General features: G+C 39.1%; 1 protein-coding gene across 1 annotated transcript; it reads right to left on the reverse strand.

The window, feature by feature from the left end:
• Window positions 1-753: 753 nt before the first annotated feature.
• Oatp58Dc (Organic anion transporting polypeptide 58Dc) lies at window positions 754-28,696 on the reverse strand. Its single transcript, XM_071597252.1, has 13 exons — window positions 28,377-28,696; window positions 21,230-21,547; window positions 19,817-20,041; window positions 18,142-18,384; window positions 17,209-17,349; window positions 15,753-15,995; window positions 14,677-14,841; window positions 13,865-14,054; window positions 10,625-10,781; window positions 7,997-8,253; window positions 2,829-2,932; window positions 2,280-2,381; window positions 754-1,367 (listed from the first exon to the last, which is right to left on the reverse strand). The coding sequence occupies exons 2-13, from the start codon at window positions 21,528-21,530 to the stop codon at window positions 1,207-1,209; spliced, it is 2,289 nt and encodes a 762-aa protein (XP_071453353.1). The 5' UTR covers window positions 21,531-21,547; window positions 28,377-28,696; the 3' UTR covers window positions 754-1,206.
• Window positions 28,697-72,089: the final 43,393 nt, after the last annotated feature.

Genomic DNA, 72,089 nt, shown 5'->3' on the forward strand with positions numbered 1-72,089 from the left:
GCAGCAGTTCCCTTTGTATCCTTGATACTTTTGGGTAGTTTGTTACATAATCTGATGCCCCTTTCATTGGGTCCTAATTTCAATGCTTTAGTTCTTATATTCCCATAATGGAAGTCATTTCTGCCTCTGGTGTAATGATGATGATAGGCAGAGTTAAGAGAATAGTTGCCGATGTTATTTTTTATGTATAGAATTAAAAACATAATGTAGATGCATGGGAGTGGTAGCAAATTTAATTCATGGAAAATAGGCCTTGATGGAGCATTGTGAGGTTTCCTGGTGATGATTCTAATAGCTTTCTTTTGCATTTTAAAGATGGTTTGAGAAATAGCAGCTGATCCCCATAATATTATACTGTAGGTTATATTTGAATAAATTTCCCCATAGTACAAATTGAGTAGTACAGTTTTACTTGTAGTTTCATACAGGTGTCTTAATAAGTAGCAATAATGGAGAAGAAAGTACAAAGTATAAATAATATAGTAAGGAAAGGCGGTAATGAGGGTTGATTAATGATAACCTCTTGTAAACCAAATTGTGAATACTGTCACAATTCAAGTCAAAAAGAAATATAATGCCAATGTTTGATAATAATGATGCATTTACTGTGAAGAGTACCATTGTCAGTCAACAAAGCATGTCCATGAATAAATAGGGAAATTGTAATTGCATTAAAGAAAACAAAATTCCCAAAAATGTCTGGACTGGAATAATTCTAAGTCTGATCCTTTAAGAATATGCATGTAAATTATTTTCTTCACAATGAGTATAAAAACTAAAGTAAAACAAAATTTGGTGGTAGTTTTGAATAAAATCACATGATATCATAAGTTAATTTTATTTCTTTTAGTGAGCATGTCCCTCAAGTCTCACAATAGGACTGAAAAACATTTTGCATAAATTTATTACATTCAATTACAACCATAGGCTGAACTGATTCATCTCAGAATGCAATGGTCAAATGGGCTTCTGGATCACAGGGGCGTTATAACTATACCACAAGTGATATCGTTCTGTTCTTTTGACACCTTTTTACCCATTTTTTGTCTTGCTTTTAGCTTTTTGAATGCATTGTTGTCCTTTGCTTTGTCTGATTATTTTCTGAGAGTAAAACACGTTTCTTCATTTTGCATGTCCCTGAATCAGACATTATCTCAAGGTCCTCACAGAACTACTGTTGAGGTCTTGATCTTAAAAAAAATCACATCAAGCATCACCACCTGTGGCCCTCGCTACTTCATCCATTTCTACAGCCAATTCAGCATCTTCTATCTCTTTCTTTACATCCTCATGGTCATCAAATATTTTGAGATTTTTGGCATAATACCACACACCTCCATCAAATGCTGTCCCAATGGTCACAAATGCTGAAAATTAGAAACATAAGTACTTTTAGTGTGAATCATAAATTTGATATTTTGGTGAAATGTTAAGCTGTCATTAATTTTGTATTTGAACAGCATGGATTAGTTTTAGTAGTTAGTGGGTTTTATGCATGAAGCTAGTTTTTTCAACCAAGAAATTTAAAACATCCTAGCAAAAAAAATAAAGAAAAGTATTAGTTAATAGTATACGAAACATGTTATGCACTTTCATGATGATGCTTGTGTTTAAGTGTGAATTTTTAGATGAATAAGATAATTAGTTATAAAATAAATAAAAATGTGTGCAGAGCAGTCAGCTTGTTGAACTTCAGGTCACTGTTGGATATTCATCAGATAAAGAAAGTGGGTATTCTTTGTTTGTACTTTAAAATGTTTAGCCCATACCAAAGCCTATTAGGTCAATTCTTTGTTTTCCATTGCCTTTTTTGCTCAACTGAGGAATTTATCATAACATGATGCATTTAGTCATAAGCTGAGAAAGAAACAAAAAATTATTTTCCCTTGTAGTTCTTGATTACTCCAATTTTATGGCATGGCTTTGCGTTGGAGCCCACATATTGAAGGGATTTGTGGGAAATGACATTGGGTATGGGAGCTCACTTTATGGTTTTTTTCCTATCCATTTTGTAAGTACATGATGCAGTCTTCCCTTTCTTTGTTCCCATTGTCTATTGTATCAATATGAAATATTATAATTATTATACCCTTCCTCAATTAGTGAATTAGTAATGTTGAAGACTTATTTTAGGCTGTCCAAAATATTTGGCATTAACTCTGCTTCTCATATGGATATTTTCATTTTGATTTTCTCATTATTTGCATTCCACTAAAAACAGTAGAGATAGTCAATTCAGTGATAAGTCCTTGAAATTTTTTTAATAAATTAATCCTTACCGGCGGCTGTGAAATTTAAGATGTATCTTAGAGAAGCACCATTGTAAAGCCAGCAGTTTCCAGTACCAGTGCATGTACGGCCCCAAACTAAGCATGTGCTATCTGGAATTAGACAGTTTGACTGTTAGTCACTCTCATCATGATTTTTTGGGAAAAAGAAATAAATGATAGTGTGGAACAGTGCAATCTGTATTTATTAAAACCCTAATGAGACTGTGACATGCAAATTGTAGGTCACATGTTGATTATTCATTGATTGCATTCATTAGATTGTGATCATAAAGTATTTAAAATTACTACCAACTTTTAAAATCCGTTTTAATATTTGAAATTATAAAAAATTAAATTTTAATAAATATATTGTTGCTTCAATTTGAACATGAAGGATTAATACAATGAGATTATAGCAGGAACAAAATCTTTTTCATTATGAAAATGATATTTACTTGCAGGTAACAGAATACTGATTTTATATTTATGCTCACATTCTAGTAATCTTGTGGTAACAGATGTACACAATGGTAAAGTGAATCCAAAAATGTTACGCACCAAGAATTATTCCAAAAAGAATTGGTGAGGGGATGAACGAGAAGAGACTCATCATAGCCAGGCCAAAACCCATTGAGAAAGTCTTATCTCTCTCTTCTACACACCTTTTGGGAAAGAAGTAAGTATGAGCAAGTAAACAATGGTGCTTAAAAAGTATAATTATTGGTCATTGCATTTTTTTAAATATTTGATCTCCATATTAGGTGTCAATAGAACTTGCTCTGTGCATTTTTGGGTCTCAAAAATTACTTTTACAACATTTTCATCTGTCAATAAAAATCAAAAGTAATTAATCAGTATTATCATTAATGAGGACATGCAATATGGCTAATGGCTAGAATTTAAGATGAATTGGTCAACAAAAATATGAACTTGGGTAAGTTTTTTGGAAGAATTTGAGTTGATAAGTTTCAGCCATTATTCTTAAGGCAAGGCAATCAAACTAGCCACAAGATAAATTTTCTTCTTTAAAACTGGAAAAGTTGTCCGAATGGTACTTTTCTACTTTATTTTTTAATGCAAGGGACATCTTGCACAAAAACAGAATTATAATTATCATGGTTAATATGCAAAGATCGTTGTGATAGTTTTAAGGATAGTGCAGAACTATTGGCTGTGTTATGACATTACTGATTAGAGACAATTTGGTTCTGAAATCCTTCACTTATTGGCTTTCCTATATAAGCTGGGAAAACAGAACTGTGGGTATGTAACTTATTTTGATTCCACAAAGCATAACATAAGATAGGGTGACTTAAGTTGTGTGTGCACTGCTCTACAAATTGAAACTTTGTTGGAAAATTTTAAACACTAGTAATCAAATATCCCTACCCTTATATGTGGCATAGATATTCCTGCCCTTATTACATTGTCAGGGTATGTCAGATCAGCCTTGTATTTCGCAGGGGTTATCGTACAATGGTATTCAGGGGCTTAATTGAAACTCTTGTGTTCTTGAGACAAGTGTGTAAAACCTCATCTGACATTCCTCTCTGCTGAAGTCAGAAAAGAGGAAATGATGATATAATATGGTTAGTTTATTCGCAACCAGGTTATAAAAAATTTTTGATGTTATCATCGAAATTGGGATAATTGGGCTCTTTTGGAAAAAACTGAAATATTGTGGGGTGACTTTGGCCATATCCAGGCACTATCAGGTCTGTGGTAGGCATTCATACTTAAGGAATGATGAACATTCTCCTTTAAGAAGCATTAGATGAAGTGAAGAGAGGGATAATGGCAACCCAAAGGGAAACAGTAGTAGCAGGTCCTGAGAAGCATGCTGCAAGATAAGCTCTCATGACACTATCTAAAATAAGTGAAAGGTCAAACACTGCTTTATCATGAAGAAGAGGTAAATGTGGAAGGGCTTTTTAATTCTGCCAAATGGAGGTTCCCAAGTGTTTGTGATATCCAAATTTTAGCACGAATCTATTTGAACAGGAAAAACATAATAGTTAAGTGTATTGACAACAGTTGTTCAGGAAATGATTGGATTATGGATGTATGAGGAGAAACGATACACTTCCCCTTAGGCTTGGGGAAAATATTGTATGGGCTTGAGCTGCGGTGAATACGAGTATAAATCTTCTGCTAGATTATTTTAATGATTTAGAAGTGTCTTCCTTTTAAAGATGACATCCTCATGAAAATATTTTATATTTAGATGAAAGTAATTTTGTTGATGATCCTGGAAATAAGGCAGGCATCTCTACTTTGACCAATTTGGATTGAAGGAGGAATCTCTTCTGCTTGCTATAGCCTGTCTACATCTACTTGCTACTTGGTTTGACATGAAAATGTTTTAGCATTGGTTTGTCGATACATGTTTTCCTCCTGTGAAACACTGTCCAGCCCATAGCAGGCCTTGATGGAGCATTGTGAGGTTTCCTGGTGATGATTCTAATAGCTTTCTTTTGCATTTTAAAGATGGTTTGAGAAATAGCAGCTGATCCCCATAATATTATACCGTAGGTTATATTTGAATAAATTTCCCCATAGTACAAATTGAGTAGTACAGTTTTACTTGTAGTTTCATACAGGTGTCTTAATAAGTAGCAATAATGGAGAAGAAAGTACAAAGTATAAATAATATAGTAAGGAAAGGTGGTAATGAGGGTTGATTAATACATGTTTTCCTCTTGTGAAACACTGTCCAGCCCATAAAGTATTACTCCAGGGAAAATTTGTCAATCTATTTTTCAGGGGAAGTTTTAAAATTGGGTGATGAGTATAATATCCATATTGTACTATTTTCTCCAAGCTTAACATGTCTTTGCTGGTAATTAGGTGTGGCATTTTTCAGACCCCTATGACAGCTTGGGGAAATGCCTTGACAGCAGGAAAAAATGCAATGTTGGCATTCTACCAAAATGTGAATACCCAATAATGCTGTAATCAGCACTAGAGGTCATTGGCTCTTTCCTTAAAAATAAGATTTGCTCTGGGTTTAAAGGTACAGGAATAGTTCCTTTCAATCCAAGAGAAGTCCATGAAAAAATTCCAAATTTTGAGGAGTCTACTGAGGGCCAATAATCTGATCAATTGTGGATGAATGCATTTCTTCATTTACTGCATGATGATAGGCTGATAAAAATTCCTGAGAAAAGGAATTGTGAAAGAAGAATACCGGTAGTAGCAAGAAAAAGTGTTAGCACAAGGCATTAAGAGCTCCAATGGAGATAGTTTGTTTGTGAGCTCAAATACAACAGATACTGTGTGGTGTGTGTCAATTTTAAGTTGTCTTCAACATCTTCAAGGTTTGTATAAAAAGGATTGGAAACAATATTTTCCTGATGTGACTACGTCACAGCATGCGGGCTCAGTGGTGGGGGTTCTGATCTTCAACAGGTGCCAATCGCCTGCGAGCATTCTTTCAGGCTAGACCAAGTTTTTACAGGACCCCTGTCGAGTGACTCGGTGCAAGTGCAAAATGCAGCAAATGATTGAACACAGTACGCTATCAAATTTTGTGTTGGGCTGGGGAAATTGGATACGGAAACGTTGGGTATGCTTGAAAGCATGTCATAAACTGCAGTTTTTAAGTGGCACAAGCTCTTCAAAGATGGCCAAGAGAGTGAGGAGGACAAGCCCCGCACTGGATGGCCATTGACATTAAGAACCGATGACGTGTGCGTGTTGTGCTGAATTAAAGCCATCAGTTAAGTGTGTGCATGATTGTAGATCATACAGGGTTCGTCCGGAAAATAAGTGTACTGAGCTCAGGAAAAAAAATTTATTACACTTTTACATATCTTAAGCTAATATTCCTCAAAATAGGACCCTTGTGAGTCGATACACTTGTTCCAGCGGCGTTCCCATTCCTGGAACGCTCCCGCGAAGGCATCATCGGGAACCTCTCGAAGACACGTCGTCACGGCCTCTTTGACGGCGTCCAAAGTCCCGTATCGCGTTCCTTTCAAACTCCTCTTTATCTTCGGGAACAGAAAGAAGTCCGGTGGTGCCAAGTCCGGGCTGTAGGGCGGGTGCGGCAGCGTTGCCACGCCGTGCTTGGCCAAGAAGTCCGACACGACAAGCGCGGTGTGAGACGGCGCATTGTCGTGATGCAGCCGCCAGATGTTTTTGATCGCTGGCCGGACGCGGGCGACTCGTTTTCGAAGCCTGTCGAGCATTACACTGCTCTGCTATCATCCGAACACTAAGACGACGATCAGAGTTCAGTACATCGCGAACTTTTCGCACATTTTCGTCGGTGAGTGTCGTTGATGGGCGTCCAGGCCGTGGTTCGTCGTCGACCTCTTCTCTGCCCTCCACGAACATCTTGTGCCACCGAAAGATCATGTTTCTGGACATGGCTGACTCCCCGTAAGCCTGGTTAATCATACCGACAGTTTCGGTAGACGATTTCCCAAGCTTTACCGCAAATTTGATGGAATAACGCTGCTCCAAAAACTTCGGCATCGCGTTCCGTGACGTGGGTCGAGCGTGGAGGTTCGCGTTAACAGAGCTCCTCACTACACCACAGCTCAGAGCCGACTGCCTTTTTCAGCGTCGCTTGCCAACATACCCCCCTCCAATCGCAGCCCGTCAGAGCGGTGCTGGGCGCGCCTGGAGCGGCGGGAAAAAATCAGTGCACTTATTTTCCGGACGAACCCTGTATTAGCATTGAAAAGATGGCTGTGCACACCATTATCACTGAAAATTTGGCACTGTGAAATATCTGCGCTAAATTTGTCTTGATTCAAGGCACTTTGAAGAATTTTGAGGCATTGTAGCAATATCTGAAATAAATATATTTTTCCAAAACCTTTCCCGATAACATATCTTTCAGGAGTGGAGAGATACAAAACATAGATGATAGGATTCTGAGTGCTGTTGAATTGTTTCAACATGGTTTGTGACCAGTGAAAGGTACAATATTTTTGGATAAAGTAATATCCATGACAGAAAATGATTCCATAGGAGATTATTTTTTAAGGATAAACAAAAATGAAAAGAATGCTTAATTTTTCTTCCTGGAAATAATCAAGTTGCTCATAAACTAAAACAACCTGGATGCATTCAGAGAGGGTGACTTATTTTCTCTGATGTATAACCAGAGTTTATATAGTGAAATAATGTTGTTTTCTGAAATTTGTTAATATAATAAAGGAGCAAAAAACTTGTGTGGTTTCTTTTTAAAATCTCCCCATACATGCATAACAAATAATTCAGTACTCAATATGGTACTGTAATATTAGTTGAAAAAATATAATTTTATGTGCAATTATTATGAATAATATTTTGTGGCTGAAGTCATCCAGTAGTGTGGGATGACTTCAGCTGTTGTGCTGTATTGTTTCAAAAATATTCTGTTGGTTTAAGAAAAACTTTTCAGCATTATTTGCACTAATAAGATATATTTTCATTACTTAAATTTTTCTGTACATTCAGAACCAATTTATTTGAAGTAATGAAAAAACTTCAAAACAGTCCAGGTCCCCCCATTTCACGGTATGTGGTGTTTATTTACTGTATTTTTATGTAAAATTCCATCAAGTAAGTTCTTGACTAATGCCAATTAAAACGGTAGAATTGTATTTTGTAAAGCAGCTTTTTGATAATACTACTTATTATTAGGACATCGTTAAGCAAAGGAAAGTTCATCTGGCATATTTGGTCAGAGAGACATGCTGTTAGCTTAAAGTAGTGCATAGTCATTACCCTACCTTATTGAGACTAGAAAGTTGGATGCCCTTCCTGTGGAACCAACAAACTTAAGTAGACAAACAACTGCCAAGAACATATAGAATTTTGTAGCACAGTCTACCGGGCATGATCCAGAAATTGTGACTCCCCCATCAGTCAATTTATTGGAAACAGCAGCATTGTTTAGCTCTGGTACATCTAGTTGGTCAACCATGTCCTTAATGGCTGCTGGGAGTGTGCCATTTGATGATGGAACACATTTGCATCCACCGTACACCTGTTGTAAAGAGAATTAGAGCTACACTCCGTGGATACTAGGTCAAGTGGGCAAAATTGGATAAACATCATGCCTCTTGATTCTTTGGTATCTTTGCTTTGATATGATGAAAACTGATGGGTTTTCTAAATGGAATAATAATATTCATTTATTTTCCCAAAAACCTCTATGGCTAATATAAGTCACGTTCAATTACATATCTAAGTATAAAGCATGTCAGGATGAATAGTGTAAAATGACAATGTAGAGTTAAGGAGTATATTATGCATCAAAATATTCAAAATTTAATTAAGTATGTGCATACCCTTGTAATAAACATTAACATTCAGTTAGTAGATAGTTTATGGTTCTCTGTTTGAAAATAAAGGCATTCATGTGACTCTTAAGCTCCTTAGGAAGTTTATTGTAAAACAATATGCTGCTGTATTTCAGACATTGGCTGCTTTCTTCATAGAAACAAAAGGAATATAAAGAGTACCTTTGTGTCTTGTACTATAACTGTGTACTTAAGGTTTGTGCAGGAAGCCATGGAGATTGGATTTAGCATTAACTAAAATGGAAAATACGCACAAACAGGAAACATTAAATACCAAAATCCTTGAATATATTATGCAGCACGGGGTACAGTATGAGTTTGTTTTTGTTACAGGCAATATGTATGGCCCTCTTGAATTTTAAAAATTATCACATCATGGGAAAATGAACCACATAGTACCAAACTGAACAATGAATATGTATGAAATCTACCATATTATAGAGTCAGCAGAAGATCTAAAAAACAAGGTTATAGATATATCTAATGAGGAAGCATACCAAGGTGAGTTTAATAGCCAAAGTGTTAATCTGCATTTCCATGACTCATGCATATCAAAACTGATACCTAGTAATTATATGTGATCCTTGTAAGGAGTAATATCTCCATTTAATCCACAGATACAATACCTGATAGTGTATTAATTTAGCATAGTGCATTACAAATGATTTATCAACATCAAATTTTAAGAAGTTAATGTTCCATCACTTGACAAAATTTTCTGATGTCACAAATTTATCACGGAAAATTGAGTGACAAAATTGGTATCATCCACACACAATATTGGATAAATTCTAGGTGAGTAAGGAAACAATTTCAGCAAGTTATAGATTTATAACAAAACAAAATTGGGCAAAGGACAGAACCTTGTGGGACTCCTTGTGATTGAAGTTTGGGGTTAAAACAGTCAATGCCATTAATAATAGCAGAAAGTTGTTACTTATGGTTAGCAAAATAGGATTCCATACAAGGTGGTATGTCTCTTCCACTGAAAGAGTGAATTTTATGAAGAACAGTGTTATGATTTACAGTCTATAGAGCTCTAAAAAGATCATAAAACAAACTGAGAACTTCACTTTTACTATCCAGGTCAGATAGTATGTTGTCCCTTGGCTGATTGCAAACTGAACTAGTTGATCTGCATTTTCAAAAAAGAAGATGAAAACAGGAGAGTATATTAGTATGGTTTAATTGATTATTACTAATAGCTGTCCATTTCTCAGAAGGAACCGCTGCCAACAAGAACAATTTGTAAACTCTGTCAGTTGTTTATTTTAATGCTTTGTTTAGATTAGTTTTGAATTAAAAAAAAACCCTTAGGTGTAGAATGAGGGAGCAGTGCAATGCAGTTCTTCTTTGCAATAAGGATTTATTCCTGTATGCCTCAGAACACATTTAAATGATATGATTAAGTATGCTTCTGGATACTTAGAGTATGATGGAGGTAGAGTGTGGCATAGTCTGAAGTGTTCCATAATGATTTGGAATTGCTAATCTACCTTTGAGTTTTACCAGTATGAATGTTGGTGACAACATTTAATAGATTTATTTAAAGTATAATACAAATAAAAATATAAAAATTCCACATGCAATCACTGTAATGAGAAATATTTAATAAGAATTTTTACCATGCACGTGGAAGTGGGTGTTATCCCCAGAATTTAACTTTTTCCAAGTATCAATTGAATACATACCATGGTGTATTAAACATAAAAGGGCTTGATGCAACCAGGACATGGTTAATTTCCAACTATGACTTTCAGTACATCCATGCTTTATACTCACAAATATGTGAAAAATTGAAGTATTGAGTCAGCTTGGCTTAGTTCCCGTTTAAAAAATTTGCAGTGAAAGAAATTTGTGGGAATTTTGGTGCCTGCCTTGTTTCCAAGTCAAGGTAACCTTTATCAGAAAACTGACTATTAATTAACAAGCACTGCAAATTATAACAATACCATTGAAAGAAAATGGTTTGGAGGACCGCATTTTATCTTCGCATATTGTTGCCAATTTGCACTGCAGTTAAGATTTTTATTTTCTTCGATTGATTTCACCCACCTTCTTAGGAGTTCCAGGTGGCATTGTAATTTCTCGTGTGCAACCTGCATGGCATGCAGAGATGAAAGTTGTTTTTCCATCTGCGATGGAACACACAGGAGAATACTTGACATAGTCACAACCACATGCAGTGTTGCAGGCATACTCAGTTCGAAGCCTGCATAAAAGTACATGAAAGATTAATTCTAATACTTCTGAAAATAAGTAGTTGACAGCAGTCAACAAACAAAATACAGACTGTTCAAATCAGAAAGGTTGGTGGGAGGATGTGTGACAGAAAATTGAAATACTAAAAAATGAAAATGACAACAAAAATCTTAGTTCCGATATGAGAATTTGGGGTTAATGAATTGGCTCTGAACTGATGAAGTAAAAGATAAGAGTCAACGTTTAGGAAGGAACTTCTACCAGCAATAAAGTTAAAAAAATGTCCAACAAAATATTACTTGTGCAGTAGAAGAAAAGAAATGCCTGCTAAAATATGATTGAAACCAAAATGAGTGGGAAAATCATACCAGGAAGGGCACTGAGTTGTAACAAAAAACTATTAAGAATCTGACCTTCTCAACTTTTATTTACCTTTGCTGAAAGTTACAGTTGATTGGAGATGTTAAAAAATATTTTTAAATTAAATATCTAAAAACCTACCTGTGTCTAATATGTTGTTTGTTAAATATCCCTATAATGGGGAAGAATTGGGAATTTGTCTCTGTTGACTCTCAAGTTGGATATTCCATGTAAAAGCTTCCTTTCTTGATGACGTAAACATATAAGTATGTATGTACCTTGCAAAGGTGGAGTAATCCTCTCTAGGGTACAAGTCCACCAAAAGCCATTTTATCGTATTATTGTGTTAAATTACTTCAAGTTGATTTTGTTCATCCTTATGCTAGTGTATCACATTGAAAACCTAAATGTTTTAAGGGGAATAAACAGGTATCAACAACCTGTTTTCTAGATATGAAATAGAAGGGCCCATATAAACACTATTGATTTTGGACTGGTTCCAATTTCACTTCGTATGCCAAGTCATAGTTGTGTCTCAGAAAGCAAAAATATGAAATCTGATGACTAATTGGTATTTAAAACTCCTCTGGACTCTCAGTCAACCGACAGAATGCTGATATACATATTGAGGTAATGTTTTCTTCACCAATGAAGGTATATGTTTCACACCTAAAGGATGAGGTGTAATAAACAAGTTTAAATCATACTATACCAGGTGCATCCTTAAAAACTTATGCAGTGATTGGAAGAAAAGGTCTGAAATTAACATCTTGATTTTCTGGTGCTGATGTAGCATTATAAGTGTAAGTAAAATAGTAATGGAATCATGGGTTTCAGTGAAGGGGTCAGTGCATAGTTAGCTTTTGAAGGCATCTGTGCTCAAAAGTTGTAAATAATTCTCCTGTATTGCTTGCATTAAGTACCATGCTGTTGGATTACATTATTTCAGCAGAAATAAAATAATACAGATTTTTGCAGTAATCTTTTGTGGATCTTTAAAATTTACTTGTTCCATAGAGAAATTTTTTCCATACTTGTTCATATACAGTTGCATACCTGTGCAGTTAAAAGAATTAACTTATTTTTGGAATAACAGTCACCTGAAAGAAATCAATCATGCTAAAGTGGTACTCATGACCATCAATAAGAGGATAGAGAGGAGGGAAAATTATTACTTTGGGCATTATCAGTTAGGGTTCAATTGTGGGAGTAGTATGTATAACACCATAGCAGTAATGAGTTCAATAATAAAGAGAAATATAAAACATAATCTCAAGCATCTCCTTCAAGTATAATATCAAAGCATACTTGCTTATTATTAAACCTTTGTACCCAGTGAATGAAATGTGTGCTCTATGTAAAAAAAGTCTACAATGTTGTTTGTTAAATATCCCTACGTAGTGTAAATTACCTTTTTCATGTGATGTATCCAAACAAAATAGAGTCAGGCTGGGCAGTTTATGTGGAGGAAATGGTTAAAGAGGCATGGGAATTGGAGTTGGTGGAGGATTCATAAAATCAGTTAGGTTTGCAGATGATCAAGCTTTAGTTAATCCTTCAGCCAAGAGGTTTCAAGGAATGCAGAGTGCATTGAAAAGTTCATGTGATAGGTATGGGATGATAATTAGTGTAAACAAAATGAAGGTTTTGTAGTTTTGGAGAAAGAGAATAGCTAAGTGAAATAATAAAACATGTCATAAGCTAGATCATGTGGATCAGTTTACCAATCTTGAAAGTGTTTTAGAACAAAATGATCAAAATAATAGGGATATAATAAGAAGAATTGCATTAGGCAAAGAAGCTCTCATGAGGAGGAGGGAATTGATGACAGGCACATTGAGTATGATTGCTAATAATCGGCTCATCAAAACCTTAAAAAGAAGCATGGTTTTGTTTTGTGAGGAAATATGGTCATGTGAGCAAGACAAAATACATAGATTGGAAGCTTTTGAAATGTGGGTGTGGAGAAGGATGGAAAAGGTGAAGTGGACAGAAAAGAAAACAAATGGGGATGCACTAGCCTTGATGTGGAAGGAGAGGGGATTGTTGGGAGAAATCCAAAGGAAGTAGAAAAGATGGATGAAGAACGTTTTGATTGGCGATAAAAGTTGAATAGTGTGAGAGAGGAGAGAGTGTTAGGCAACTGAGGAAGGGGTATGAAGAGAATAGCCATGTTGTACGAAATGAAGGGAGGAATTGAATGTGCAAAACTGATGAGGGGCTTACTGTAGTGTCTGAGATAAGGTTTTCTTTTGTTTGGAGAGGCAAGGAAACGATGTGTCATTGTATAGTCTGTGTCCATCCAAAATTTACCTCAATGGGTAGAATACTAATAATAATAAAGTCTACTTCAAGAAATTAGCCAGGAGTATATTTTAACCCATGTGCAAAACTTTCAAACATGTTTCAGCCAGATCATTTCCAGCAGCTGCCAGAATTTTTTTTCCAAATTAGAGACATTTGATTATTGAGGTTAACCAATACCCTAGAAAAAATTAACCATGGACTCATTTGGACTCATCACATATATTCTTTTTAATGAAATTGGTGATTTAGTGCTGACACCTTCTGCTTGAATTGGAGTTTTAAATTAATATGACAGTGGTGCAAATGACCTTGGCTGTTGACGCAGCCCTAACTATAACTACTACTATTGAGATGGAAAAGAGCTGGCATAAAATCAAGCTTGGAGCAAATAATTATAAAATTCAAGCACTGAAGAACAGAACTCACTCTCCTGATGGTAATACTGCTGTGTCTGCTGCTGGGCATCCAAGGAAAGCGTATGAAATTATTCCGAGAACAGATACGGCACCACAGAAGACATTCCAAAATGCCAGTGCTCTTGCTGAAGGCTTCAGTCTTGAGATAATGATACCGGAGGCAAGGACCCCAATTGCTGAAAACACAAGGCCGACTGTGCCTGAAATATTGAAATATGAGATATATACAGCTGCATCCTTAGAAGTAATTTCTTCAGGTATCCATCAGCTTTCAAATAATTACATACTATGTTTTTTTGTTATTTGGCTAAAAGGAAACTGATATTAAAATACATATTGTTAATTCCATCAACTTATGGAGGCTTTGGAGGACATCAGAAAAAGTATATAACACACTCTTAGAAAAAATTAACAGTTCAGATTTACAGAGGTGCTGTAATATGCATTCTCTAGAAGAGAACTCTTCAACTTATTTTGAAATTTCGTACAGCAGAAATGCCATCATTTTTTTTGAGGAAGAGAGAGAGTTGTATTTATGAGTACAAGTAAAATTTGGGCCACATCGGTGAAGTTGGAAATAAAACTTTTTAGGGTACATTGCTGTCATGGTGGTAGAAAGAGCTGTTAGGTAGGAAGGTATTAGCATTTTCCTTGACAAATGAGGAGCATTGGAGAATATATACTATATGCAGGGTGAAGTCAAGAATTCCTAAGATCTGAATAAGTGTTTGTCTTGCTTTTTGATTAAAACTTCAGCTGTTTCTTGCATTATTTCAAACATTTTGAATTTGTGGCAGTTTGTGAGAAGAATTAGATGATTACCTGTGATGAGACTTGATGTAGAAGCAGATTGCCTGTATTGCGTCTCAATGTATTTTGGCATAAATATCCAGTATGGCATGTAACCCAAAAAATAAAACACTGCAGCAAGTGTGTTCAGCATAAAGATGTTATTTTTCAAGAGTCGAGTCAGGGTGACAATCATATCTGTAAAAATATATAATAGTATATGTATTTACAGGTGTTCAACACTTTTTATATTCAACAATAACTTTTTATTTTCGTCAAATTACACAGCTAATGCTGTAAAATTTCAAAGTCTTATATATTTGTCTGAATTCATGTTCAATAAAACTTCTAAAATTAGGCCTTCTTGTATTTGTGATTACATATTGTTTTTAAAAATATTCAAATGTGAATTTAAAAAATCATAGCTGATACAATACTCATTACAGTTGTACACTTCCTATGAATATTTTTAGACTTGGATACCATTAATACCAACAACATGCTTAATATTTTTAAAAAGCCTCGCTTATGGTAATCTTTCCTAAGAAGCAATACGGATTCTTCTTTTGAAAGAATGCCTATGACTGCCGACTCCAAACTCTTTGGATACAGTTTTCAAACTCTTTCGAAATACTACCACCATGCCATTAAATATAAATGACATACATCCCTGGTATGTTGTCTCTTTTCATCTTCAAAGAAAAAGATATAAATATGCATATAAAATTAATTTATCCCTTTAGGATTGATATTTTTACCCGAGAGCTGATATTATTTCAGTGATTGTTGACTACATAGAGTAATGAAACTTCAGATAAAGTGAGCTCATTGAAAGTTGTGTTTAATGCTAATGAAGAATTCTTCATATTGAATTTCAATACTTGTTTCCCATTTTATAACTTTCTTATTGATTAAGTTCAGCCTAATTTAAAATGAGATAATGATGTAACTGCCCATTTTACTGATGCAATTAATCTTGTAGTGCCCTACAATTATGCCCATTTTTTTCAAAAAACTGCCCAAATATGTATGCAAGCCATATTTCATATACTCAATGTGGAATTTGAAATTATCTTACTGCTCAAAATACTGTATATGTATAACTATACCTTTTAGTGATGCAGGTGGTTGATCCTCTTTTATTTCTTCCTCTACATCAACTTCTTTCTCTTCCTCTCCATTTAATTCTTTCAGTTTCATTTCCGCCTCCTTTACTGCCTTTTCATTGGATGCAGTGATCAATAGTCTTTTTTGGGCTTCTTGCTTTCTCATGGCTGCCCTAGGAAGAGTCCTTGGAAAGAGAGCCATGAAACCAGCAAAGATGGCCATTGGAATTGCCAAAATTATCCATCCTGAAGAAAATGAAAAGATAAATTGTGGCATTGTTTTATTTAGGTATGTGCTCTATGAATTCGGTAAAATTGTAAGATTTATGTTCTGGCCACATGGTTTTGGACAATTGCTCTCCTGATTAGAGCAAATACAGTAGGCCCAATTCATCGCCACTAAGCTTGAGACATTAGATGGCAAATTAGGACCCAATGAAATGGGCATCAGATTATGTAACAAACTACCCAAAAGTATCAAGGATACAAAGGGAACTGCTGCATTCAGGCATAAATTAAAAAGATATCCACAGCGCAATATGTTTTACTCGGTTGATGAATATCTCAACAATATTCCCAACCAGTAAGTTCATACTTTTAGTTTCTAGCAATGGTCATGGTCTGATTCATGTTAATGATCAATGATTTTTCTGAATTTGATATTGCATGTGCATGTTACAGCCAATGTTCATGGGTTTGTGCCAAACATTTATGTAACTATGAGCATCATTTCTTTTATGTATCTTAACTGAGCCTGTGTCTTTGCTCCTCATTGACGTGCCTTATATCATGTACATACACCACCACCTGGTATTTTTGTATTGTGATCTCTGGGCTGATAAAAAGTAATAATAATTAATATCTACTATGAGTAAACTTTGTCTGTTTTACCTCTGAAGAAGTCTTTGTAGTGACTTTGCATCTTGAGAACCCCATTATCTGTCTCAACTTCTGGAAAATCATATTATTCATAGGTATTGTTACAATAGGTGAGATTTTCATGGTGTAAAAATTACCTTGACTGGTATTTAAACCTGGATCTCTTGATATCAAAACCAAGTGTTTTAGCCAGTTAAGCTGCAGAGGTGTCCTGCTTGAGCCAGTTAGGATACTGGGACATCCTCTTACTTCGTGAGTTCTTGGATGACTCAGTAACTTAAGTGGCCAAAGCACTGGGCTGAATTTTAAGGAATCCGGATTTGAATCTTGATGGAGGCAAATGATTTTTACTCTGTGAAATTCACACATTTCAGTGTATGCAGGTAGGTTACTCTGCTAAAGTAACTATGTACTGCTAAATATGTACTTGTATCAGGGTATTTCCTGTAGTTCTTGAATTTTGACATTACAGTTTCCCGAACCTTTTCATAGTGAAATATTTGTAGGATGATGATTTGCTTATCTGGTTTTTACCTGACAACCCCAAATAAAATGCTGATAATTTTCAAGTTCTACTCACCAAGCCACCATGCTCCTAACCACCGGGGATTGGCTGTTGTGATTGTAGGAGTTGAAGTTGGTGAGATGTATAACTTGAGACAGAATGATGCCAGTGCATAACCAGAGGCAGGTCCCAGCATACGAAGAAAATATGAAAGACCTGTGAAATAATAATAGCACTCTTTTATTTGACTGGAGATCACATTACAAAAATGGATTTTCCATGATTAAAAAAGATTAAAAATAGCATTTAAATGAACATGTAAGGTTCTAAGGATAGTGATTGAATTATTTATTACAGAAATATCAGTAACAGGGGGGCATGACAGTCCAATGGGTAGAGGTTTGGACTATTGACCAAAGGCCCGGGTTCGATTTCTGAGGACATCTCTGGGCACTCTGAACTTCAACCAAACTTTGTGATTTTTTTAGTACCAGACCTTCCTGGGAAGCCATAGTTAGTACAGGGAAAGGAACTGACATCCCTACTCCTGATGTGTGAATTTCACATGCCATTGGGCTTAGCAATAGGTGATCTCTACCCTTGGCTCTGAAACTGATCTTCAGGTTGATAAATATGATTGGTTGGTTGTTTATATATAAGACATAGTAATCCACCAGAAGGTCAGTTTGGTAGGTGATGGTAGAGTTCACCCTGTACTAAGCCTTATGGCATGTGAAATTCACATATCAGGGTGTGGGGGCCAGTTCCTTTCCCTGTGCCATGTTATGGTTTCCTAAGAAGATCTGATACCTGAAAAATCACATAGCTTGGGTGGAGCTGAGGGAACCCAGAGAGGCTTGATGGGGATCAAACCCGGGTCCTCCAGTCAGTAGTCCAACACTCTATCCCTGGACTACCACACTAACACACACACACATACATAAGGTACTGCCTATGGTTCCTGACACATATATGTATATGTACAATGTTACATAGAGTCACACTCACTAATCAGTGCTGGTGTTTTGGATTTCTTTACATTGTCATCCATGTAGGCTATCCCCAATGGGTAGTAAATAGATCCACCAATGCCTGAGATAAGCTGTGCTGCAAAGAGGAGTGCTGCTGGTGCCATACCGGTCCCTGTTTCTTCTCCCTCCTGACATTCCATTCCAGCTTTCTTGTCTGCAGAGGGGTTGCACAGCACCCGCTTCTTGCGGGTCCACCATGGGAGCTCGGAGGTTAGTCCAACTGATGTTTGAGGAGATATACTATTATTAGCTAACATTCGGAGAGTGCCTCACAAAGGTGGACAAGAGTGGTGCTTAGTTTGAGACCCAAAAAGGAATTATTAAAGTTTTAAATCAAAGCAAACACAGCTGAGGGAAATATGTGACTCTGATGAGTGTCATCTTCTGTGAGTTACCTTTATTTACAATAAAAAAATTATTTAGTCTAATAAAATAATTCTTGAGAGACCACTCATCATTGCTTCTGGTAGAGTGGTATTCGAAAAAATAGCAAAGAAAATTAAATAGTCCTTATTAATCTTCTAGTTACTGATAAAGGCTGGATTAAGGAAAAGAAAAAGCTAAACTAAAAGCTGTTGATGTGAGCAAAATAAAATGAGATGAATTATGCTCCATCTCATTTAGGTCACGATGATTATTGTCTGACAAAATACGATTTCTGAGTTTACAGGGATTAGAAATGATAGGATGATAAATTTGATAGCTGGGAATAATGATAATTGATGTATGTCCTTTATTTAATGTCAAACGTTAGGGTATACCTTAGCACTATCCTTGGTGATAACAGTAAACTTATCAAGATTAATTTGGTTTTTGAAAGAAGTTAACCAAAGTCATCTTGTGTAATGCCGTTTACAATGGTTTTAGATGAAGAATACCTAAAATCATGTATGTGAAGTATCATGAAAGGAATGAACATATTCTATGCTTTTGCATTTCCTTGTTTTTCTAAAAATTGCCCCTGTAATATGCAAATGACCTCATTTGTTGTGGCTCTTAATAATTAAATTATTACTGGTTAAATAACAAAGAGAGGGGTTAATGGTGGTAAACTTGAAAGCTACCTTCAGCAATGAAATAAACTGATATCTCTCTTCCATGAAACTTTCCCTCTATTCCAACTTTAGTAGATGCATTTTGTCAATGCCATATAATGGAACAGGAAAATTGAAATTTATATATAGTAGACTGGTCTTTTTCCATGTGCCTTGTTTGAGGCAGTTGATAACATAGGTAAAACATAGCAAATCTTCCTCATTTATCATCACCTTCCCTTCCTTTTTTTTGGGGACATCATTTTCTTCCCACACATATGCTTGGTAGATTAAATTCACTGGGAAAGCAAAATAAATGTGAAAAAATCATACCGAGGTTAGAGAAAGCACTCTGGAACACCTTAAGGAAAAGAAGAAATATATGGAGTGGCACTCCCTTGACACATTCTGAATTAGTAAGGAGTATAATGCAAGGAAATATTGAAGGAATACCCTTCAAGGAATGAAGGAATTTAATTGGGAAGGAATTATGAAAATTAGAGATTGGTAACCAGTTAAAAATGGAAAATATTGAAATGCTGCAGCCACCAATCTTAATGAGGAAAAACTGGAATAATTCATCCTTGATGAACACATTACATTTTGCAAAACCCTTACCAGAGGTGGCATTGTGGCCTTTACTGAAGCCATGTTCAATGGTCAAGGCAAGTGCATCTTCCCCTGGTCCATAAATGAAGTGTGGAAGGGCTGTCAGCAAGCAGTATAAAACAACAGCAAAGATACCAAAGGCAATCCAGCGTGGCCTATGACCTTTGCCAGCATAGTAAGTGAGGAATAGGCATGTAAGTAGCTGGCTGATATCATTGCCCACTGTAATTATTCCTGGAAAGAAAAAATCATTAAAAAATTAAAAGATTCTCTCCTTTCACATAATTCATCAATGACAATAATTTTGAAAGTTCATGGCGCATGAGGAGAAATTTCACAAGTGCCCTCAGGAAGAGGTTTTCTTGACTAGTTCAATGGTGAGCACAGTAGCTGTAAGGATGTGAGCAGCCAACAAATATTAGTCTTTTTGCCATAAGTTCTGTTATGTTCTTTATCTGGTGGATGAGGTCATAAATACATTGTTCATTGTAAAAATGTATAGGAAAATCACAGTATACTATTCTTACAAGTGCTAAATTTAACTCCAGACAATCCAAAATAGAGTTTTCACAAGATAATCCAATGTTGTGCTGGGTCAGATCAGTAGCATAAAAAATAATGCACACTTGCAGTTTTTGTAGTTAAGACTCAGAACCTAAGGTTTGGTTCAGACCTCAGTTGAATCTCTACTTAAAATAAGATGATGCAAAAAATAAGTGAATAAGGTTTACAATTTGACTATATTAGGACAGTTGCTTGACAAAGCCGTGTTAGTTGGTAAGTGTAATGATGAGTTAGCAGTTTTAAGTCATCAATTATATTTTTTAGTGCTCACTGTGGGAATTTTATTTTTCATCAGTGTTTTATTAATTGATTCTACAAAATTCTATAGTCATAGGTATATATTTTAAAGAATAATCACCTGCATTTGAGTTCTCTCGACATCCTCTTAAATCATTAACATGCATTCCCACTTCCTGCTTTTCGGGGACTTTCATTGATCAAGCATGTGTGTGACCACATGCTTATATGCCCATGAAGTTACAGTCTTACTTCATTATAATACTTTTAAATGTGCCACTTTTTACATTTTTTAGAAGAGTTTGAAGGGGCTCAAATAGTCTTTAATCTCACTTCCCAACTGATACACTGGGGGAAGGCTCAGCCCTGCCACCCTTTTTTTCTGCATCAGTGTTGCATGGATGCCTTATTGTACAATAAGATGCTAAATTTTATTTTTTCAAGCCAATTAGGATCCTTCATAATTTTTATAGATAATATACCTATGATAGGGACATGGAAAAAACTTTTGTTCAGGATTTAGCATTATGGTTTAGCCCTTTTCCTCCTCCCAAATCATTAGTGCCCAAAGAACATATTTACATTCAATATTTCCTCTTATCCATTTCAACTCTGACTCACCTGTAATGCGACTTGGAATTTTAAACCTCTTCTCCACGGTTGTAATGGTGCCATTTGAATATGCATAGGTAGCTGAAAATATGCTCCCAATTATTCCGTACAAGAAGACATAAACCTTCTTATTGGCAAATTTTTGGAGAAATGCACCCCTGATTGGTCCTATCCCACATTGTGTGTCCTTCTCCTTTGGCTCCCTCTCTGATGATTTTTTCTTGTCTAGCTTTGAGTCTCCATTGGCAGCCACTTTGTTCCATCCCTTGTTCATAATTGGCTTATCTGCTTTCGGTTTCCCCATCGCCATATCTTCTCTGTCTGAATCTGTGAACATATATGGGAATTTTTATAATTAGTTTATGACCTCTATAACTATTTTGAGCAATTGAAGTGCTTAAGGAGATCCTCTCATTATGTGTCATGGAGAATAATTTCATTATTTTGGGGAACTGTCATAATATTATTGAAATTTTCCTTTCAAGGTATGTAGTTTTATTCATACAAATAGTTATTCATGTATCAATATAAGATCCGTGATTGGTTATTGGTTTGAACTACATTTCAATGTATTTCCCAATTATGTGATTTCTGGTGTGGGTGTGATTATTTTAATTGTAGCGAAGCTACCATACACAAGCCAGTCATCCTTTGCTATTACTATGGAGGCAAGAACCCTCTGCGAGCCTTGTGTGATCCTACAATATGTAACTATCACCAAATCTCAAGATCCATTCTTTTTACAGTTTAGAGTGTAGTACTGAGCAAATGTTTAAGACATTTTCTATGAGCAAATAACAATCTCAAATTTAAAAAAAATCATGTATTGGGATCTGACACCTAGCATTTGGCTGTTCTTTCTTTGAGTTTCTCCATAGCATGAATTTTCTTCATATTAATTTTTAAAATAATAACAATTATGAACTATAGCATAGTAATTGTCTGCAAATCATTCATAAATCAAATCATTGGTAGTGTTAAATAATACCAATCTTTTTTGCATAAAATTAGTTATTTTCTGTGTCCATGATATAAATTTAGGAATAATAATATCCATATCAGTAAAGGAACCAATTTTACATAATACATTATTTAAACACCTATTTTCTCTCCTTGGGGTGTGAATTTTCGAAAATGTTTCTAAGTGTGTGTCTAGGCCCTATCTTTAAATAAATTTATATTTGAGTTTTCTTGAACAAAATATAGCATGATTAAAAATTCAATATGATACTTTACTGAATTAAAAATTGGCAATTTTCCACAAAATAAGATTTATTACTACCAGTTTCAATGTAACTACACTTTTTGGTGAGTGCTGTTCATTGTTTTTGTTGTGGATGGTTACATAGATAAAGTCATGGGGTAAATACACACTAGTCCCATTTACTCTGAATGATGAGCATGAATAGGCATATGAAATCAATTATAGCATAAATGCTGGTGTAAGATGTTAATTCCCAACCATGGTAAAAAATTGATTCAAGGAGGTCCAAAGATATATCACCGGTGGAACTTTTACCTTGTTATGATCACACATGATGATTTACTTTTTAATGATGATCAGGTATTGGTCAGCAAGTCAGCCACAGGGTTAAAACCATCATTTAGTGGATTGAAAAATCAGTGTGATATATATGAGATGGGAATTAATCATAAGGAAATGAAGTTAATGAGATTATCAAGAAATAGGAAGGCTATGATAAACATTAAAGTTAGGGGGAAATAAACTAGAGCAGTTAAAGCAGTTCAACCGTTAAGGAAGTGTTTTAGACGGTGGCCCAAGTAGTTAGGACGTTGAAAGAAGAATTGCCTTAGGTAAAGTAACATTTACAACAAATTCAGGTGTTGATAACAGCCACCTTATACAAATGCATGTATGAAGTATAAAGAAAATTCTAGCGGAATATTTTAATATAGAAGATAGTTTTGAATGGTTCAGAGACTTGGTTGCTGAGACAAGAAGATAAGAATAGAGAGAAACTTTTGAGATGTGGATGTGGAGAAGAATGGAGAAAATAAAATGGATAAAAAAGAAAACAAAATTGAAGTTCCTGGCATGGTAAAGGAAGAAAGATGGATGTTGGTCTATTATAGCTATTCAGGAAAGCCGGGCAAGTGGATAGAGTAATAGAGGGGACACTGTTGAGAAAGCAAGGTAGAGAAATGAAAATAATAGGCATTGTGGATGGGATTGTGGGAGGTATAAAGTATACAAGGAGTGCTTTTAGATCTAAAGAATTATAGAAAGTCACTAGGTCATGGAGGTTGCCAGGGAGCTAAAGAGTGAGTCATTGGTATAGGTAGCATGGGGTTCGAGGATATTTTGTGTCATGTTGTTAGATGTTAGGAGTACAGTATTGTATAGTACCATAGTCCATTAAATACCTATGCTTACTCAGCAGACTACTGCTAATAATAATGATGACACACCAGTCATTGAGGTCAAACAAAATTTTACCCTAGTAACAGTTCACTTAATATTCAAAAATACTTCCTTGAAGTTTGTGATAAAATGAACCAGGATGCTATTACAATGGTATGTGCATAATTCTGGCTTTAATATAAGGATTTACAACTCTAATGGAATGGAAATTTGAGCCAGAAACCTGTCACCAATGGAGATTTGTTTTGTTTGGTTGAATAACTCTGGAATTGAAGAATTTTGAATTGGTGAGTGTCTAAGATGGGACTTGGCATTTAAATAATTTTATTTGTTGCTTATTCAGGAGGCCCTGTTTCAGCACAGGGAACACAGTTTGCCATCAATTAGACAATCCATTTGGATCCTTGCTGAAATGGCCTGTATCAATGTGTCCAATTCCCTTTGACTATGACCCTCCTATGTAGCAGCTGAAAGCATAACTGTTCCTATTCTCATTTGATCAGGGATGCTCACCTCTGATTCCCCATCAAAACCACAAACCCTCAAAAATGAGTTGAACACACTCTTATTACAGGCATAAACTTTACTTTTTATTATTATACTGTATATTGATATATTTTGAGGAAATTATAAATCGTGACAAAATGAATGTAAATAAGATCTAGCCGAATAATCTTTGCGGACAAATTGATTTTCAAGAACCTAATTGAATTCAAGGCCTAATTTGATTCAAAGAAGCCTGCAAGTAGTATTATTGCTGTAGAAGCTATATACCAATAATAAGAGAGACTACTGTTGTGTTGTCCGAAATTAAAATGAAATGAACTCAACCACTTCAGTTCAACAAATACACTATTTTAATACTTTATCATAAAACTTTTATATCCATTTTTTTCATCGACCACCCAAAAAATGTCAACTGCGCAGTGTGCTTCATGGTTCCCCTCGTCTTCAGACGGTATCATACTGTTGATCAGTTGGTTTCGATTGCACGTTTTGAACTTTTCATTCACATGCCCTCTTTTGTTTATAAATCACGAGTGCGACCGTCTTATTTACCCTTTCAACTCATTGTTTCCTTTGACATGTTTATTGGGGACTTCGAGGGATTTGTGAGTGCACCCTCTGCAGTAAAATGTTGATTTCCGCTTGCTTATCACTAGTCTAGTTGGTGGGTGAGAAAATATAAGTTAAAAGGATATTGCTGGAAAAAATGCATGTTATGCTGTATAGCTGCCAATTTGCGCCCAATCATCGTGTGCAAACGGTCCGTTAAATCAAGTGGCTTAGTTATGATCGATAGTTTAGATGGATAGGTACCTACGCTCGAGGTTTAACCAAGACCTTGACACAAATACGAGTGTATGTGTTTTGCACCCAAGTTCTTCGCCGTGTAGGTTCCTTTTTCGTGAACCCTCTAAGCGAATTAATTTAGAATTCACTGTGAAGTTTTGTTGTAAAATGCGTTTACTTTTTTCGCGTTCTTTTTACGTGACAATGGAGCAAACTAACACGCGTATGATGATAAATTTTCCGCGAATCATTCAGGCTCTATCAAACAAATGCAAATCATTGAGCTACCACGAAGGAACTCAGTTATTCCATTGATTTATGGGAAGATTTGGGTTGCTTATTCACCATTGAACCAGGTTTTAGTGGATTTGTATGCTTATTTCGAAGATCCTTTTTTGTTGTAGAGTGGGACGAAGCATGGAGTTAAAGTAAATGCGACGGGGTAGCTGATGACCATTCCGAATGAAAACTGCAGATTGTTATGAAAAGTTGAAGAGACGCTAGGATAAGTGTGTGAGGTCCTAAGGGGGTACTTCGAGGGGTACTGAAGTTTCATTGTTCTAGGCGGGCTATTTTTCTCAAAATATTGCATGGCTGGATCCTTGCCGAACAGACCTAGTAGTTTGAAGATAAATCACGATCTTTAAATGTGATTTAAAGGGTCTAAAAGCCTTCAAGTAAATACTCATGCGATCATCATAAGTTTCTCATGACAAATAATTAGTTCAAGTATGGGAAAGAACTTTTTATAGAAACAATAGAAAGTCTGGTAAAAATTAAAATTGTTTTATCTAATACACACTCGGGACGTAATATCTTATACCATTATGTCGTAACCTTTGAGGATACGGTCAAAATTGTGCTAGTTTTTATTCCAGTATCTTCAATCTGATTAATCGAAAATTACTGAAGGTTTTTGGTTAATTTAGTCGCCTGTCATATTTAGTTAGAGAGCGTATTCTATGAGATGAAAACAAAAAAAAACAAATTTCGCCGTTTATCTGGAGACCTGGCGAAAACTAGTCTTTCTTTTCGTGTGTGTGTTGACTCTTGGCTCAGAATATGCATCTTATTCTCGCTTATTTCATTAACGAACTCATAGAATTAATTTCGTATGTTCTTTTTTCCAAAGGGAGAAATGAAGGGATTGAGATTGGAGAAAAATATTATTCTAGATGGACATTCGGTATAATGCTTGGACACGCCGTTACAAAGACGATTTAAACTATGAGCGATAACTATGAAGGTATATTATCGGTAAGAAAGCATCCTTGAGTTGAAAGCAAGCCAGAAAAAACCGAGAAAACGAGAAATGTCAAGTGTTCTACCTACTTCTCATAGCGAGACAACACTTCTCAGAATCCCTATCAATGCATTCAGCTCTCATGTACTGGGACAAGCAATGCTTCTACTCGTACAAAAACAGTTGTACCCCACAGTTCGATAAAACCATTTTCTACTCTCAGGAATGTCTTTCCTGCACTAATTTTTTCAATAAAAATTTTCCGGTTATGTATTGTTTCTAGATTGAGAGCTAAACAGAGTTACTAATGTTACCCAATGGAAGTGAAATAGGAATTAAAGGGGTTTATCTATTTGTTTATGAGTTAAAACAACTAGTTTTCCGGGAAATAGGATTACTGCACTGACTGCTGTATACTAAAATGTGAGTAAGTTTTAAGGAATACTCTATAGCTTAATATGGAGTACACCCTTCCCTCGACACATGATCTCTAATTTTTATGAAATCTCACTATTACGGAGCAAGTATTTTTCAATGTCTTTTTTTATGGATAGACCCAAGGAATAGATTCAACGCCAATGTTTGTGATTTATCTTCACTCTAACTGAACAATATCATTTTAATAACGGGATACTTTTGTTCATATTCAATTTGCTGCGTATTCTATGTTGTGCCTTTCTCTTTTTCGATAATTTATCTTTGCCATTTTATGCTTGCCTGGCATTTTTCCTAGTTTATTAGTGGATGACTGACTTTTAAAACGATGCCTGCAATGTATTGGTTGTAAGAGCTTTAGAGTGGGGAAAGTTAATTAATTTCATTTGGTCCCAGAAAATTCAGATAGATATCATTATCCTGTTAGTCCATATTCTCCTAAGATCTTACCAATTTGCCACTCTTTCTTGGCTTTCCATCAAATTTGCTAGGGTCTGAACAACCAGTGAACTCCATTTAACTATGTCCGGAAATTGAGCGCGCGGCCTTCAGGGTAGCACGTGGAGGTATTATCAAAAGACAGTTTACTCAGCTGTTATTGTTTTGTGAAATACCCGCTTAAAGTTCTCTCAATTTTCTCTCAATAGCTGCTAGTGAGTAGCAATAATGGTGGTGCAGACAAAGCCAAAATAACGTGCATAATGCGTGCAACAGAGGTTTTGGAAATTGGAAATAGTAAGAACACCAAAATCATTTCAGTGGTCACCCTATGGTCCATTTTACTTTGTATTCCAATTTTATTAATAATGAGTAAGTTATAACACTTTTACTCTAGATATTGATTTAACGCTCGACGTACTACATCATCTACATCGAAACCGGTCATGTAATAAATCAATGCCTAGTGGAAACGTGTTATCATTTGTTCATGATTATGTTCAAATTCCGCTATATCACGCCTTAAACTACGCAATTTGTCTAATATTCCTTCATTACTATCCATAAGTATTTAATTTCTACATTCATATGTGTCCGTGAGCATATTTAATTCCATCCATGAACTTTGGAGTTAAAAATCACAAACCAGTAGCGTCCTTTCTGAGGGTTGCATACAGTCAGCTAGTTATTGTATTTTAAAAGAAGAATATTTTGCATGAACCTCTTCCCCAGGGCATTTCTTAGTCCTACAGAGTGTACAATGAAGAGAATGACCTTCAAACGGAATATACAGTTGCAAATCACGACCACCGAGTAGGCCCGTATACAGTTGTGGCGCAGTACATGTGCGTCATCCGAGTGCGTCAAGCGAGGGTGGAAAAATATCAACCTAAAAGCTGAAAAGGAAATAATGTTACCCGAAATTCACCAATGAAAGTTATCGATAGGATAATAAATATAATAACCGCTGTGCAGTGATTGCCTCTCTTTCCCTCACTTCCTAGTAGGTCCATGAAACAATTATGGGCATTTAATTAAGGATGATGGCTAAGTGAATCAACACGAAAAATTTGACTAAAATATATCATGGAAAATTGTTATTGACCACACATTCATTGGGTGTAATGCCGCATTGTCGCAACCGCACTCCACCCCGAATTCTCGCAAAAAGACCTACATCCACCCCTGCCAGTGAGAATATTCACGAACACTTTTCCCTCACCAAAGCAATTTCGCATGTCCAGAACCGCCATAACGACGTGCTCGCGGCTGAAGGAATTTCGCGCAAATTGATTATCCCGACCGCACATGGCAGAGGACTAGGAGCGTCCTCGGGGAAGCCACCGTATCCTCTGCTTGTTTACCTTCGACGGATGGTGGAGGGGCTCCGAACCGAGTGGTCTAATTTGGCGGATGTCGGTCCGTGGACAAGCGGGTGTCGTCCGGTGTGGAGAGGGTTGGTTGGCCTGCGCACCGCTACTCCTGGCCCGTGTCGTCCTCAAGCTCCCACTTCGAGGAATCCTCCTTCGGCTCGCACTTCGCTACTCTCTCCTGCCCGCAAGGCGCCGTCGTCTGGCAGCAGCAATCGTGGGGGGGAAAGGGACGACGACGCGTTGTGTGCGGTGGGCTATTCCTCTCCAAGCATCGTCTTAGACATCGGCAAGGAGAGAACACACTATCTCCTCCTTCAGCACATGCCTCAATGGAGACTCCTTGCCCCCTCACTACTTTACAGCGCCCATCGCTCATCGCCTTTGTCTTCCCTTTACTCCTCTTCGCTTCCCCCCCATACACCCAATCGAACCATCCCCGCCTCCCCCTCCTCGCCCTATCTCCTAGGATCGAGATCCCCTCCCCCTCACTTCCCATCTGCGTCCCTCCCACAGCCTTGCCGCCCGTCTCGCGGCCTCGGCCTAACATTTACTGCGACTGCCGCCGGTCACTAATACCGCGGACACGTAATTGCTCAATGCCCTTTAGAGGACCCTCACTCCTCCCCCGATCCTATTCCAGCCCCACCGTCCTCATCCCGTTGTCCATCAGTGCGCGAAATCTCCTCTCCCGTCTTCCTGACGTCCCACCGCTTCGCCGCTTTCTGCTCTTGTGTCCACTTCTCAAGCGCCCTCCCGTCTCCACCCCCTCCTCCAAAAAATAAGATTTGATTCATAAATGCGTGCATACGTCGCCTACCTTCTGTTCAGCGGGCCGACCGCGCTCGAATCTGTGGCCAAGTGGGCCAGATGGCATTCGTCGACCCATCGGTCGCAATTGCATGAGCGTTTTGTCCTGCCATTTTCGATCTTCGCATCATTTCAGGGTCCGGGGCGTAAGCTGCTCATATAAGCCTTTCCTCTCTTCCTTTGATCCGTCGAGTATCCACAGTTAATTCAAGATATTCTAACAATTAAAGGTAGGTTTTGGATTGTCCCTTTCGACTATTATCTTCTATGTTTCGCGGAAACTTTATCTAGTTTGCATTACATAATTTCCTTCTTCATTTCGTCTTAACTTTTGCTTGCGTTCATGTCGTCTAAAAGGACAATTCCCTCCTTTCACCTCTCCGCTTACCCAATTTCCTGTCCTTGTCAATCCCCACTACCTGTCAGTATTTCCTTCACTCAAAATTTGGTTTAAAATCTCAGTTTTTACTCAAACCCACAATACCTAACAGCGGTATTATATTTTCGCGTGAGGTCAGGTAAAAAATGAAATAGAATTTGTGAAATATTTTGAAATTCTTAAATTTAGTGAGGTTATCCCACAAAAAATACAATATTAAGGTAGTGATTCTTAATTGGTATACAGGTAATAAGCAAATTGCAGTCATGATGTCACAGAATTTACCTATAACCTATGCCCTGACTGCTACGTAGTAGTGTAGAATCTACTTACTTGGTGCATACTCGTGCCCAATCTTTACTCGCCTAATGTACTCCATTAAAGGTTTCACTAGGGAAAAATTAAGTTTGAAAATGTGTATATTTCAGGTTATGTCAGTTAAGTGATTCAAGCAAAATTTTATTTTGCGAATTCACAAAATCAAGACTGTGGGTGACTTCGCCGTGACAACTTTCTTTGTTAGCGAATATAGAAAAATGAAAACAGAAACATTGGTCCTGAGACGTAACTAAATTTTACCTCTATTTATCATGGACATAGCAGTGAAGGGTATTATTTGTTCAATTTTGAATACCCTACAAGCTACCGCTAGGGTGAGTAGCAGGTGTTGAACCTACCGCGGTCGGACAATGTTATTTTGATCCCTAATAAGTTGGTGGTAGTGGTTCGATCATCGTTTCAATTGGTCTCATTGTTCGTTCTCCAATATCTGACTGGTTAAATTAAGTACCGGATTCACCCTGAAGTGACATGAAAAACGAACATGGAACTCGAAATTTACTCCTGAATATAGTATTTAAAATTACAAAATGTTAACCAATTCATTGTTCAAAAAATGTCACTTTCTAGAACGAAATTCATCTCCATCGTCGTGGCCTATCTTTTCACGTCAATTCCTGTAGATGGTACGTTAAAAATACCAGAAAAAAATTTGCACGTGGTTAAAGGAAATAATTATCCGCTAAAATTTTGCACAAATCGACGTGATTTTTCGTATGAGTGCACATTTTATTAGCAGTTAGATGGGCTAGCAATGGGATCACCTCTCTCCTTCCTTTAACTGCAGAAATTTTAATTGATGACTTTGAGTGTAAGGTCTGCAATGCCAAAAACGGATTGAATAAGTATATGTTTTATTTGTTTAGACATGAATGGTATTTTACGCTGTTATGGAATTAGTTAAAGACAATTGGATAACTTTTTACAATCTTTAAAAAATCAACGTGCTAATATGAATTTTATAATGGATCAAGAAGATAAAGGAATTATTATTTTTTTATACCTAGTTATCCGCAGGAAGAAAAACAAACACAGGCTTTCTGGAGTTTGGTATCTCCAGAAAGCCTGTAGACACTGATAAAATTATTTCAGCCGATTCCAAACTCGCTTGAGTTAAAAAAATTGCTACCTTCCACACATAACTCACCAGATTAGTGACGATTCCACTCCTAGGAAATTACCACCACAGGGAATTACGAGTAATTAAACATATAGCTACGGAAAATAACTACAGTTATGGTCTTATAGACAAGGTGGTTCATAATATATTGATGAGGAAAACTATATTAACGATATCACGACCAAAAAACCAAACCAGTGAAGAAAAAAACGTGACAAAATGGTGTAAATTGTAGGGGAAAATTTCTTACTCGCCAGCCAGTCATTTTCCTAGTGACGTCAAAATAGCAATATATACCCCGAGGACACTAGATAAAATATTTAACAACACAAGGATTAAATTGAGGGGAAAACTTTGTGCGGTGTATAGGTGAAGTGCGACACGTGGGATAGTGTACATTGCTCAAACACGAAAGAGCTCTAGAGACAGTCAGACTCTAGGAGAATGCCAGTGAAGTTGAGGCCAAGTCTCCTTCCTCCTTAGTCACAAAACATTTTGCGGAGAGGGAACATTTCAGCGTCATCATTTACGTGAATAAAAAATTGATGGTTACTATTTAATTGAACAGTTCTCTTATGTTTTCTCTTCGTCCGTTTGCCCTATTAGTCGCCCACCCCCCGAATAAGTACATGTATAGGGGATGCTGTTGGCCAAAATTACGGTGTTGTTGCATATACAATTTGATGAAAGATAACCGATCCTATCCCCGAAATGTGAATATGTTATTTGCATATAGCAAATACGTATGAAATGAAAAATCATGGCTAATGAAATGCCGCAATGCTGTTAAATATAAAAATAGAATTAGTATTTCACCTGTTTTAGGGTTTAAGGACAGTTAGATTTCAGTTATCTTCCCTCTGTTAGAGGATTTCATAATGGATAATTGTTTAGAAAGAAAACTACTGAAAGGGGCGCGGAGAACCGAAGTCCAAACATACTACGGCTATGCAAATTACATCACAAACACATACACACTAGGAGTCACATTCCCCCTCATTATATCCAAAGTAAAAGCAAATTAAATCTAAAAAAGAGAGAATTTGGAAATTAGGACTCGATTACTCAGGCGCTTTGACTAATTTTTCCAAGGGGGAAGTTCATAAACTGTGCTTTGTCCGCAAGGGTCACTGCCCGGACTCGATCCTCCTATACTCCGTTCTGTAACCGTCGTTGAGGAAATTTGCTTCTCCTTTATTACACCTAGATCATTAACGGCTATAATTAAGGTTTTTAAGTCCTTGTTCCCCTTGGTTGAAACTTATCTGAGTACTCTGCGGTCCATCGAATTGCAGAAGAGTCGAGATATTCGCTAAACCAACGGTCACCGTGATACACTATAGGTATATAACTAAATTAGAGAAAATTCTGGTACACTAACCGACGGGACACTCCATTGTTATACATAATGCTCAGGTCTTGAAGCGCAAAGCGCAATTGGTACTGACTGTAATGTGGTTTCCATTTAAGGGAAAATGGTGGACTAATCTTCAAATGCATGTACATCCTGCTTGAATAATTGTTTCCAATAAACTTTCTACTTTCTTCATATTTGCTTTCCAAAATCCGGAGGAGATTACGGAAGATGAAAATGCCAATTTTAATGCTTCTCGTTGCGCGGACTTTGACCATATTATTTGAAGCGGATGACCGTCAAAACTGTCGGTCAATTCCGGTTAGAAAGCGATTAGCTCTCACAAAATTGGATCCAAGATTTGAATAGAGATTATTGCATTAACCTTTCCGAGATATTAATTGATTCACAAGTACAATAAAAACCTCTAAAGCTAGATTAGGCACAAGATCCCAATGGGAGGCATAAACACACAAACATAAATATGCCTTCCAACGTTTGTATGATTTTCTAACTTTACAAAACCAAATGATCCAAAAGAAGCAACTGTCCGTGCATAAAACGCACACATAACTACAACACGATGGGGCGATGGTTTAATCAGCCACCCCTGGTACTTCTAGAGTTCCCTTTAATTTGAGCAACACAATTCCAGATTTGCTGCCGAATACCATTACGATCCGAAAAATTCAAAACTCAGTTCCACGCGATATTGCAGTGTCATACCTGTAGATCCAACATGCAGATAAATTGTATGATAATTTTTGATAACCATTGTGGTTAGGCAGCCTCTTAGGGTAAAAACTAAGGGTATCTGCGATTGTGAGCTATCGCCATATCGTTTTCCACCCAGCATGTTACAGCCATAGAATTCGATGAAGGGACTAATTTCACGAGTCTTCAAGAACACATTAGTTCATTTTTTGAACGACCAATATCATTCTTGTAATAGGAAGATTTAACTATGCCTACATACAAAGCAATATTAAGTTATTTCATAGTCAGATTACTCCACTCAAGTATTTTTACCCCCATCGTACAACGGTAGGAGAGATCATGGTCGTAAAATTAGAGAGATTAAGTGTAGAACAGATAGATTTAAGATGTGTTTTTTCCACGAAAGATAGGGGATCATAATGACATTTTTCGACCGCGGTAGGGTCATTTTCGGGTGAAATTATTCTAGTGTGTATTCACCCCCTGCCACACACCATGGATGTGGCTTTCAGGGTACATACGAATAAATAAACATGAATAAACTCTATATTCGCACTATTAAATAGAAAATGTCATGGAAATGTTGCAAGGCCTCCACTCGTCGTCAAATACTGGTACATTATTAAACTTAGGTAAGCGCACTACTTGCGATTATTACGCTCATTATGCTAATGACTCCCGAAGTGAGTAATAATAGATTCGCCATCTCTTACACCTCCCAATGAAAATTTTTTACGTGACCGCATTTCTTCAGTTCATCATCGCAACCCTAATCACATTCCACCACTGTTTGCAAAAGTCCTCGCTGAGTGCAGATAAGGAATTAAATATATCTGACTTCCGAGGGAGGAAATCCGCTTTTAAAAATTGACAACCCATACGTTCAGCCCCTCCGAGTGAATGTAGCCTTGAATTACCTCATCCATGCGGGCTTTCTGTAATTTCAGAAGGCGAAAACCTTGTACCCCCAAGCCACCTCTTCCCCAATTATTTCCAAGTATTTCAAACATGCCAACAGTTAGTGTAGCTAGGAATGAAGCCTGAATCTCTAAAATACTCATTAAGGCATTGGTGATTTAACCCGAGTCCCATGCATGGCGCTCTCGTAACCCCTCGAGCTCATGAGGAATCAAATGGTGACAATATTTGTAACGAAGTAAATAATTATGCAGTGGACTCTAAGAAAATAAAATTACAATTGATTGTCATTCAGCCATGAGTCGGCGTTTTCGGCGTTTTCTGTAGTTGCGTCTCATATGAAATTTATATTCTGTACTCTTAAATAAATTAAGTGATACTCTTCCAGATGATGCTTCCACGGTCTGTGGTTGGTATCAGTCCATTACTGGGCTCAAATGTATTGAGCATTGATTTTCTTTTAGGAAATTGATATAGCATGTGTTACTTCTGTGCCATCTTTCATATCTGAATTGAAAACGTAGAAGGACTTGATATTTTGATATTTTAGTACCCCGCAAGCCACCGCGAGGGTGTATGGCAGGGGGTGAATAAACATCAGACTAATTTTGACCTGAATATGACCCTACCGCGGTCGGCCAATGTTATTATGATCCCCTCAGGCGACATATTTTAGAGCAGTGCTTCCACACACAAAATGAAAGTCCATATAACCATAGTTATTAATCATAACATGATTTGACAGGTAACAGACCTCATCCCATAAGAGTACAAAGAGTAATCGTAGATGGAGTTAGCTTAAATGCAGTAGAAGTTATTCAGGTAATCCCCCGGGAAGTTTTATCGGACTTCTCGTATTCCTATTTTACGTTAACAACATTGACTCAAACAAGACTAAAAAACTAAAAACAGCCAAAACCTCTGCTTTCGATTTCGGTGAAGAGTACAGTTTTTGCGACCTTGCGCGCAAATGCACGTGCTATATTGATGTGGAGCGATGAATTGCCAGTATTCTCCATAGTAGTCGTCGCTGAAAATTTTCATTCGGAAAAATGTAATGTTTTTTTTAAAAAAATCTTGGACTCCATTGGGAATTCCCGATTCCAAAACTACGTACATGTAGCAATCCTGGAGACTTTTCACGGCCGATCGAAGTATTCTTCAATCGATTTGCTCACAACAATGTTTCCTCCTACGCACAGTGTATCCTCCGATTTGTCCCATATCGCAGCGGTGGATGGTTACATCGTCTTGCTCTGGAGATCGACAGGAGGGCATGGTGAGGGAGGAATGTGGGGAGGTAACCGGAGAAGCACTCGTGTCGGTCACAAGTCGGGCTTCGTCCGATTACAAAGGAGGGTGGGGGTCGGGATAAGCTTGATCATTGAATGAATATGTGTTTGAAGACGAGGATGCGGGGTGACAACCCAGAGATAACTTCCCGTCCTGTTGGACCAATATTGTGATAAAGTCCTTTTTGACTCGAAAGTTTCTTGCTTGTTCAAGGAAAAATGTACACAAGGATTAGAAATACGGTGGCTCTTGAGCGACTGAGAGGATAAACACGAGATTAATAGCTGTTAAGAACCATTAACACAGCAATTTGGAGGCTATTACATTCTGGGGTTTATCTCGTGCTCTTTTGAAATCCATTCGTGGGCTTTTTGGATCAGGGTCCATTCCATTTATTTTACAGTTGGCATCTGGACGATTTTTGAGGTTTTCATTGCGAATTATCCTAATAGTTTCTGCCAAGGGTCTCGCCTGTGTTTTCTGTCGTGAGAAACCCTTATCACTGTTGTGTATGTGAATTTAAGGAAAATAATCTCTTCGGAAAATAATGAATCATACGACATTTCCAAAACTGTTTTTCATTTTCTTTCTGTCTCTAATTCCACGAAGGGAAAAATGAATGCTCAACGCATCTTCCCGTAGAATGTTACGTTTTAACCGCTAGGCATAACTTCCCTGACTCTTGTTCCGCCATCAATCCCATCTCTTTTCAAACTATGCTCCGAGTAGTGGTGCGCAACTCACGCAGTGACGGCTGTAAAAATGACTTTTTATGTAGTTGTAAATTACTCATTTGGCATGAAAAGATCAAGGAGATATCGGGAGCTGTCCTATGTTGAAATAAAATCTATGTGTCTAAGGTTTTCTGTTGAAAAATGTCAATTAATATTTTTCATTTGAAAACTGTGCGGTTCATTTTGAAATCATTCGCCAAAATTATGGAATACGAGAAAGAATATACAAGTATTAATATCATTCTAGAATGGGCACATTCGTATTCGGTTCAGGGTTTATTGTTTGCATGGGTTAGAGCTTCCCTTTTTTAATTGCACCCTACTCGATTTCATCTTGATTTATGCGTGCCTCTTGATTAAGACTTGTTTCTTTTAGCAACGCATTTATTTTAGCTCTTTTGAAAAACAGATTTTAAATTATCCGGGTGACCCAAAATCCGCGGGTTGCGTTCTTGAAACTTGGATGATCTTTCAAATTGATATGCCAGGTAGCCGGTAGGCGAACTCGGTCTTCCAATACCCGTGAACCCGGTTAGATCGTGCCTGGTTTTGAAGAAAAACAAATTTCGACATTACTAATGTATATATGTGTACAGTGGTATGGCAATCTTATTACAGCAAATTTGGATTAGATATGTCCATTGGTGAGACCTGAAGCAACCTCTTGGATCTTGGAACAATGCAACCCATTTTTGACCGTGCTTTTGCTGATAAGTATTCCAAAAGTTGAATTGGTGGAAAGAATATCAACCTATTCGGAGAAACAGAGTCGAAATACTGAGACTGATGTTAGGTGCCAGATGAATCTCGTGAGTACAACGTGACTTGTATGTTTTCACAAGATATGGTGGATTGGGGGAAGGCGACTGTTAGTACAGGTCACACTTCGGTATTACAGTTCATACGCGGCAGTTTCCACTGTATTTAGAAGTTTTTTATTTGATGTAAAATGTTATTAGCTTTGACTTGTCACTGTCTGTCCGTTAGCCATTAATTGTGCAGGGACCAAGAAGCGAAAGAGACGGGCGATATAAATTTATTTGTAGTTTGAGCTTTAGATTCTTAATCAATATTGTTTAGAGCTTTTGAAATTATTAAAATGATGGTAAAATGATTGGGGTTGTTTTTTAGCAAAGTATGTGCTGAAATGTAAGGCCAACTGATATTTTTACAGGTTCCAAATCCAGTCAATCTCCATAAAATTCGCCATTATCATCAGAGATTATCGTTATTAGGAGTGGTTATACGCAGTTCTCCAATCAGATTTACCCTTCACTTTAGTCTTCGCACTAACTCCTGTCGCTGAATTCGCTTTCCGCGAAGAAATAAGATTGATTAGTATATATTTGGGTATTAGATTATTCGTGTTTTAAGTCGGATATTATTGAAATATTTAAATGGAAAATTGGACCCTACAAACTGGCATTTGTTTTACAAGAGAATATCAAAGGCAAATGCGTACTTAATGGGATTGCCATAGATGCATCGATATGAAAAATTAAGATGGCTGAGGTATAATTTAAAAGTCTAATTTGATTCTCTGAATTATTGGAAGTTATGAGAGTTTTAAGCGTAACAAGATACTTTGCAAATGTCGATTACATTGCAATTAGCCGTAGATTCTCGCTGATTTTCCAAATTTCAAACAAGATGACAGTACATTTTAGCTGAAGAGTGATCCAGTGCCTAATTGTTGCTTGTTTATTGGAGCACTTCTCACCTTTTCTTTTGTGCCATTGAGGAATTTATTAAGATACCTCATTACATTAGCACATCACAAATCCTGGATCAAAAGAGAAAAATATACTCTCTCAAAGGTAGTTTTATATGTTATTACTATTCTTGAACAATATACGATCAAAGCTATTGTGCATCCAAACGTTCTTATTAAAATGGTATTGTGTTCAGTTCCTTTTTCTTATTCGATATCGCCTAAAAACAAATTCAAAATCCTTACAGTTGCGCAATCAAATGCCGGCGTCTTACATGAATGGACTCAATTGAATGTTTAAGGGGCAGTTTATTTCCTTATGGAGCTCCTGAAGATTTAACGAAAATAACAATTTGATCAATTACCGGGGTCTTATAGAAATTTTAATAAGAGTTGAAGCGTTAAATTAATGATTAATTTTATTAATTTTTTACATAAAATATTGATAAATAATTCAGAAAAATATATAGAGAAACTGATGTTGCCTGGGATAAAGAACCACAGTCGGGGTTATGATTTCGTATGAGCGGCCATTTCAAAAACGCATTATCCTTTTCTCGCCGTTCAACTTTAATGGATACTGACGGGTAACGCTTAATACTGTTTGTTCTAGATTTAATGCATTTAATTCAATTATGTGCTAGAGGAGTAAGTGTTGAGTGCTTTATTTTTCGTTCATAAAATAGCTCTTGTAGATGAACTCTGGTCGAGGAATGTTGGCCTCAAACCTTTTTACACAACCAAGGTCTTGTTAGTTGATGAATTGAAAGGATGAAATCTTATAAAAGGATTCATGCTGGAAGAGAAATGGAGGAACAGAATGATTTCCAGTTCCAGCGTTTCGACACCCGATTTCCTCCGTGCGGGAAGATCCGAGATGACCTTTATGATGCGATAACGGCGTGCTGCATGTCGGTCACGTCACATATGTTTACCGGCATGCTCGAAGGGGAGGACAGGGCTAGAACGTGAAGGAAAAATATTCCTGGACCCTGGAAAAAAATTCAAGCCCTTAGATTTCCGAGGGGGGGTAGAGAGAGGGGGGAGGCGGTGGTGGAGTGGGGGGAATTCTGAGCAGCAAATCTCCCACCTCTTCTCTTGAATGTGGAGCGACGTTTCGCAACTCGGTGACAATAGCTCCCAACCGTGGAACTCCGAGACGCATTTCTCGGAGCATGTGTTCTCAAGCTCCCTCGATGGTCCTCTCTTCTCGCCCTTATCGGCCGCGGTTGTTAAGTAACAGACCCGCCAGCCTCCCCCTCCCTCCCCACTCCCCCACCTGCCGCGATCGTACCGGAGGCCAAAGGGCGACGCCATCGCGCATGAAATACGATCGAACCAATAATCATCCAAACGGCGCACTTTACTGCCTCGTCATTCTCAGGAGGTGAATGCGTACGCCCCTCGGCCTCCAAGACGAAATTTTCTGTTTTACTTAAATATTTCGTTCTTGTCGAGGAGTCGGCCTCGATGCAGTAACCATTTTTCTCGTGCGGAATTCCATCGGCGGCGGATTCTAATTTACGGATTTCAATCCTTTTAACAGTAACCCAGATAAATGAAATACGTTCCTACCTTTCATGATCCATGCAGGTATTCTTTTATATAACGATCGAGTAAAGATAAAAGAAGATCACGCGAGTAAGACCAAGAGACAAGTACGTAGGTCAAATTCAGAGGGACATAAAACAGAGAAGCTATCAGGTGGTGAGGGAATTGACACTGAATAAAGATGAATGTAGGGCTGCAGTAAATCAATCTTAGGATTGAAATACTAATGATAATTGACAGCATAATTTATTGATACTGCTCATACATGCTTCTTCTACAACCATTCAAGATTTATTGATTTTATGTAATTCATGTGTCATTGATTTGATGTAAGTACACATTTAATAGATATCTGCTTCTGCGTCTATGCTAGAGTTCCAAGTTGAAACAGAGGCCAAGCCTCTCGACGCAGTCGGTAAAATTCAAAAATTAGTATGTTTCGTGACGATTGACTGATTCATGTAGGAAAAAATCGTTGACCCATGGCCAATAGTGCTCCGACCAAATTTTAAAGGCCAAAGCCTTCTGGATTAGTGTGATCCAAGCTCTTCGCTAATCAAAAGAACCTGTAGCTTGTTCATTATGATGGCGAGGTTAGGAAGCAAATAAGGGATTTGATCACCGAGGAGAGTGAGCGGCTCCCAGTTGCCAAAAGTCACAATTTTCTCATAGCGAAGGACTGTTTTCGTGAAATTTTTAGTGTATATATTTTTTCTTCTGTAAACATTTATTTTAGTAACGCTGAAGAATTATCTTTGAGTTCAATTAAAGGAAGCGATGACTGAATTGAATCACAAACTGAACAAGACACTTTAGAGGCGGTTTGAATCTCGTGCTCAATCTATTTCAAGGGATGGCTATTGGAAAATATTAGGTATCCGTGTAAAATTAGTCGCCACCTTTTTATGTGTTTAGCTATGGTTGATATTATCACATTAATACCCATGATTGGGATTCCATGTCAAATGAAACCATATGGGAATTTTAATACTCCTCTGATACATTCTACGAATCTTGAATAATTCATAATGTTTATGACAATTTTTACAACGGTGAATTACATTAATCTAATGCTAATGAATGGCAGTAGGCATTTTTATTAAACAAAAATATAAGCGTGAGCTTCCTGAATTCATCAATGTACATATTTAATTCCAGGATCATAATAAATTCTCTGGATATAATATAAAATATAACAAGTTAAAATGAAACAGTTAGCCGATGTGGCAATGATACATCGGTTAAAGGCAACATTCTAAGGAGGACAAAATATAGTAATATAAATTAACAATTTACCAGACTGTGGGCGATAAGAGAAGATTGGAGATTATACATTTTGTCTTCTGCTTTACATCAAGAATAAATTGTTCCTCCTTTATGACCGATTTTCTTTAGGCGAAATTTAAAATTTACTGTCAAGAAAAGGACTGATGGTCCATATTAAGTGTTGATTGTCGTAATAACTTCATGAAATATTGACTCCGATAACGACCTAGGTTAAAAGATTACAGACTACAACGAGAAATATTACTACTAAGAGTGTTTCCAATGAATTTTCATAGCTTGCCCTAAACTTTTTCTAAGTTTGAAAAATGATTGCTATAATCTCATTCATTAACATTCGATGCAATATTCTGCGAACAATAGATGAACATTTTTAATAGAAATAATGGTGATCATTGGAAAACTGTAATCTAAGAAAAACAATGCTAGATTTGTGAAGGATTTTTGCAGCAAAGCCTAAATGAATTAAACTATGAAACTACTAGAATATAAGAATAGAGCGAAAAATGAGATGAACTCATTTTATGGACACAAAAATTAGTTCCTGCGTTCAAAAAAGCAAAGCTGTATGATTATTCTTTAGATATCTTGGGAATTGCATTCATTGAAGTCGGTCTAAACGATGTCCCGCGGAAATATAGTATTCCTTGGTGAAATGCTATCAGCATTTCCCCAAGAAAGAAGACTTCCCGTTACATTTTTTAAATAGTAACCGCTGGTTTGCGCCTAATTGTTGATAACTATGGGCTGAAGTTTAGCGAAAAATATCTAAGGAACGAAAGATGAAGATTCAACCATTACGAACACTTAAAAATCTCCTCCAGGAGTACATTTCGGTAAATATGTAATATGAAATAAAGCAAACTTATCAGTAAAACGTTTTTACTGTCGCCTCTTCTTTTAACTTCCGCTTATATTTGTTTTATGGATGTATTTTGCGACTAAATTCACAGCAGACTGGCACTGTATGCACACTGCTATTTCCCTACATGCCCTATTTTATGTATGAAGCGCGCAAAAATGATAATAATATGTGATTTGTACCTGACTTTTATTGATAACGTTTATGTAATTTAAGGTTCGATTGGCTCAGGTGGGCTCGTTGAAACCCTTGGATATGAACATCTGCAAGGAAACTGCGAAACTTGGAGTGGAATCAAAACTATGGCGGAATGCGAAAGCACGGTTGAAAGCTTAGCTTTCTCTCATTTGCGGGACCACCCTTAAGGAATAACTGAGGAATCGAAAACTACCGCATGGGTTTTACTGCTTTTTAATGAAGTATGTCACAATATTGGTACCATGTGTCTTAAAGCATGATACGCGTCAAAAGGAGAGTGCGTGTCATTTAGTCATGCTCACAAGATATGGAAGTAAACAATTATTATTTTTCAAGAATAATTCGTGGATGGGTATACCCCCCAGTTATTGCTGCTATGGACGGATTAAGGCCCTATTGCACCAACCGTTAGTTGATACGCGATCACTTCATTAACAATAATTTTTTGATTGAGGATTTTACGTGGCGTTTCTCCTGTGATTTCTGGGAAGAATAAAATTTCACTGGTTTAAGACAGATTTTCAAGGATGGAACGATATGAAACCGACTAATCAAGGACTTATTTGCGATCAAGTGGCTTTATAAGAATTTACTTATTTACTAAGTTGGAGGCGAAAGTTGTTGGCGGGTACCTTGAATGAAGGAGTAAAGAAAAGGTTGGGGAAAACTTCAAAAAGGAGCGTAGTTTTGTAGAGCCCAGAAACTTGGGTTATTGAGACAAGAGGATAAGCGTAGATTGCAAGATTTTGAGGTTTGGGTATGGTTAAGAATGCGAGAAACAACGGAGAGAAAGGGAAGCGAACGGAGTTCTTGACGCGGTAGCGGAAGTAATTACGTGTAGGTTGTTGGAAGCAATTCGAAGGCAGAACAAATGGATTCGCAAGATAACGAAAGGCAATGGGAGATAGCAAAGGGATGAATAGCGAGTTGTGATATGTAATTTGGGGTTTCTGGATAAATTGTGTCGTATTAGCCAGGGCTTAGAAGTAAAGCAGTAAAGCAGTGTGTACTACCATGGCCAATCGAAACATATCCTAACTAGGTAGACTCTTGCTAGTAATGAGTAGGCAACGTCTCAAAATAATTATGCGAAAACATGGAGCACCATGTTAGGGCGTGACTGTATCAAACATTTTAGAAGAGGGTGGTGTTACTGGGAGGGTTTGATTTCTCGTTTGGTACTTTTAAAAAATTGGCCTGAATTACCCGCATGTATCCTCGGTACAATTTTCTGTGTTCGCCTCCATGCGGTACAAGTACACGCGAACCGATTCCTTGAAGGAATCGAGAATGTCGAGCCTCGGCCATGAGGACATTTTCACGCAATTGCATTATTGAATGCTTAATTTTGCGTAGGAGAATTGAGTAATTATCAAGGCCGTGACCTCAAAACCTCGGTATTATCGAGGAACGACGATTCCGAGACATTATTGAAATACACAACTGAGCTTAGATCTGGGCTTGACTACTGTTGCCGACATGTTATTGCTTAACGAAAACTTGGGGAGCCCCTTGGAGGTAACTCGCGGGGAGGCAGTGGGGACGCAAAGAAGAAGGATGGAGTCGCGGGGGGCGTATTTCTAGGGTGTGCCCCAGAATCGCTCCTATTCCTTGAAAAAGAGCGGAGGAGACGGCGGGGGAGGGGAGAAGGATGGGGATGGGACAGGAACGGGGAACTCTCGTAGAATTCTCTCTCCGTGGGTAGGTACTCCGTGGGAGGATTCTTCAAATACGTCCGCCCTCCTCTCTTTTTCGCTCTCATACGCTCACTCCCGGAATTCGAGCCCTCCGCGCCGGAAAGTTTTCCTTCTTCCTTCTCCATCTCTCTCTCTTCGTCTTACGCCATATAGATCTGTGCCTTAATTAACTCCTTTCCGACCCTAAGAGACAGAGAGAGAGATGGAGAATCACAGAGAGAGGGGCAAACACGGGGGTGGGAGAGGGATTGGGTGTGGGACTCTCGTTCGGAAGGATGGAAACCTTGGGGGCGAAAAAGGAAGTTTCAATTAAGTTCCGAGAGGAGGGGAAGGGGAGGGGGTCGGTCCGCGGGCGGCGGAGAGGGAGCAATCGGTCGGTCTATTGGGGAGAGGCAGGCACACATCTCGAGAGTCTGCGCTTTTCCCAGCTCCGGTCGCGGACCTGGAAAGGTCGTCCCTGGAGTCGTCCCGGCCTCCCGCTTGTGTCGCGCTGACGGGAGGGCGGGTTGGTGCGGGGAGGACACACACTCGGCACCCAAAAAAGGCGACCGCACCGGGTGGGGGCGGGTTTGGAAAGTGGGGGCAGAGATGTGTTCGGGAAAGACAAGACTCTCTCAAGAGAGAGTCTACCCCGACTGCACCCTCCCCGCATCCTCCCACCCCCACCGTCTCTTTCCCCTATCCGCGGAGTGTATCAAATGAAAACGTTTGAGGACAAAGCATATATAATCAGCAATTATCCCGTGCCCAGGAGGACGTTACACACATTCCGCCCTTGGATAAACACAACTTCAAATCCCAATGGAAGGCCCAGCAAGCTCCCTTTCATCTTCGCCCCCTTCCCTTCCCCCAAACTCCCACTCCAAAACCCCCGTCCCCCGTAACTACCACGCTCCGTGCCTTCACCCCCTTTTCTCTCCTTCTCTACCTCATCCTATCCTTCCCCTTTCCCGCCCCACCGCGTTTTGGGATTGAGGGAATAATTTTGTATCGATGTCTATCATACGTGACGCTCAAAAGAAAACCATTGTTATTAAAACCAATAATTCGTTTTTTCACCATAGTATTTTCTACACAGATATATACATATGTATGTATGTATGCGTGTATATATATATATATATATATATATATATATATATATATATATAATATATATATATACTAATACTATATACTAATAATATATAATATATATATACTAAAAAAATTCGGAATACGTGTGGGTTTCTTTTTTGTTTCTGGTTTTTTTTTTGTTCGCTAGTGTTTGCTATCTTAGTATTGATTATTATTCACATCCGTGAGACTTTCATATAAGTTACATATACATATATATTATATATGCGTATATATTTAGAAATATATACATATAAATATGTTTTAATACAATTAAACATTATGAGAGACGTGTTCTATGGATGAACGAGTGGCATTTTTATTTTCTGTTTTGTTCTCATATTAAATATGTACAGGCAAAGAATTCGTCACAAGTTGTTTTGCGCATATTATTTAAAAAACAAAAAAAATGTTCCCAGCCAATGTTTATTTTGTCATAGTAGGTAGCTACTCAATCAAATATTCATCGATTAAAAAATCCGTTAATCAACTGATGACCCACAAGCAGAGTGTGTCTGTTTTATGATGAATTCTAGGGAAGCTGACAGGGACTTCAATATCTTAACTAGCTCCTCATTACGATCTAAAGTTTTGCTTCGAATGGTTCACTATTGTGCGATACATAAAAATATTAGTACCATTAACTCTTGTACAGCATTAATGGCAAAAATCGAAAAGGATGCAGCGATTGTACGCACATGAGTTGACCCGGGGAGAAGTGTACTTGACAGGTCAAATTTTACATGCATCATAATCTACTAATCCAGTCGTCGACTAACATCGACCATGGCAGGGTTCGAAACTTGGGCAGAGTAGGCAATTTCTTAAATGCAAGCTGAGTTAGTTTGCTTATTTGAACCAAACTGCTCGACTCAGCCTAGTTGAACGGCGTAATTACGCAATTTATATTTATAGTTTCCTTGAGATATCATGTACATTAATATTTAAAGTATGTAGTATTAATATTTTAGGTATGTATCATTCATATTTAAAGTATGTATTATTAATATTTTAATTGATAAATGACAATTATTTTTTATTCAAGAAGATTATTCATGCTGCTTTCAGAATTGCTTCCTCTGCAAAAATGTTGACAATAATTTTGGATACGTAGAAACAATCTACCTCTCAATCAAGGGGATTTGGCATTCCATTCGATGAAAATTGGTCAGTTATCAGTCAGATCATGTGTATCTGGGGCTATAGATGTAAGGTCAAATGCATCGAAAAATCTCGTATCTATACACCGTTGCCATCCCTGCCAACGTTTACCCTTCCCCGCCTTACACAATCCGTCCCCGCCCTTTCCAATCCCTCTCACATTCACTCCTCTGCTTTCTCCATCTACCTCTTCTGTACACCCATACACAGTCAAATATTCCCGCTTTCCTATCTCTCTGTTAGAGCCTCTTCACCAAATTTTTCGGTAGGTCCTTTTAATTCCGATCAAGTGGTGGTTTAGCGAAATGGAGTTGCGTCCGGAAAACCAATTAACATTACTCCCTCACTCCCTAACAACTAATAACTCAGGATAGCTAGGGGCTGAACGGAACAGCGATAGGGACGCGATATGCCCAACTTTAATTACAAGTATTTGCTTGAATATCAAAAGTGGTCCTTGGATAAGTTTGGTTGATCAAAAGGTCGGGCACATGTGGATTAAGTGGTCGGCAAATGTATTCAGTGTACACAGTTCTTCCAAGGACACACACACATACATACATACATACATATATCTGTTAATTTATTTTTGTGTTTTAATAGAAATACAAATAAAATGAGCACAAAAGAGAAAAAAACAACGGATTATATTTTCGTAATTGCGGCCACCCTCATCAGAGTATGAGTTACTCTTCATAATCTAATGAAGGTATGCATGTGTGTGGCGCAGATCTCAGTGTAAATTAAGTTTCCTCGATAGCTCAAGTGTTTTGAGTATCCGGCAAGTCGAAAGATCCGGTGTTCAAGTCTTGGTCAAGGGAATATTTTTGCGCTCGTGATCTGCGTGATTCCGCCTTCCCCAACTTTTCTGTGTTCGTCCTTTATATGTATATATATATATATATATATATATATATATATATTAATATATATATATATATATATGTGTGTGTGTGTGTGTGTGTGTAACTTGTACGATAGTCTCACGGATGTGAATGAATTCAAACGAAGGAACTAGGTGCATCAAAAATACAAACAACAAAAATAAAGAAAAAGGTGTAAGTGTCCCTTCTTTCCGTAGAAGAAGACGGTCTTGCAACCGAATATGAAAATTTCGGAATATATGTGTGTCCTTTTTTTATGTGTTTTGCTATATTTTGTTTGCTAACGCCATCTCGTTCCTTTGTTTGAATTATATATATATAAACAATCTTAAATAATATAGATGGAAATTTCTTCAATAAGTTCAAGTCTCCTGGAGGCCCCGCCCCTGGCTATGTAGTAATTCCGTGTTGCATCTTGTCCTTGCATTCCAATTTTTCCTAATGAAGCGGCCGAAAGGAAATTGTTAAATGGTCCGATTGTTAGCGTACCCCGACACGTGTGAATTCTTCCACGTGCCGCGACCGAAATCTTTCTTGCGAGCTCATGGAGAAGGAAGAATTCGAACACCGTCCCCAATGGTCTGGTTGAAAGGCTCCAGCGATACAGCCCGTTCTGCGTCTGATGTTGGACGGTGGCATTACGAGGGAATCGAAGACTTCCGAGAAGAAAGAGTGAAATTCCATTGGGTCGCGGTCTTGTTACAGCGCAGCAGCCTTCAATACGGCCGGCCGTGCACGTTCATTGTATCCGCGAACCCACCTTTCCCGACCCCCCACCCCTTCCTTCGGCCCGTCGCCCCCCCCCCCACCCAGGGTATTTTGATTCGGGAAAAGGAGGAGGATGATTGGGAAGAAGAAACGCGAAACGAATATGACGATGAAGATTGTATTAAAAATGTCACCTCCAATCCGATGGTCTTTTTCCCTCATCGATGCTCCTCGCTTTTCCATCTCGCTCTCTTGTCCTCTTCTCAACTTTCCACCCAGCGCCGCTGCACGCGTATGAAAGGGCACCCTTGAGGGGGTGGCCCGTGTTACGGGGAGCAAAGAAGTCTGGGGTTGGAAGGTGTGGGAGGAAGGAGGAGACGAACGCGTGTGCATTGTTCGTCTACGGGTCTCCCCAGCCTCTCTCACCACGTGGCGGGGGGGCGCTCTTTATGAGCAGAAAGGTTTGGAATCCCCGTCCCGACTCCTCCAAGTCCATCTTCTCCTCCTCTCAAAATTCCCCTACTACGAGTACCCTGCTGCGTCTTTTGATGTCTCTCTCCTGTCAGCCTCGTGGATATCTACCCTCTTCTTAGTTCCTCACAGCCACCGCCCCCGTCTTCCCCCACTTCCGCTGTTCTCTGCACCCACGCGCTCGGGGTCCTTTGATGAGGATGCTGAATAAATGGGGTGCTAGGTTTAGGTGCAGTGCCTCAGAGGACCGTTTAGAGGCCAGGGCCCAACCGCCACCGTTGTGAAATCGTGGTGCACCATTTTGCTATTCCAGGAGAAATGCTACTGCAATGAAATTATTAGCTTTGGATAATGAACCCATGGGGTTGATTTCGTTCTGGGAACTATTTGCGAATATTCTGGTGCCATTTGGTGGAATTAGAGCAAAACCATTGGCTAAAAGTTTCAATTTCTTACTCGGCGAAAATAATTTACCCTGATCAGATTGTGATTCGATCACTGGCATTTAGGTGTCTAGCCTCTTCATTATCTGAATATGGTTTTTACGCGGAAACCGAGATTGATAAAATGATCCTCCGCTGATTGAGAAATAGCAGTCGTTGATCATTTATTAGTTTTTGGCACAGAGGTTGCCTTTCTGGCCGTTCTTCGCACATACGAGGTCTGTTAAAAAATTATCGCGACTTTTGTGTATTTTCAAAAATTATTTATTTAGTCATGAATATCTATTTTGTTCCCTTCAAAGCAATCCCCATTAGATATTATACACTTGTGCCTACGTTTTTTCCAATTCTCGAAGCCCTTCAAAAGATAATATTTGGTGATCTTGTTCAGCTCCTCCTTCGATGCAGTCTTTATCTCGTCAATCGGGGCGTAGCGTCGTCCTTTCATTGGCCTCTTCAGTTTCGGGAACAAGAAAAAGTCACTGGGGGCTAGATATGGTGAATACTGTGGCTGCGGCACCATTAGTGTGTTGTTTTTGGCCGAAAATTCGCGCACAAGTAACGATGTCTGAGCAGGGATGTTGTCATGGCGCCGAAGCCAATATTTGTTCGTCCACAAATCCGGGCGTTTGTGTTGGATTTCTTCGCGCAAATTGCGCATAACTTGCAGGTACTATTCCTTATTTACCGCTCTACCCTGTGATAAGAACTCATGATGCACCACGTCCCTGCAATCAAAGAAAACTGTTTGCAAAACTTTCACGTTCGACCGACACTTTTTTCGGTCTTGGCTCGTGCTGCAACTTCCATTGGGATGATTGAGCTTTAGTTTCCGCGTCATAACCATAAACCCATGATTCGTCACGGGTTATGACCCTCTGGAGAAAAGTTGGGTCGTCGCGGACAGAGTCTAACTCCTCATTGGCAATGTAAATGCGTTGGTGTTTTTGGTCGAAATTGAACAATTTTGGTACGAATTTCTCGGCGACCAGTGTTATGCCCAAATCTGTGGTAAAATTCGAATGGCACGAGCCAATCGATATGTTTAGGCCCTCAGAAACTTCTCTAACGGCGATTCGACGATTGGCCAATACTATTTTCTTCATTTCATCAATGTTTTCGTCTGCTGTTCACGTGCTCGGGCGTCCGGTACGCTCTTCGTCGTTCACATCTTCGCGGCCTTCTGAGAACATTTTGCACCACCGATAAACGATGCTTTGGTCCAAGGAATCTTCTCCATATGCCACAGTCAACATTCGGAATGCGTCCGCGCACTTAATTTCGTTTTTCATACAAAATTTGATACAGATTCCTTGATCCATTTTTTGGAACAGGCGAAAATCGAAGACAAACCAAAACACGTCCAAGCAAAACAGCTGTCAACAATTAACTGCAAATTCAAAATGGCCGAACGTTTCGGCATAAGTGGGAGACATAAGTAACGACATAACGCCACAAAAAATTGAAAATCAAATAAACGTAACCCGCGAACATTCAAAACTCGCGATACTTTTTGACCAGACCTCGTACATCTAAACATCGGAAAATATCCTTTTTATTGTGTAGGTAGTAGGACTCGGTTGGAGGGCAACAAACCAGTAAAATCGAGACATTCGGATTTTGGCAATGTCAGTTACGTTTTGATGACCACAGGTCTCGGGGAAGAATTCTTCAGCCCTGTTTTTGTTCCTCGTAAAATCGTGAATTTCGTAACCGTCGCTAATTCATACTTAGAATACCTATATATTCGCAAAAAGCCAAAGTCCTACAAAAGGTGGCCAGGCAGATAAATAGCTCAAAGGCTTGCGAATAAGGACAGACAGATTTTTGGTGGTAATTAGAGTTTATATTAAATAATGTTTAGGTTAGTAAAATGGCAGCGTATAAAAGGGTACTTCTGCCTACATTAGTGTTTGGATTTAATATAAACTTGGGGATATCCGTATAAGTATAAATGTCGAATAAATTCGGGAGTAATGTGGGACTTGAGGAAGGTTGTGGCAAAAATAAATGCGATGTGATGGTGTGAGTTGGATGCACCAAGACAAGTATAAAAGAAGAGTTCTACGCTGGTTTCGTAGAGTAGAGGAAATGGATGAGGACCTAATCACCAAACATGTAAAATGAAATCCCACGTACAGCTGAAAATCTCATGAACGACATATTATTGTCAAAGGAAGCTACGAAATATAAAACCAAACGAAGCCCCAGAACTGGGAGAAATGCCGAATAGCATGTTGAATAAATTTGCGGAGTCACACATTATATAAAAAATGTTGTTTTAAAAGTCGATAGAAGGTTCATACCAGGTTTAATTCAAGAATGCCTCGCGAAAATTACGTACCCAGGTTTGCTACAAATTTGTACGAGAAAGAAGTAAACGTGACGGTTGTAGGAGAGAAATTAGGTTGGAAGCTATTTTTCTCCTCAATGAGAGCAGGCAAGACATAAACTTTTAGAAAGGAACAGGACAACTAAATTTTTCTTGTGGCACTGATGAAATTATTTTTGCGCCGAATCATATTGGTAGATTCGATCACCGGGAAAAAATATGAGAGAAAGAATCTGCCACAGACAGATTCAAGTACTCGTTCTTAACTTGCATAGTGCAAAATATTAGCAAAATTGAAGTCAAGTGCCCGTAAAAATTAAAGACTGAAATTGAATGATTTAGTCAACACACCAATTATTGCATCATGTATGTAGGTATGCATATGTGTTTGTGCCCCATTGTTTTTGTATATTAGCTAATATGTATTATAATGAATGTAGGATCTAATATTTCTACATTTATGGCTGGTGCCGTTAACACCTACTACCTCACCCACCTGCGGTGACTTACTGAGCATCGTTTCGATATAGATAAAATAAAACTTTGGACGGCGACCTCCCATCCCATGGTAAAATCTACTTCCCATGACAGTGTAGAGTGAGTTGTTTTAGAGTCGAAGGTGTAGCTCGAAAAAATCCCGAACGTATGTGGCCGAAGACTCCCAAGACGAGTGTTATTGTAGGTTTTAGGAATAGGAGATCATGTATGAATGAAATAGATGCGAAAGAAGTACGCAAGAACACGGCATTTTGGCGGAAATTGACAAATGGGAGTTAGGTCCTTGAAATAACATAAATGCTCTCTCTTTGGTCTTTACCTTCCCCGAAGGTCAACAACTAGAAGGGAAAAAGAATCTACGAATGTTTTAAGTATTATGAGTACGAGTGTAAGTACGAGTAGATTTTAAATGTCGAAAACGTTTCTTAACCACTCACTTCGCACTATACGAACCCTGTGCACTATATGGTGTAGCCCTATGTCTCTAATTCCTAGTCCTGAGAATATATTTGGAGATATTAGATTTGAACGCACCTCGTATGTACGAGTATTGACAATGTGTTTAATTAATGGTGTCTTTCATGATAATTTTTTTAAAAACTCAATTCAATCGGAATTGCGTTGAAGTTTCTTCGTTGATTATGCTCTTACGGGCTCCTAACTTACTGGCTACGCACGATTCGTAGTTTTATTGTGTAGCAAAATCTAATAAACCAGTTTCATCTTATCAGACATTTCAGACAAACGGTTAACGTTGCGCGTTTTTGTATTCTATCTGTTCGCACAAAATCCTCATTTCCGTCACCCTAATTAGGTATGTAAAGTGAGAGAGTCCGAAAATTTCAAAGAATTGGCAGATACTTTCTATTCTGTCCGTGCAAACGGTGACCTTTCATGTAACATCTATCTCATTAAATCCCTAGATTCACAGTTCGCGCATGCTTTCTCAGATTTGCATCTCTATAAGGCCGTGCCGCAGCTCGGAAGCAAATGTCTCTCGATCGTGCGACTCGTCCCGTGCTCAGCGAACGAAGTGTAAGTCATCCCGTGATTGAATTTCTCGCTGTGCAAGGATGTCGGACCACTCGCGTCGATCGGAGAGAAGAATGGCGGCACTCGGGAGTCAGGTCCCTCTAATCGGATGTGTTACTTCCACGGTTGACGCGCGCTATGGGTTTCTTCGGGCGCTGTTTGCTCAGCCATTTAATACACTCATCCTCTTCAGTTTTGCTAATTCGAGGAGGGAGCAGAGGGAAGGAGGGTGACAGGGCTTTCCTTTGAAGTTCCGCCGTGGCTCCCCGCAGAGAGAGCGTCTCCGCTCATGAGGGTCGCGGTGGCCCCGTGGGTGGAGGGGTTTGGGTAGGGGGAAGGGGTTGACCCTTCTCTCGGCCCGGACCCTGCCGGACTATCTCGGGCGAGGATGCGTGTTCCCTGAAACTCAAAGGGTGTGTATCCTTCTTCTTTTGCCTCTTTATCTGTCCTTCCTTGCGTATGGCGACCTCTGTGCGTTTGCATACGGACCAGCTATGTCAAGGAGCTGACTCGAGTAGTCATGGGAGGAATTAGGTCTCAGGAGTGGAGAGTGTGCGGTAAGCGAGACGCGGTAGCAAAAACTTCAACGCCCACGAATGAAGTTCTCCAAAGTCAAAATTTTTTTTTCTGTGTATTTAGATTTCCTTAATGGAAGTCAGGAAAAAGGGATGGCATTTTCAGATGAAATAAATTTAGCATTAATTTCACCAAATGAGGTGAAAACTTTCGGCACAACTTGTATTAGTGATGATTGAAGCCTCTTGAAAGGTTAAGTGATTTCTCTCGATATATTCTTGGGTGTAAACGTAGCGCCGCATATTTTCCGGTGATGCGGGATTTATAAAGATTCCTAATTAATCAGTTAGAACCGCATCTTGTGTACTATACCGAAATAACGTTTGTTATGCCATCAAACTTTACAAATAACACCAAAAATAAAAGGTATTTCCACATGCTCGGAAAACCTTTGGGATATGGCAACGTCTGGAAAATGAAATATTACACTTGGAAAAAATAGAAGGTTAGGGAAATTAGTAAATGCAATTGAAAATTTCTCGTACATAAATAGTCCCAGTAATTAAATTATGCATTGTACGGAGAAGACTTTGTGTAAGGTTCAGATATGAAAGAAAGAAGAGGGATGGGACACTCTATAATCGATAAGCAAGTAGTGTGATAAGAAAGATGTAATAGTAGAGACGATTTTAGACCAAGGCATATGTGTATAATAGTATTATATCAGGAGACCAACCTCTCTCTTTATCGGCGGCAAAAAAAATGTTCTGTATTTATTATCAACCCTTGACTTCATAAAACAGCGTTTCATCATGGAAACCATGAATACTGACATCTGCGCTTTCTTTCTTTATACTGAAAACCTCACCATTGCATGGAAATCTGGTGTATCCTTAAGATTCAAGCGATCTCATCCTACATATATTCTATGAATTCACTGTTCATCGCCCCGGACTAATTGCGTGCGAGAAACTTGAGAAAAGTCGGATAATGGCTGCTCCAGCGTTGATGTAAAGTAGTTATACTCAGAGTCGGAATGCTCTAAGTGCATACTAGAGGTTATAGTGCATATTTATAAACAGATTTCTTAACCTTGACAAACTGGTGACACATTGAACCGCGGAGTTTTGTAGAGTTTCATTAGCCTGTTTTCTCGAAGCGAAATGATATCGATCGTTCGGAAAGCTTCAGCAGTATTACTAGTGATTAAGAGTTGACCAATTGCTGAGACCATTTGAGCTATTAAGAGAGGTTTATATTGAAGAACTAAATTTAATATCTCAGGACTTCTAATGGGAAGGTAAGTTCAGGCAATCGATAAGTTTCTCTCACGTAGTAGTTATTAAGGTAGGCGACCAACAGCTAAGGCCATTTGCGAAATTTGGAATAGGAAGGTAATTTGGTGGCGATGGGATAGTAGGGGAATTGAAGAAGGGTGGAGAGTAACTCGGCACCAGAATTAGCCTACTCTTAACGATGATCGCCAATGGTCAAAAATTTAACATTCCATCCGATGGACTCCCCTGAAGTGCTCTCCAAATAGCATCCTAAGTAGAGATCGGATACCTATGCAAATTTATGGCACCTCTGGGATTCGAACAGGAGCCTTTGGGGTGGGAAGCCAGTACGTTCACCATCACCCTATTCAGATACCCGCAATATAATCTATCTGTCTGTTATTTTAATTATTCTGTTTTTTTGTGAACAAAATCCCTATGCATATTCTTACGTGCGACAGTGTTATACTGTTTCACGTAGTAATATGTAAGATGGATTTTGGATGCAATCGTCATCAATTGCACCAAGAATCAATTTGGACTCCATCTCCAAAGTTCACGAGGGTATTGTAGTTTTTATTTCGTGGCGCCAGGGTACGAGCCACGATGAAACGTGATAGGAGAGCTTAAGAATTCTTTCTCTCTCGTTATCGGACAGCTGCACGGCTTAAAATAGATTTAAAATAGCGAGTAATTTTTTGGCATTACGTTATTTTCTAAAGGCACGAGGTAGAAGTACCCTCCAAATCTCCCCAGAGTGCATATTTTTGCCTATTTTCAAGTTCGTGCGGTCATGTTTAACTTTAAAAGCGAGCCGACCTTTAAGTAATGGACGGTAAATTGACGGTATGTAGGAGCAGAGGAAGAGAAATGTGGAGAAACTCTGTGCCTCGGCGGGAATGAACCCGACAGCACCAAGGGGTCACACAATTTACCTTCCCATCAGAAGGACAGACTACTGTTCCCTAGTTGCTCTCTCCAAAAGGCACGTAGTAAGTAGTGTAAGTGGAGATCTGAATTCCTCAGGAAATCCACCACACACGGGTCTCGACCTTGGATTTTGAGAGTGGGGAACTAGTGCATTAACCAGCGCAGAAAACCCATCCCCTGGGGAAAGAAAAATGTAACGCCACGCGTATTTATAACTATTTCGTTTTATTTGATGACTCGGTTACAGGTGATTACAGCTGATTATTACATTAACACAACACAAGAGAGGGTATTTTTGCCTTTTGCATGAGGTTCATAGTGCTCCTCGTCTCTCCACGTTCTAGGAGTTCATTTATGCCGAGATCAAAATGTTATTCCCCCCCTTACCTCTACCCCATCATCCCGGCCGAATAACCCGCCGCAAACTAATTCCCCGCCAACTCGCCCGCTTTGCCTACCGGCGCTCTAGCACCGCGCTGGAGAGGATCCACATCTACCTCCTCATCTCCCCGCCTCGGTCCTCCCTCGACTCCTTCGTTTCGCCAAATATTGACTCGTCCTTCCCACAAGTGTCCCTCACCGTCTCGGCCTCCCCGGCCCTCCATCCCGTGCGCCCTTCTTCCCTCGACAGCCGAAGCCGGCCCCTCAAAGCGCCAGGTCGGGCCTTCCTTTTTCGCCTTCCCAAACACGCGGCGTCCCCCCCGCCTCCCCCCCACCCATGCACAGCAAGATGCGCACTCAATTACTCGGGCACCTCTCCGCTCACGAAGCCCAGCTTTCCTCGGGACTAAACCGCCCTAAAACGCCCGCTCCCGTTCCTCCCACGCCTCTCCCAACTTTTCGCGTCCCCCCGCCCCCATCACTCCTTCTACCCCCCCCCCCTTCCTCCCCACTTCACTCACCGCGTTGCCCTGTTGATTCATCTCCTCCCCTCTCTCGTGCCCCGCCTCCCTTTTCGTTTGCCTCGCCCGTGCAATTATTCAGATGGCTCCCGAGAGTTCAGACTTTCCCGGGGAATCTGTGGGGTCTAGTTCGTTCGTACGAATCAACCGACGGTTAGACCCCAATTTCCGATGCTCTTGTCGACGAATCGTAATGGATGGCTCCTCCTGCCCTTTTTTATTTTGGGACGACACACTCTTTTCTTATCTACGTAGCAGGTGAACCGCACGGGGAACATACATTTCGTCGCCTGTCGTGCCGAAACAATGTCGGCTTGGGGAAGGGAGTGGTCGTTAAAGAGGTTAAGATACGTGAAAGGATGGGGAACTGTAATAAGGTAGGGTGTGCGAGGTTGCTAGAAACAATTGGGAATAGATAATGCAAAAAGATTGAGGTTGATATTCAGGAATCGGAAGGTTGTTACACAAGCTGTTGATGTGGGAACATTTCTCGAGCCGTCTGGTATTTTGCATGAAATACCCTGTTAAGGAAAAGGCAACGTGTATTCAGTTTTTGAGAAAAGTGAAAAAGAACGAAATAAGAAGTGTCTTGATCAGGTAAAGCACCTTTCAATTGTTTTCTCTACTTAATAATAACATGAGTGAAAACAGTTGAAAGGAACTTGTATAATTTGGATTATAATCAATGGAATAATAATCCCAAATATTTTCAGTAAGAAATTATGTCAATCGAAGAGAAAAGGATAATTGGGCTATCATGAGTAAGATTAGCTTAATTATGGCCAAAGGAATCATTATCATAGCTTAACTACGAGGGTCATCCGGAAAGTAGTACCCGTTCGTGCCGCATGAAATGCTGACGACGCGAGTAGCCGCTGGACGAGGTCAGATAGCTTCAGTGGCTTGTCTGCCTTCTCTGAGCCAAGTTGCGTGACGCTAGCATTGCCTGTGTTGTTTCTGTGATTGTTTACAATGTTTAAAAAAATTGAGAACGCCGCCAGTTGTGAAGTGAGGGCAGTGATTAAATTCCTCAATGCAAGAAACGTTCGCCCATGTGATATTCATCGCCAATTAAAGGAGGTGTATGGAGACAATGTAATGGACGAGTCGTCTGTTCGGCGGTGGTGTCGCAACTTCAACATGGGGAGGGGGAACACACACGACGATGAGCGTTCGGGGAGACCGTCTGTCATTACAGACCAACTGGTGAGCTCAGTTGACGAATTCGTGAGGAACGATCGGCGCGTCACAATTGATGACATCTGTGAGCATTTTCCCAATGTTTCTCGAACAATTGTTCATGAAATTGTTAAACACCATCTGCATTATGCAAAAATTTGTGCAAGATGGGTCCCTCGCGTATCTCAATGAGCTGGCGGCGAAGGACTATGCAGCAGGAATACAGAAACTTGTCACACGTTATGACAAATGCCTTAATTTGCTTGGAGATTATGTTGAGAAGTAGTTTAAAGTATCCTCTTTCAAATAAAATTTTTTATGTTTGTTAATATTTACTTTTGTGTCTTTATTTCGCGAACGGGTACTACTTTCCGGATGACCCTCGTATGATTTATTAGGGGTTCATAGTTTATATTCCATAATTGGGATGAACATTAGCAGATTTGCAGCAGATATAAACCATGAACACATTAATCAACCCGATGGTCGGTTTGGTAGGTGATGGTAGAGTTCACCCAGTACTAAGCCCTACGGCGTGTGAAATTCACACATCAGGGTAGGAGCTGCAGGTGTCCAGGGACTTGCCCGGGAATCCGGGACCCTTCGGTCAGTAGTTCAGCGCTCTTCCCCCTGGACTATCGCGACCCACCAGCAGATATAAATTGAGTGAAATTGTTCCTAGACAAAAAATGTTATGAATAACGGATACTCAATAAAAATTAATTACTTAATTACCGAATCATGTAGTTTAAGACGTGATATAGTATAATTGGAAAATATTAATGGCAAAATAGTAGCCTTTTCCACTAGTTAAAAAGTTTTATTATGGCCAGGCTTTCATATCATACATCTTATTTAGGTCACACATTTGGTACTTGAATACTTGGCCGGGAATACGTTTTTATCTAGAAGAAAATTGTTATTATTTGTTATTAGTACGGAATTGATTTTACCGGGGGATCGTGTTGGTACGACAGCTAAAGTACTGGCTTCCCACCCAGAGGGGTTCGAATCCCAGAGACAGCAGATATTTTTCAGTGGTATCCCGATCCTTAATTGAGGTGTTCTGTGGAGGGCACTGAGCGAGTACGCCGTCCGTCGGATGGGACGTTAACCCCTTGGCGCCTTTCGTGAAGAGTAAGCTAATGCCGACGCCGGGTTTCTCTCCACCTTTCATCTTTTATCGTCCATCCCTAATGTCGCAAATGACCTCAGCTGTCGGTCGCCTCCCCTAAAAACTACTACTACTTGATTTTATCGAGAATAATTTGTTTTCAGCAGACATCAATATTCTATCCAGCATGTCAAAAATTACTGTGGTTCGATAACTTGCACATTTTCGTTGGTCTATTTGGTTTCAACATATATTTAATTACGTATAAAAATATTTGTTATTAAATTTGAATACACATTTGCATATAATATCCTTTTCTCTGGAAAGTATTTTAAATAGAATTTTGGCATTGGAATATTGAACAGGTTATACAACAGGCGCACAAAAATCTGAGTAGCGTTGGAATATTCTTCCTCACGAAGTGCCTCGTCGGATTTTCCCATGCGTTGGCAATTTCTGCGGTGAAGCGTCCGCGGTTCTCTGCGACAGTGAGTATTTGTTTTGAATGCCGGTCCCTTCTCTGGTGTATTTTAGCCCAGAAGCCTGCTTTCTTACAATTTCTCATCGACATTTAATGTTGCCTTTTAGTAACACCTTTAGTATGAGATACTTTTCCCTTTTAACACAAATCTTAAATATCACAGGGCAACTTTCTACGTTATATTGTTTCGAGCTGTTCACATTCCACTCTGGCGCTACTTAAGACATGCTGACTTGAATTTCAAGCAATGCAGGGCATTTTCAACGTTCAATTTGAGGATTCATATCTCTAAGGCCACTATTAAGTTCATTGATGATGTTTTTAATGTCAATTTTTAATGCCCACAAAGTACAGAAAACTGACCAAATATAAAGTGTGATCATCCTCTGTTTGATTTCAAAGTTAAAATCATCACTGCACAAAAATAACTTCATATTTTGAAAGCTGGTTATATCCATTGACATGTAGCGTTTATTTCAACGTCGGGATCTATTTACTCCGTGATTACACTGTCCAGTATGTGAGGCTGGTAATTCTTTCTTTTAATGGTTCCTCTAGTCGTAAAGTGAATGTTAGATATGGTTGATGCCTGGTAATCAAATATTTTCTCTTCTTCAAACTAATTTTGATTCTAATTTATTCACTTCATTGTTAATCCTACTCAATTAGACATATAGGTCTTTATTGAAGAGTACCCTTCGCACAGCACCTCCAAGAATACCCTGTCGTCAGCACATTCATACGCATTTTCACTCGTAAATCAGTGTTTTCGCCATTTCTCTGTACTCCGTACGGTTTATTTTCAAAGCTTTTTTGAATATACGAGTATGTGAATATACTATAGATTTAATAATGTTGGGGACATTGCTTTTTGAGTATTTCCTGATATAAGTTATTCCCAATTTCAACAATACCAATCTGATTCTAATAAAGATTTTCAATAATATGGAGGTTCTTGTCATTATTTTCAAAATTCATGATTACTATTGGTTTGTGCTGTATCTTGTCGAATGACTTTTCAAAGTTTTTGGAGCAGCCAAGCATATCCTTCCTCTGATCTTTGCATTTTGCAGCAGAATATGTAACGTAAATACGGTTTCCCTAATCCGAAAGGAATTCCCAAAGTAAAATTGTGTAGCCTCTTGATATTTTTCGCTCTCGTTCCCTATATTCCTCGTATGATGAATTATTCTCAAGAATACTGCCACGGTGTCGCTCATTAAGCTGATTGAATGGTATTCAGATAATTGCTCTGTTTTAGAATTTTTCGGGAGAGAAAGTGAAGCGCAGCCTGTCTGATTGTATCTCTACGCTATTAAATACTTAGTTAAATGATCTAACTGAAAGGTGTATGATATTTTCATTATGATTTCTAACACTTTCATATGAATCTCATCGGATCCACGGTCTTTTCTGTTTTTTGAGTTACTTATGGCATACGCAATTTTTTATTTTAAAATAGATTGGTCTTCAAATTCTTACTGTGGGCAACAGAGTGTCTTCTCCTTTGGGCTTAAAATAATTCCTCTATGCATCCATCCCGAGTTCCAATTATTTCATTTTTATCCGTAATAAATCTGTAATTTTCTAACATCAAAAGGTTAAGTCTTTCCAATAATCTCTCTTTCAATATGTCATGAGTGCAGTCTTTAAAATAATCATGGTCGGAACCAAGTTGTTCCATTCCTTCAGATTTCTCTCTCATCGATTTTTCTTTTGCTAGTAGTAGTAGTATTTAATGGGAGGCGACCGACAGCTGAGGTCATTTGCGCCATTAGGGATGGACAGGTAAGGATGAAGGGTGGAGAGAAACCCGGCGTCGGCATTAGCCTACTCTTTACGAAAGGTGCCAAATGGGTCCGCGGGTTAACGTCCCATCCGACGGACGGCGTACTCACGCAAAGTGCCTCCTCAAAGCACCTCAAGTAGGGATCGAGATACCATTGAAAAATATTCAACACCGCCGGGATTTGAACCCGGGACTTCTGGGTGGGAAGCTAGTACGATAGCCACCGCACCATTTCGAACCCCTTCTTTGACTATCCCTGTTGCTGTTGCTTTTTATCCTTGAATTGGGTAAAAAGTCACGGGATCGCGAATAAAAAATCTTTTATGCTCAAAATATATTCCCCCTGATCTCTATTATGGATAAGAACGAGGTATATCAAGCAGAATACGGACGCATGGTGCTATGGAGGATGATGTGAGCATGGTGACCTCGTATTTCTCCGTAGTAGGCCAATATACGTTTTTCCATCAATACGTACAAATGTTTAACCCTTCCCCTAATTCTTTTTTAGCACTGTACCACTACTGTTTTAATAATTTTTGAGGAATTCCTTGGCCGTGTTTTTGAGCTTATTCTTCACGTCTTGAGATTTCTATGATGAATTGTAAATATTCATCGATTTAAAATTTAGTTCTTTCAGCTAAATTTTATTGTATAAATATATTCTAGCTGCTACGTTGAACATTTTTTTATGCTGAAAACTTCCAGAGGAATATTTATATCAGATACAAGAGGAGCGTGATCCTATCTAATTCCATATTCAGGGAAAGTGATGACTCGATCGAATATTTTTTGACATTTGTATACTACCTTGATCAAAAATTTCCCGGAATTTATTCAGAAAATTAAAAATACTAGTTTATTCATCTAAATCTATATTGTCCCCTTCAAAGTAATCCCCATCGACTGCAACACACTTATGCCAGCGCTTGATCCAATCCTCGAAACATTTTTTATATTCGGTTTTCGGTATGTCCATCAGTGCTTCCTGCGATTTTTCCATTACTTCCTCTCGGCTGCTAAAACGCGTTCCCCGTAATGGTTTTTTAACTCGATTGAACAGAAAGAAGTCACAGGGAGCCAAATCAGGTGAATTCGGTGGCTGTTGGATGGTATTTGTTGCATTTTTCGTCAAAAAATTACGAATAATGATAGCACTGTGCGACGGTGCGTTATCATGGTGCAAAATCCACGAGTTTTCTGCCCACATTTCTGGTCTCTTTCGGCGAATTGTTTCACGCAAACGTCTCATAACGCCCAAATAATACTCTTTGTTTACTGTCTGGCCTTCTGGCAAAAATTCATGATGCACTACACCGTTGTAATCCATGAAAACCGTCAGCATTGCCTTCTTTTTTGACTGAAAACGACGTGGTTTTTTTGGTCTCGGCTCATTTGGTGAACGCCATTCACTTGCCTGATGTCTGGATTGCGTGTCGTACTCATAAACCCACGTCTCGTCTCCAGTAATGATCCTTTTGATGAATGTGGGATCGGATTCAGCCTCGCAAATCATGTCTTTTGCGACGTCAACACGGTCTCTTTTTTGCATGAAATTGAGGTCTTTTGGCATGCTACACGACGGAAACCCAAATCATTAACCACAATGTCTTGGGCGGATCCATAGGCAATGTTCAAGTCCTCCGCTATTTCTCTGATGGTTAATTTGCGGTTATTGACCAACATTTCTTTTACTTTATCAATTTTTTCACCGACTTTCGATGTCGATGGTCTGCCACTGCGTTCATCATCTTCGATTGACTCACGACCACTTCTGAACCGCTCGTGCCACTGGTAAACGACCGTTTTTTTTAGAGAATCGTTGCCGAAACACTTTTCCAACATTTCCAACGTCCGTGCGCCACTAAATCCGTTTTTTACGCAAAATTTAATACAATTTCGTTGTTGCAAATTTAAATCCATTTCTGCAATTGTAAAAAATCGCCAACACACACAGAGATAGATGTACTCTTGGCTACGTAACTTTTGCAAATGTCAAGTGATGACACTAAGATTTAAAGGAAATATCAACAACAGATGTACCAATTTAACACAAAAAACCGAACTCAAATCGGAACGATGGGAGCGCCACACGGTGGTTATTCCGGGAACTTTTTGATCAAGGTAGTATACAAATAAGTTAATCTGGCATATGCAGATTCTAGGTTATTTGGATTATATATTGCAGGTTTCCATTCATTGATTGGCCGTTTGGAAAATTTAAATCAAGCCCTTGCAATAATGTTGTTCTCTTCGCAAACTTCGTGAAATCTATCGCCACGTTCATTAGCCTGACCAAGATCATAATTGAATGATACCATGTTCAAACTTTGTAAATCCACATAAAAAATAAAATTTAATGCGATCCAGGTTCACAGTAGTACAGCATCATCAGGCGAAGAAGTTACATCCATGCAGGTATGTGTGTGTATATATGTATATGATATATATAGATATCGTATATAAACACACACACACACATGTATGGATGTAACTTCTTCGCCTGATGACGCTGTACTAGGTATCTGTACAGATATTATATATATATATATATATATATGTATATATATATATATATATATATATATATATATATATATTATTTTTAAGGTAATCTACCGGTTAAGGTAGGTTTTTGGATGGACACAACTACCAAACAAATATTTTATTACTCCTAACAAAACACAAAATCCATCATCCTACTCTATATCAGGTCCCTCTTCATCTCCGAGTACTTTCTTCCTCCCTTCATCCCGTCCAACATCCCTATCCTGTTCCTTCCCTTTCCTCTTTTGCCCAACATTCTACCCTCTATCACAGTCTTCAACATCCCACTGCCGGTCAATACCCCCTTCATCCACTTTTCCTGCCTCCATAGGATTGCTCCCAAAAAACCCCTCTCTTCGCCCACCATACCCAGTACTTCCTCATTTGTTTTCTTCTCTGTCCATTTCACCTTCTCCATTCTTCTCCACACCCACATTTCAAAAGCCTCCAGTCTACGTCTATCCTCCTGCTTCAATGACCACGTTTCCGCGCCGTACATAGCTACGCTCCATATCAAAGTTTTTACGAGTCTTTTCTTAACATCCTTACTCAAAGTCCCCGTCATCAACTCCCTCCTCCTTGTGAAAGCCTCTTTGCCTAGCGCAATTCTTCTCCTTACGTCCCTACTACTTTGACCGTGTTGGTCCAAAACACTACCGAGATACGTAAACTGTTCTACCTGCTCTAGTTTTTGCCCTCCTATTTTAATGTTAAGCTTGCCCTTTTTCTTTCTAGAAAATCGCATAACCTTTGTTTTCTTAATATTGATTCTCATCCCATACCTGTCGCACTGAATTTCCAATTCACTCAGCAATGCTTGCAGCCCCTTGGCTGACTGACAAACTAAAGCTTGGTCATCAGCAAACCTAACTGATTTTATGAATTCCCCGCCCACTTTCATTCCTACCTCGAGTTCTTCCCATGCCTCTTTGATCATTTCCTCTGCATACAGGTTGAACAGCAACGGTGATAATGGGCAACCCTGCCTTACACCCCTTCCTAGCACTGCCCATCCAGACTCCCCGTTTCCCACCCGCACCTGAGCAGTCTGAGACATTTAAAGGTTGCGGATTAGCCTCCTTTCCCTCCAATCTATTCCTATTTTCTGCAGAATACTCATTAGTTTTTCCCAATTCACTCTATCAAACGCTTTTTCGAAATCTACGAAACAGGCAAATACCTCCTGGTTGTGTTCTATATTCCTCTCGATTAATAATCTGATTACTGCAATGGCATCACGCGTACCTCTCCCCTTCCTAAACCCAAACTGATCATCCCCTAAGTAATCATTTGCCCTACTCTCTATCCTTTTGTTTATGATCCTGAGAACAACTTTAGCTGCGTTGGATATCAAACTTATCGTCCTGTAGTCCTCACATGATGTAGCCTTAACCTTTTTCGGAATAGGAACTAAAACTGATCTCACAAAGTCTTCCAGCCAGATTCTTTCCTCATAAATACTACGGATCAGCCCATATAGCCTCTTCCTCCCACATTTTCCTAAGCCTTTTAAAAGTTCTGCGGGAATGTTATCCACCCCCACGGCCTTATTTAGTTTCATCTCCCTTAATGCCCTTTCTATCTCATTGTCTAGTATGCCTGGACCTAAGGTATCTTCCTCTACGTCATGTTCCTTTTCTATGTGTAACTTCGTTGGTCTAAGCTCTTTACGATACAGTTCTTCTATATATTCCTTCCATCTCTCTTGGATCTTCCCTGCATCAACTATTACCTTACCCGCCTTATCTCTAACTGTTAGCATAGCTCTTCCTTTCTTACTTCCCGATAACGATTTAACTTTGCTGTACAGCGCACCGATTTCACCCTTCCTCTGCAGACTTTCCATATCCTCGCACTGCGTCTTCCACCATGCGTCTTTTGCTTTATTTGTTGCCCGCCTCAATTTATTGTTCAATTCTTTGTACTTCATTTTGCCTAATTCTGTATTTATATTCTTCCATTTTCGCCGCTCATCCATCTTTGTAATCATCTCATCCGTGATCCATGGTTTCCTAGTCCTTTTAGCGTTAACGGTTCCAATAGTGTCTTTTGCGGCTTTAGACAACCCTTTCTTGATCATTTCCCATTTTTCTTCGATAGTACTAAGCCCCATGCCATCCTCCATGATTTTCTCTACCGCCTGTTTGTATTCCTTCCTTTTCAACCCATTTAATGCTTCTACATTCCATTTTCTAACTCGCCGCCCCTGCCTTATCTTTTTGAAACGTACGCTACATTTCATAACAACTAAATTGTGGTCTGAGTCCGCATCCGCCCCCGGGAAGCTGTGGGAATTTATCACACTGTTCCTAAACCTGTGTCTAACCAGGATATAATCTAGCTGATATCTTCCTGAGTCACCTGGCATTTTCCATGTATACCTGCGTCTTTTGTGGTGTCTAAACCAAGTGTTGGTGATGACTAACCCCTGTCTCCTGCAGAACTCAACTGCTTTCTCCCGGTGGTCATTCCTCGTGCCTAAACCGTAGTATATATATATATATATATATATATATATATATATATATATATATATATATATATATATATACATACATATACACACACACACATATATACATACATTCACACACACACACACATATATATATATATATTGGCTGTGGGGGTGGGTTAGTACTTGGTAGCGGTAAAAAGCCACGGGATTGGCGAATATACCCAACCTCTGTAAAGGGAGGGGTATAACATCTTCTTTGATCACCGATTGGGTTGTTTGGGACAATGTAAGGGGCGGGAAGGGGAAAAGGCAGATCATAAATTCCTATTGCACCACCTCGACGTCCTTGGCCAACTTTCGCTCTGAATTCTCCTAAGCCATAGGTGATTTGGTTGCTCTTTTTACTTTTTCAGGTGTTGATTATTTGGTCATGGAGCATTTCCACATCTCCATCATATCTTTTGCCTACTACTGGAACATGTATCAGTACGAATTTTGTTACAAAAGATTTAGGGTTCAGCTGTGGAAGGAGCATCCGGGAATGAAGTAAATTCCAAAGTTTGAAAGCTTCTTTTAAACAAGAATCCCGACTCCATGGCGATGGCATCATCTCTTTTCATTTAATTTCTCTGGTATCACCCATACGTAGAAGGCATTCCCTTGTCCGTCACCTGGGGAAGTGCTCGTTAGTGAATATAGGTGACAATCCCCACGAGCTGGAATGTTAGCATGCGCTTATTTTGGTTCTGTTTTGTTTTCATGACTACAGTTTTTGTACGTTATGGAGGAATTTTGAAGGGCCGACTAAGTATCTCGTGTGTACTAGTAAGAGTGCATCTGATATTATTCTTAGTAAACAACGTTTTAGTCTCGGTAATGACGTGGTGTGTACTGACTTCCCACCACGAGAGACCGGCTTCGAATCTCAGCGTTAGGAGATTTTTTTAAAGATGTTTCCCGATCCTCATGTAGGTACCATGTGGAGAGCACTTCAAGTACGCCGTCCGTCGGAATGGGTTTCCAATTGTGGAGCTCTAGGTGTCTTTTGTTTAGAGAAGGCTAATGCTGACGCCCAGTCTCATCTCCTGTTACCGGAAAATCCTACCCGCCTATGTGAGGTGGCGAAATTTACCTCAGCTGTTGGTTGCTCTTCCTAATAACTACTACTATATTGAACCCTTTGGTTTTGAGCACAAACTATGCTAGAAACAATTCAAAGTTGCTCAGACGCAACATCGCAGACTTTTACAATGCTGTCAAATCATGAACATCTTTTCCTTTGCCCTTCTTTTGTAACGTTTCATATTTCCTCATTCCCATAAAACTATTTTAAAGTCATAGTATTTTCCTTGAAGGCCCTCTTATCCATTTTCCTAGCTGTAAGTAGACTTAAATTTCATCCGATCTTCACAGTGTCTTTTGTATCCAATTCTGCTGCCAATGGAAGCATAAAAAAGAAAAAATGCCGTTGAAAATAGCATTCTAATCACTCCTGAGAGCTGTACATTGCTTGCTACATTATTGGAATCAATAGGATAGTATTTTTTGTGTGAAGAGTAGTCTGAAATAAAGTGTGGGATTACAAATTCAATAATTTCATTTGAATATTTTATGCAAATTCCATATAGTTACGCCGGAGACAACAAATTTAATTAGGATAGTGCTTAAGCTGGCATACAAATGATTCCAGATCGTTAAATTTTCTAAAAACATATTTCAGGTGCTTCACATAAAAACAAATACTCATTCATCGTTAGGAATTTGGTTTTTTAATAATTAATTTAACACTATCCGGCCAGAAATTTAAATAATCATCACACATTATCAATTGGAGGATTGATTTGCAGCAACAAACTTATCAGTCCTGTTTGCTTCACCTTCTAACCGCTCCACTCAATTGTTCTGCCAATCGATTCATTCCTTCATAGCTCCTTGCCCTGTCTGCACCTCACAAGTGACCCTTGGCCTTCCTCTGTAGGTCTATCCTCTCTTGGTTCATTCGAAAATATTCTAGTATGAACTCGTGTGCCTTACGATGCGATTTACAATTATATTTCCCCCCCTTCATGTAGATTTCCTCCTCTCTTCCTCACTGCTCTCTTTTCCCATTTAATGAAGGGATTTATGAGTACATTAGTTTGTCGGATAAATACTTTAATCCTAATTCAGCACAAAAGCATTTCTTATAGTATTCAATATTCTTTCTTATACTGCCTCCATCCCCATCTCGCGTACTTATACATAATTTACGGCACAGTTGCTAAATTTAAATAACTTATTGATTTTTAGAACTGGTGTCTGATGGTGTGGTTTATAGATTTATTTTTCCGTCACTGTTCATTAATGTTTAATGAAGAATTCTTTGGTTCTATTTACTATGACTTTAACTGCTTAATTACTTTTAATTACTTTAATTTACTATGATTAACTTTGAAACCGCCGGTGATCCTTCTGCCAACTGACAAAAATGTTCTCTTATTCAAGGGTGTCTTTCCGTAATTTTAACCTAAAATAATCTCCTTGGCTTCTGCCGTAGACAATAATCTTTTTTGTCATTTACATCTAGGATGTACTTTTTTCATCTAATATGTAGAGGTTATCGGCAGTGTTGCTGTTCTGTCTGGAAATTTAATGCTTATTCTTTCTCCGTGTATCCTTAAATTGTTTGTTGTAATTTTTTTATTCTGTAAATTATTAATCGATATATTCGATAAGAAGTGGAAATGTAAACTGGCAAAATTTCTCGCTTTCATTTCCCGCAGAATTTCTCAGGTTACCTATAAAAAATAATATGCTGAATAATATATTTGAAAAAAAACTTCTCACCGAAATTTTTTCGTTACTTATGGTGTGAAAAAAATTTCAATCCTGAATAACGCGTCAAATATCATATTCAAATTATAAAAATACACAAAAGTCGACACAGGGAAAGGAACTGACGCCGTGCGCTGATGTGTGAATTTTACACGCTGCGGCGTACGAATCCGTACGCACGCCGCTGCGCTTAGTGTGAGGAAAGCTTTACCCTCTGCCTTTAACTTTACCTACCTGACCCCGGGTTGATTGGTCTGGTGAAGTCATACGTTGGAAATATATGACAACATATTACATAATAGATGTAATGTAATCATCATCATAAGTATTCCTATCCTAAGATTGCTTTACTGCAGCCCTCCATTGCTCTCTAGGTGGTGTTATTTCCCTCATTCCCTGATAGCTTTTCCGTTTGACTTCCATCTTAATTTGACTAGTCTCTGGGTCTTTCTCGCGGTATCTTTCCTTCAATTTTTCCTTCTATTATGCTTTTAACTAATCCATTGTGCCTCGAGGTGTGTCCAATCCATGTAGTACTTCCTTGCCGTAGAGTTCTCCATATTGTCCTACCCTCTTCTGCTCTTTTATATATTTCCCCGTTCCTCACTTTGTCTGTCCATTTAATATTCAGCATTCACCTCCTGCTCCGTGTTTCAAGGGCTGGATAATGTAAAATAAACTGCATTTTTTTGAAAAACATACACCGATAGGGTTACCAAGAGTATAAGAATCGCAATTCTCAATAATCGTGGTTTCGGTAATTTGGTACTCCAAATATTACAGTTGTTCCTAAAAGTACTGCTACTTGCGTAGCGATCAATTTTCCCAGAGATGAGTGAAATCATAATCATCTGAGAGCTAATGTTATTCTCTTTCATTGCAATTATTAATGGTGACATTGTGAAATAAACATTATATCCCAAAATTTTTATCAGTTGTCTAATTACAATCACAAAACAAATATTAATTTTGAGGATTATCTAATTATTGAATATTTAGTATTGGTAGTAATTCACCTGACAAATCTACGCCATATTCAATGTAGACTTGCTAGGAAAAGTGTAGGTCCTATCCCGTCAATCCCAGGAATGCCTTCGATTTAATCCGGGTTAAAAATTATTAACTGGCAGGAAAAACAGGTTTCATGTTGACTTAGTTGGTATAATTAAAGAGTATAAAGACCTATTCACTCTTTTCCACTTTAACGTAAACATTAAGGGAAATATAGTACACAGATCAAGGTTCCCGAACAAAATTCATTCTTGGTGCCAACAATCGTGATAAATACATTTGATTTTTTCTGCTCTTTTTCTAATGCTCGGTCTTAAGCCCGATCTTAAAGGTTAAGTTCAAAGAAAATTTGCTAGGCTTGTGAAAAATTGTTACGGGATAAAATGATCGTTAGAATGGGAGCCCTTCATAGTACGAAGAGAGCAAACAAAGCTTGGACTATTGGAAATTTAGTGGGCCTCGAGTAAACTTGTGGTGCCGAGGGAAGACTTAGAATCAGGCTAATCGGATTAAATTAATTAGAGTCCGCTATTGGCAGATGTAAATACTTATATCGGAATGTTTGCGGGCACGAAATAAATTATGTGAAGCACTTCAGCAATTTTAATTGAAAAAACTAAATCGGTATCCGCCATTCCCTTGATGGTCGTATGATATTTACCCATGATCTTATGGTGAAGACAGGTGTTTTAACACTCTCTGCCACACGCCCCGTAGCGGCTGACTGACCTCAGTGTAGACAGGTGCCATTTGCTACATGATAGATAAATGTGTCAACATAAGATACATGTTCAGTGTATTGTCGTAATATAACATCCAGAATCCGCATTGGCGTCCGTTACGGCGCATTGAATAAATACTTGTTGCAAGTAGTAAGTACACAAGTAGTAAGTTCTGTGAAATTTCTAATTGCTGTGGATGTGGGCAGACCATGGGGTGGGTTAAAATTTCATGAAAGATCCGTAATGGTAACGTCATTGATGAAACTCATAATGCGTTTGCGAAACTGTGATGTTTATGTGTAAAGAACGTTTACGAGAATGTTTGAAGGCCGTCTGCGGGTGAGGAAAAGAACCTTCGTCATAAAGTATAGCAGGCATTGTTCCGTTTAACTAAAGGAGATTATGAGCTATCAAGTATGAATTATGATCAGTATAGCACGACGCGAAACCCTCCCACATCACCATATCACTCCACATTTCAGTCGATCCCCGGACTTGTTTGGTTTGAACTCCAGCCGCCTCGCGTACCCGGCGAGTGGCGATGGCTTGAATTAACTCACTAATCAATGCAAAGCATTAGGGTGAAAAAATGAAATCCCTCCGCGTTTGTTTCGCGAATAGCCTCAGTCCATCCCGACGATTTCACGCTGCGAGGGCTTACGAGTCATGCAGCAAAGAATTGCCGGTCGATCCCCCGTTCCGGCGCCCAGACCCAAACCCTTATTTCATCCCCCCCATCCACCTCCCGAGTCCCCTGATCGCACTACCCCCTCAGCCCTCCTCGCCGTCGCAATTTAACGCCGGGAAAATAGACCGCGGAGAGCGAGAGGCGGCAGATTTCCTTTCTTACATTCGCCCACCCCCATGGCCCAACCCATCCCACCTCCCGCGTTCCCATTTCCCTTAGTTTTAAATTATCCGCCCCCAACGGCGAAACTCCTACCACCCCTACCCCATACCCCTTCACCCCGACGAGGAGGAAAGCCTTGAGAAACGCCAGCCCCATCTCTCGATGTGAGTCGTCCAAGGAGATGGTTTGAGGGGGAGGGAGGGATGGAGTAGGGAGAGAAAAAAATGAGGAAGAGAACCCTTCCTCTTGGTCTCCCCTTCACCTCCCACCGCCCACTCCGCCTCCCGGGTTCGTCTCCCTACGTCCCGTCACACCCTTTCCCCCCACTCCGTCACCCTCCCCACTCCTTACCTCTCTCAAAGCCCGTTTCTTTCTGATCCCGGCACGTAATGAAAAATCGCTCGCATTCGAAAACAAACGGAGATCGTCGAGGGGACGGACGGAGTGGGGACGAGTGGGTGGGGGAAGGTGGGGGGGGGAAGAAGAGGAGCGAGTGGGTGGGGTTTTGTGAGTCGAGAGGTGTTTGGGTGGTCGAGAACGGGGGGTCGGGGAAGGGGACGGAAAGGGTGAGAGAGTCGAAGGTGACGGCATGCTCACGTGGGAGGGGGGGAGGGCGTGGGGCGGGTGGGGTGGAGAAGGGGTTTTACGGGGGTAGGACTACGCGAGGGGCGTACTTAAGACGCCGGTGGGATGTCGGGGTGTGGGGCGGAGGGAGTGGGAAGAGGTGTCGAAACGAGTGGTGGAGGAATATGGGGATGGAGAGGACGGTTTGGGAGAGAGAAGAAAAAAAAGGAGCGTGAAAATTAGGAAGAAGGGGAATGGAAAGGGAGAGAGATAGAGTGTTAGGGAACGTATCTCTCACTCCTCCTCGCTATCCCTCTTCGTCTTTCACTCTCTCCTCTCTCTAGCCATCTTGGGCGTGGGCGGAGATGGGCCACGGGGGAGGGAGGGCGTACCGGGGGTTAAGGGGTAAAATGTATGTGTGTGTATGTTCGCTGGGTGTGGGGTGTGCAGCGGTTAGGTACAGGTGGTGGGAGGAAGAAATGGGGAAGTGTCATTTTTGATATTTTTTTTCCATCCCCATCTCCCCTCCGTGAGTGGGGTTGGAGAATGGCGCCTCCTCCCGCGAGATTGGCGCCGGAGAAAGAGAGAGGATTTTGAGTGGCGCAGGACGACGTGAGGAAGAAATTAAGGCGAGCTCTCTCTCTTTCTCCCATCCCCTTACCCTCCTCTCCTCCCCCCCCGAGTCTCTCAGCCTACTCCCCTCCTCACCCTTGCCTTCCTCCCCGCTTCTCTATATGCAATCAAGCCACCTCCTCTCCACCGAGTCTCCCTCCGCTCGACTAATATCCCCTCCCACTCTCCCCGTGAACGGCATCTTCCCAGCAGCCCTCCCTCCATCCCTCTCGCCTCTTCCACGAAGACCATTCAGCTCCCAGATATCCTCCCTCGTTCCGTGGCATTACCCGCCCCGCCTCTCTTCACTCCCTCCCGCTCACCCTCCC

The sequence above is a fragment of the Hetaerina americana genome, unplaced genomic scaffold (genome assembly GCF_022747635.1).
Source record: "Hetaerina americana unplaced genomic scaffold, ioHetAmer1.1.p SCAF_83, whole genome shotgun sequence".
Classification (NCBI taxonomy): domain Eukaryota; kingdom Metazoa; phylum Arthropoda; class Insecta; order Odonata; family Calopterygidae; genus Hetaerina; species Hetaerina americana.

Coding starts and splice junctions, on each gene's coding strand:
- Oatp58Dc (XM_071597252.1), bottom strand. CDS start 21,530: ATGGCGATGGGGAAACCGAAAGCAGATAAGCCAATTATGAACAAGGGA. Junction 10,782..13,864: donor GCAGTATTACCATCAGGAGA/GTGAGTTCTGTT, acceptor ACTTTTATGCAG/GCTTCGAACTGAGTATGCCT. Junction 2,382..2,828: donor TCTTTTTGGAATAATTCTTG/GTGCGTAACATT, acceptor GTCTAATTCCAG/ATAGCACATGCTTAGTTTGG.